Source organism: Dendropsophus ebraccatus, chromosome 6, assembly GCF_027789765.1.
Source record: "Dendropsophus ebraccatus isolate aDenEbr1 chromosome 6, aDenEbr1.pat, whole genome shotgun sequence".
NCBI lineage: Eukaryota > Metazoa > Chordata > Amphibia > Anura > Hylidae > Dendropsophus > Dendropsophus ebraccatus.
Genome location: NC_091459.1, coordinates 28,549,373 through 28,621,461, shown reverse-complemented (window position 1 = coordinate 28,621,461; position 72,089 = coordinate 28,549,373). Strand labels below are relative to the sequence as shown.

At 43.8% G+C, this 72,089-nt stretch overlaps 3 protein-coding genes across 6 annotated transcripts in view; 1 reads left to right on the top strand and 2 right to left on the bottom strand.

The window, feature by feature from the left end:
- Positions 1 to 486: 486 nt before the first annotated feature.
- GJA10 (gap junction protein alpha 10) lies at positions 487 to 2,151 on the bottom strand. The gene has a single exon (XM_069974183.1). The coding sequence runs from the start codon at positions 2,149 to 2,151 to the stop codon at positions 487 to 489; it is 1,665 nt and encodes a 554-aa protein (XP_069830284.1).
- Positions 2,152 to 21,776: 19,625 nt separating this feature from the next.
- Positions 21,777 to 42,294, bottom strand: CASP8AP2 (caspase 8 associated protein 2). Of its 2 annotated transcripts, none has more exons than XM_069974741.1 (9): positions 42,223 to 42,294; positions 40,259 to 40,321; positions 39,255 to 39,355; positions 37,406 to 37,480; positions 33,436 to 33,551; positions 29,840 to 32,106; positions 25,851 to 28,374; positions 23,458 to 23,557; positions 21,777 to 21,997 (listed from the first exon to the last, which is right to left on the bottom strand). In XM_069974741.1, exons 1-9 carry the CDS (start codon positions 42,284 to 42,286, stop codon positions 21,935 to 21,937), a joined length of 5,373 nt encoding a protein of 1,790 aa, XP_069830842.1. In that variant the 5' UTR covers positions 42,287 to 42,294; the 3' UTR covers positions 21,777 to 21,934. The 2 variants fall into 2 exon arrangements, with proteins under 2 accessions (XP_069830842.1, XP_069830843.1); XM_069974742.1 differs by having other exon boundaries at positions 30,056 to 32,106.
- An 18,036-nt stretch (positions 42,295 to 60,330) lies between these two features.
- Positions 60,331 to 72,089, top strand: part of LOC138795523 (midasin-like) — an 82,126-nt gene continuing 70,367 nt past the window's right edge. Inside the window, exon 1 of one of the 3 annotated variants that reach the window (XM_069974739.1) lies at positions 60,331 to 60,389. In XM_069974739.1, the coding sequence (XP_069830840.1) occupies positions 60,387 to 60,389 (3 nt within the window). In that variant the 5' untranslated portion in view covers positions 60,331 to 60,386. Of the gene's footprint in view, positions 60,390 to 61,394; positions 61,737 to 72,089 lie in introns of those variants that run through there. The other 2 variants (XM_069974740.1, XM_069974738.1) reach the window with 2 other exon arrangements.

The following is a 72,089-nucleotide window of genomic DNA, read 5'->3' as shown; positions in this document are numbered from 1 at the left end:
CACACATTTATCTGACAGATTATTAAAGCCAAAGCCAGGAACAGACTATAAACAGAGAACAGGTCATAAAATCAAGACTGAATTTCTGGCTTTGGCTTCAATAATCTGCACATAGATCTGTCTGTGTAAAAGGACCCTTACGATTTGTCTACACTAACATGCATGCTTTGTTGCGTTTTTTTGTCCTCCTGTATTTGCATTACGACTATTTCTGTTTGATCATCTATAATAGGATAAAAAAAATATATAGATAGCAATTATTAGTGGGCCAGTCTATATTTTTGAATAATGCTACTAGTTCATATATGGAAATAAGATATGGGAAGACCTGAATACCCTCAAGCACACTAAGGAATTATGCCTGAATGAAACTCACACAGTTGCTCCTTACCACCAGATTATCGTCTTCAGATCTACAGTATTTCCAAGTATTTCTAGCAAATGGTGGGAATTTATGTACAGATTAGACCAATGGAGGACCAAAGACTAGACCAACAGCCTGTAAAGAGGATTAGCCTTTGACAGTCTGCCTCTACTTGCCATTGACATTCTGCGCCCAGATGGGGGAGGAGGTGTAATGCTGGAACTTTCCTCTCGTCTTCTTGACTCAGATCCTGAACCATTCCTTGAATCAGAACTATCTGGGTCACTGGCCAGTCTGCTCTCTGAAAACCCTCTGGAGGTGGAGCTCACTTTGCAGTGTCCACTATCCGCAGAGTCGCTTCGATCTTCGGCGAAATCTTTGCAGCTACTGACTCTGCTGTATTTGCGCAATGCTGATGGTAGCTCCACATGGCTCGAATGAAGGCATGATTTGAGAGGATGCACAGTGCTATGCCTTGTATGATCTAAAGACTGATGGCTTTTAAGGCAGCTTTTGGATCCAAGACAAATGTTACGTTGGGATTTCTTGTTTGAGTCCTCACTGCTAGATGAGAGATTCCTTTTCTGAGTGGAAGAGATGTGGGGTCCTTCCCTATGCGGGTCCCCTACATGGTGATCAAGGGGGGTCCTGTTTAGAACTTGTCCATGGTATTGATCAATGTGATTACCCATCCTCTGGGATTCTACATAATGAGACTCTTGCTTGCAATGCATATTAAGCTGTCCACTATGTTGATCGTTGCTAAGCTGACCCACACTCCTCCTATGCTTCTCATTGGCCATAACGTTAACAAACTGATTTTGGTTACCGATCATTTGTACTTCCTTAAATCCAGGTGCTGGTGGAAGATAAGCTGGTAATCCAACAGAGTCTATTTGCTGACCAGGCATCAATTTGTAGCCACTTGAAGATAAAGGAATAATCTTGTTCGGGGAAGAATTACTCAGCATGCTAACCTGCTGCACCGAATTCTTTTTAGACTTACAAATGCTTATTTCATCCTCCGTCACGTCGCCAATATGTTTCCCATAGAGTCCTTGTCTGATCTTTTTTATACCTAAATGGAAAATTTCTAAAATATTTAAAAACAGTGATACAGCAGCAATACTATGCATAAAGACCATGAAAATAGTCTTCTCCGTTGGTCTGGATACAAAACAGTCTACTATGTTTGGACATGGGAACCGTGAACATTTGTACAAAGGGTTAAGGTCAAAGCCGTACAACAAATATTGGCCCACCATAAAGCCAACTTCGACAACAGATCTGGTTAGGATATGCAGCACGTAGGTACGTAAGAGAGAGCCTCTAAGAGGGGCCTTGTTCACTTTCTTTTGCTCCTCTAGCTTTCTTAGCTCTCTCTCAAGTCTCCTGTGTTCGTCAATGACGCCTTCCAACTCTTCCAGCTCCGCCAGCTCGGCCCTGAGCTGTGCTCTTTTCCTTTGCCTCTCTTTTTCCAGGGCTCTCAGTCTGTAAAGTGCGTGTCCCATGTATACAAGAGATGGAGAGGAGACAAAAATGATTTGCAATACCCAGTACCGAATAAGTGAAATAGGGAAGGCTTGGTCATAACAGACGTTCCTGCAACCAGGCTGTTCTGTGTTACATATAAATTCCTCTTGTTCATCATCCCAAACATCTTCAGCAGCCACTCCGAGCACCAACATCCTAAATATGAAGAGGATGGTGAGCCATATTTTTCCTACTATAGTAGAATGAATATGAACTTCTTCGAGTATACTTCCTAGCAAGTTCCAGTCCCCCATTTTCACACTAGCATGCCTGTAATAACAAGGTTGCATTTAAGTTCTTTAAAATTACATCATCCCATTTCTACAATCACCTAAACTTAATTGTCCTAAACTAATACATAGAGGTATTCCAAGTAGGAGATCACGGTGGTTCCGACTTCTGTACCCCCCCCCCCCATCTTTATATTGGGCCCCCAGCTACTGGATGGAAAGAGCAGATTACATTGCTCTTCCGGTATACTCGCCTCTTTTCATCATTCCATAGGAATGAATAGTGCCATACCCGTGGCTCTATTCATAATACAGAAGGCAGGGGCCCGATATGGAGAACGTCGGGGGGTACAGAGGTCAAACCCCCTGCAATCTCTTTAGATAGGGGAAAAGTAGATTTTTTTGAAATACCACTTTAACCAAAACATATAGATAGTATCATAGGTCTAAAATATACATAACCCTATTAGTCAACGCACATCTTTAAGATGTTAATATTGGAAACAAATCCAGAACTAGAATAATTTTACCGCTGTGAACTAACAGCTATTATATATGTGTATGGCGATTATTCATATGTTGCACTTTGATGCCTTAAACTAAATCCTCCCTGATTATAGTGAAACTTCAGAATGGAGAACATCTGATCACTAATAAACAAATACAGTGGTCCCTCGGTTTTCAAACTGCTTGGAACTCAAACAGTATTTTCAAGGAAAGTTTGCTTTGGTTCTCAAACTATTGCTCAGTTCTCAAACACTTTTCGGGCCCCCAGTCTTGAAGTACTCGTTATCTGAACGTTTTTGCGAGTGTGGATGGTGGATTGTACCTGGTGAGTTTAGCACTGGCGAGGCTTCACATACAGTACAGTATAAGACTGCTGGAGTGCATATACAGTACAGTAGTAGTACAGTCAGTGCACCCCTATCTCCCATCCTGTACAGTACTGTATAAGACTGCTGGAGTGCATATACAGTACAGTAGTACTAGAGTACACCACCATCTCCCATCCTGTACTGTATAAGACTGCTGGAGTGCATATACAGTACAGTAGTACTAGAGTACACCACCATCTCCCATCCTGTACTGTATAAGACTGCTGGAGTGCATATACAGTACAGTAGTACTAGAGTACACCACCATCTCCCATCCTGTACTGTATAAGACTGCTGGAGTGCATATACAGTACAGTAGTAGTACAGTCAGTGCACCACCATCTCCCATCCTGTACTATATAAGACTGCTGGAGTGCATATACAGTACAGTAGTAGTACAGTCAGTGCACCACCATCTCCCATCCTGTACAGCACTCTATAAGATTACTGGAGTGCATATACAGTACAGTAGTAGTACAGTCAGTGCACCACAATCTCCCATCCTGTACTGTATAAGACTGCTGGAGTGCATATACAGTACAGTAGTAGTAGAGTACACCACCATCTCCCATCCTGTACTGTATATGACTGCTGGAGTGCATATACAGCACAGTAGTAGTACAGTCAGTGCACCACCATCTCCCATCCTGTACTTTATAAGACTGCTGGGGTACATATACAGTACAGTAGTAGTACAGTCAGTGCACCACTATCTCCCATCCTGTACTGTATACGATTGCTGGAGTGCATATACAGTACAGTAGTAGTACAGTCAGTGCACCCCCATCTCCCATCCTGTACTGTATAAGACTGCTGGGGTACATATACAGTACAGTAGTAGTACAGTCAGTGCACCACCATCTCCCATCCTGTACTGTATAAGACTGCTGGAGTGCATATACAGTACAGTAGTAGTACAGTCAGTGCACCACCATCTCCCATCCTGTACTGTATAAGACTGCTGGAGTGCATATACAGTACAGTAGTAGTACAGTCAGTGCACCACCATCTCCCATCCTGTACTATATAAGACTGCTGGAGTGCATATACAGTACAGTAGTAGTACAGTCAGTGCACCACCATCTCCCATCCTGTACTGTATAAGACTGCTGGAGTGCATATACAGTACAGTAGTAGTACAGTCAGTGCACCACCATCTCCCATCCTGTACTGTATAAGATTGCTGGAGTGCATATACAGTACAGTAGTAGTACAGTCAGTGCACCACCATCTCCCATCTTGTACTGTATAAGATTGCTGGAGGGCATATACAGTACAGTAGTAGTACAGTCAGTGCACCACCATCTCCCATCCTGTACTATATAAGACTGCTGGAGTGCATATACAGTACAGTAGTAGTACAGTCAGTGCACCACCATTCTCCCATCCTGTACTGTATAAGACTGCTGGAGGGCATATACAGTACAGTAGTAGTACAGTCAGTGCACCACCATATCCCATCCTGTACTGTATAAGACTGCTGGAGGGCATATACAGTACAGTAGTAGTACAGTCAGTGCACCACCATCTCCCATCCTGTACTATATAAGACTGCTGGAGTGCATATACAGTACAGTAGTAGTACAGTCAGTGCACCATCATCTCCCATCCTGTACTGTATAAGACTGCTGGAGTGCATATACAGTACAGTAGTAGTACAGTCAGTGCACCACCATCTCCCATCCTGTACTGTATAAGATTGCTGGAGTGCATATACAGTACAGTAGTAGTACAGTCAGTGCACCACCATCTCCCATCTTGTACTGTATAAGACTGCTGGAGGGCATATACAGTACAGTAGTAGTACAGTCAGTGCACCACCATCTCCCATCCTGTACTATATAAGACTGCTGGAGTGCATATACAGTACAGTAGTAGTACAGTCAGTGCACCACCATCTCCCATCCTGTACTGTATAAGACAGCTGGAGTGCATATACAGTACAGTAGTAGTACAGTCAGTGCACCACCATCTCCCATCCTGTACTGTATAAGACTGCTGGAGTGCATATACAGTACAGTAGTAGTACAGTCAGTGCACCACCATCTCCCATCCTGTACTGTATAAGACTGCTGGAGAGTGTATACAGTACAGTAGTAGTACAGTCAGTGCACCACCATCTCCCATCTTGTACTGTATAAGACTGCTGGAGGGCATATACAGTACAGTAGTAGTACAGTCAGTGCACCACCATCTCCCATCCTGTACTATATAAGACTGCTGGAGTGCATATACAGCACAGTAGTAGTACAGTCAGTGCACCACCATTCTACCATCCTGTACTGTATAAGACTGCTGGAGGGCATATACAGTACAGTAGTAGTACAGTCAGTGCACCACCATATCCCATCCTGTACTGTATAAGACTGCTGGAGGGCATATACAGTACAGTAGTAGTACAGTCAGTGCACCACCATCTCCCATCCTGTACTATATAAGACTGCTGGAGTGCATATACAGTACAGTAGTAGTACAGTCAGTGCACCACCATCTCCCATCCTGTACTATATAAGACTGCTGGAGTGCATATACAGTACAGTAGTAGTACGGTCAGTGCACCACCATCTCCCATCCTGTACAGCACTCTATAAGATTACTGAAATGAATATACAGTACAGTAGTACAGTCAATTCACCCCCATCTCCCATCGTGTACCGGGGTACATACAGTATACAGTACAGTAGTAGTACAGGCAGTGCACCACCACCTCCCATCCGTTACAGTGCTGTGGTTGGGGGGGTCACTATACAGTAAAGGATGAGTGAGGAGTTAGTGACTACTGTACTATAATTGCTGGTTTTGTTGATTGTTTCTTGTGTATAATGTATTGTACAGTATAGTGCTGTTCTGTACTGTACTGTAGAGATTAAACTGGAAACTTATCAATGTAATAAATGAGTATTGTAGGTAATTATTGGTCGGTGCTGGAACCAATTATACACATTTACATTATTTCCTATGGGAAAACACTGCTCTGTTCTTAAACTGCCTTCCAGAACCAATTAGGTTCGAGAACCGAGGTACCACTGTACAACTTTTGTAAGTGACTGTTAGTAAACAGAAATTAACATTTAGTTGCTCGTATTAAAATGTTTAGGTCTTCAGTAAACTTCTATCAAAAATCTGTTCGGCAACTGCAAAAAGCTGTGAGGGCTGAAGTCAGCCATCATCCTACCAACGCTCAATTATAACCGTAGAACACTTGCCCTGCGGAATCTGTTGGCGCTATACAAATAAATATTATTATTATTATCATCATCATTATTATTTAGATAATTCCGACTAGTTGAAGTAAGTTACTTGCACAAAGATTAATTTTCTAATAGATTTTACACTTTAGGGGCATACATAACAGCCTGTTTTCTCAGTTACTGTCACCACTTATTTATAGTTCTTACCAAGCATTTACATATAGGGGACATGAAGCCTAAGGTAAAAAGGAACCTTCTGTTTCTATTTGTTCCACAGAACTATTTTACTAAATGTAATACTTTCCGTATTTTAATATAATCTAATGGTGTTTATGGTGTCCGCCTCCTGTGATATTTTTTTAAAATGCTCAAAGTATGTATACATGTATGTTTAAAGTATGTATGTCCCTCAAAGGACAGTGGTCATTGTAAAGCATTGGCTCATCTATAAACTCCTATCTGAACAAAGAAAAAAAAATAAAAACATTATTAAAAAATATATAGAATATAAATATAAAAAATTGTATATTTATTTAGTTTTCTCAGATACATAGCTAATATGGTTGTTCTGACAAGAGGTCAAAGTTTCATGAACTATTAACTATAAAAGCAAAAACAATGAGGGACATTTACTAAGGAGTCTAATGTGCGCAACTATTCTAATGAGGATTGGTGTGTATTTTGTTCCAATATTTGCTACTGATTCATTAATATGTAGCATTGCCATAGTGCATGTATCTAAGTAAAAAGTCGCAAAAAAATTTGCAAAGATTGAGCAAGCATATTCACTTGGTACTGACCAGATGTAAGCCTGCACCTGTTTGTGCGACTTTTTACTTAGATACATTTACTATGGCAATGCTACATTTTAATGAATCAGCTGCAAATTATAAATTTAGTGCTAATCCCAGATTATGTGAACTTTTGGGTGAATACTCAAAACAGGCAGATTTTAAAAAAGTCACATCTAAAAAATATTTGGCCATCAAATACTGGTTCATAAATAGAACTTAGACCAAAAATGGGTAAAAAAAATCCAATTATTCATCAAAAAAATAGGCAAAAAACCCTTGATAAATTTCCCCCAATGTGTATATATACTAACACAATTTAACGTCTCCAAAAATACAAATTCTCAAATTACCATCAGGATCATACAGGAAGACGATTTATTTTGCATGAGATTAGACTTACCTTATATACAGAGCTAATGCCGCACATCACTGGCACATCTTCTATGTTTGCCGTAGCGGGCACTGTGGTAAACAAAGCTGTGAATCACCGAGATTCTGAGAAAAATGCTTATTGATAAACCAGAGTATGAAAACAGAAATTGATTATGTCGTAGCTGAAAAGTGCCTTTGACAAGCATGAATTGAGATCGATGTGGCGAGGCGCTCGCCCAGTCCTAGGGCGTCCTTTCAACTGCTAGTGTTTCGTATATATTCTTCTACCAATGGTCATCATTAACTCAAAAAAAAAAGAAGTTGGTAAAATTTGTTGAAAGACGGTGTCCCTAATTCATGTTGGTTAAATAATGGAGCAATTGCATTGTTATACAGTTCTTTTGATAGACATGTAAGCATAGACGTCAATAGAAAGAAATCAATCGGGCATGTCCGATTTTATGCTCCTCTGCACCATGTGCTATTTAGAGCGCAGCCCAGTAGACGGCTGTCTGCGCCATGTGACTCTTCACAGGGAAAACATTGACTTAGAACAATGAATATTAACGTATCAGCGTTATCCTGATTGAGACGTAATTGCTCCTCAAGAAATAGCGTCTAATGGTAGCCTGATAATGGTGTCTGTACAAATAATGGAAAGGCTACATAATAATAATAATAATAATAATAATAATAATAATAATAATGCTTCTATTAGTATAGCGCCAACTGATTCCGCAGCACTTTACATAGTTCATCAGTTTCAGTCTCTGTCCCCATTAGGATTCACTATCTAAATACACCTATCTAGAAGGAAACCGGAGTACCCGGATGCAACCCACGCAAACACGGAGGGGACATACAGTCGTTGCCAAAAATTTTGAGAATGTCACAAATCTTATATTTTCCCATGATCTGCTGCCTCTGGTTTTTATGTGTGTTTGTCAGATGTTTTTATCACTTACAGAAATATAATTGCAATCATATTATGAGTAACAAAAGCTTATGTTGACAGTTAGAATGAGTTAATGCAGCAAGTCAATATTTGCAGTGTTGACTCTTCTTCTTTAGGACCTCTGCAATTCTCCCTGGCATGCTCTCAATCAACTTCTGGACCAAATCCTGACTGATAGCAGTCCATTCTTGCACAATCAATGCTTGCATTTTGTCAGAATTTGTTGTTTTTTGTTTGTCCACCCGTCTCTTGATGATTAACCACAAGTTCTCAATGGGATTAAGATCTGGGGAGTTTCCAGGCCATGGATTTATAATATCTATGTTTTGTTCCCTGAGCCATTTAATTATCACCTTTGCTTTATGGCAAGGTGCTCCATCATGCTGGAAAAGGCATTATTGATTGCCAAACTGCTCTTGAACGGTTGGGAGAAGTTGCACTTGGAGGACATTCCGGTACCAGCCGATTCCCTTGGCTGAGAAGCTACCCACACATGAATGGTTTCAGGATGCTTTACAGTTGGCATGAGACAAGACTGGTCGTAGCGCTCACCTCGTCTTCTCCGAATAAGCTGTTTTCCAGATGTCCCAAACAATCTGAAAGGGGATTCATCAGAGAAAATGACTTTATCCCAGTCCTCAGCAGTCCACTCCCTGTACCTTTTGCAGAATATCAGTCTGTCCCTGATGTTTTTTCTGGAGAGGAGTGGCTTCTTTGCTGCCCTCCTTGAGACCAGGCCTTGCTCCAAGAGTCTCCGCCTCACAGTGCACAGTGCAGATGCACTCACACCTGCCTGCTGCCATTCTTGAGCAAGCTCTGCACTGCTGGTAGCCCAATCCCGCAGCTGAAACACTTTTAAGAGACGGTCCTGGCAGTTGCTGGTCTTTCTTGGGCGCCCTGGAGCCTTTTTGGCAACAATGGAACCTCCCTCCTTGAAGTTCTTGATTATGCAATAGATTGTTGACTCAGGTGCAATCTTTCTAGCTGCGATACTCTTTCCTGTTAGGCCATTTTTGTGCAGTGCAATGATGACTGCACGTGTTTCTATAGAGATAACCACGGTTAACAGAAGAGAAACAATGATGCCAAGCACCAGCTTCCTTTTAAAGTGTCCAGTGGTGTCATTCTTACTTAATCATGACAGATTGATCACCAGCCCTGTCCTCATCAACACCCACACCTGTGTTAATGGAGCAATCACTGAAACGATGTTAGCTGGTCCTTTTAAGGCAGGGCTGCAATGATGTTAAAATGTGTTGATTGTGGGGGAAAGTTCATTTTCTAGGCAAATATTGTCTTTGCAAGTAATTGCTGTTAAGCTGATCACTCTTTATAACATTCTGGAGTATATGCAAATTGCCATTTTAAAAACGGAAGCAGTAGACTTTGTAAAAATTAATATTTGTATCATTCTCAAAACTTTTGGCCATGACTGTACAAACTCTTTGCAGATATTGCCCTTGGTGGGATTTGAACCCAGGACTCCAGGAAAAAGAAAACCATTGCAATGTAAAGCATACACAGATTGAATGTAAAATATATTTCTAGGGATGAACAAATTTACTGTAGGAAAGAAAAACAGCACTTCGTTCAACCGGCAGCTTGTTCGGCTGCTGGCCTTGCAGTCTGTTCTCTCCATTCCGTTTGTTGGGAGAAGCTGGATCAAGCCCTGGGAAACTTTTCCCAGTTTTCCTGGAGTGGACGCAGCTTTTCCCAGCAACCGGAATGACACGGCAGAGACTTCATCAATGGTTGGAGCATCACATGTGCCTGGGTGTTGATCTGCAGGTGCCTTATCTGCCCTTATAACAACCTTATGATTATCTGAAGACATTTTCTTAATTTCTGCCTTAAGAAGACTGATATAGGGATTATGCTGATGCAGCATGTCCTGTACTTTAAGGATTGTTTCCAGCTTGGTAGTTAGAAATATACCGTGATCTACCTGATCATCGACCATAAGGTAGATCTGTAGGAATGCATGTTCCTGATTCTGTACAGGCAAAAGAGAGCCATGAGATGGGAAATCTGACCTTATATTGTAAATGTTGGCATGAAACCACTTTATAACTTCATGTTTTGCTAAGGAAATCTCTTGATTCTGGGCCATTGCCAGTAAGCAATAAATTCAGGGGCTCTGGAGGAGTTGGCAAATCTTGTCTGTACCTTACCTCCAGAGCAGCGCATACCTGGTGCCTCCTTGGAAAACTTTAAGGCACCGCAGGAAGCACAATCAATCTATGTTGGCTATAGGCTAAGTTTGGATCTAAGCAAAAGCAGCAGCATGCATTTAAGCTTACTCATTAGCACAGTGAGCAGCTTGATGTGCTCTATCAGTCTGTTTTTGGGCCTGAGTTTACTGAGGAGATTCAGCAGTGCAAACAGCACCATGTCACGTCTGATCAGTTTGCATTTGGATCAGAATTTGTTGAGGTGTTTCAGCAGCATGCTGTATTATATTTATTTTCCGACAGACCTGAGGCGTTTCAGCAGCCCTATAGCATCTGATCAGCTTTCTGTTTGGCCTGAGTTTCCTGAGGTGTTTCAGAAGCTCGAGCAGTAGCATGGCGCATTTGATCAGCTTGCTGTCATGTTTGAGTCTGAGGAGTCTTTGCAGCTTGTGATGCAGTTTTCCTCATGGCCATGCATTTCTTGTGATGCAGTTTTCCTCATGGCCATGCATTTCCTGCTGAATGAAGTGAGTTTTCTTTTAAGGAATTTTGCCAAACTGAAGTTGAAGGGGTTGTCTGGGATCCTTCAATAAACTAGCATTGTATTGGATTCTGTGGGTGCTTGTTGTGTTCTCAGGCTGTCACATGACCACTCTGCCTGAGTTTTCTTTACTTCCTGTGATGTCATGTTCCCTGTTCCTGCCTGTGAGGGAACATTGGGTGGGGTTATGCATCCACATTTATTTAGTCCCACCCTTGTAGGAGGAGCTAACATCTAAGCTCAGTAGAAAGTGCAGCAGTAAGGGCAGCATGACAAGGAGACCATGTGATAGCTATGTTGTGGGTGGCACAGAGGCTAGCTATATTGTGGAGGGGGGGCACAGAGGTTAGTCCTCTGTGTGTGTTGGAGCACAGAGGTTAGTCGTGTGTGTGGGGGAACACAGAGGTTAGTCGTGTGGGGGGGGGGGGCGGGAGCACAGAGGTTAGCCGTGTTGCTTTGTAGTATTGGAGTCCTAGGATAAAATGCCACCAAGTATAAGAGCTACATGTGTATCACCAAATGTTTGCATGAATTTTATCACACTCTCCAAAACATTGTAAGCTCCATTGGGGACAGTGACCAAGATAAGTGACTACAATCTCTGTACAGCACTGCAGAGTAGGTTGCAGCTATATAAAGGGACTGTGGGAGGTGGTTTACCAAAACGTGTGCAGAGGAAAACAGTTGCCCATAGTAACCAGTCAGATTTTAAGTTTTATTTTTGAGGCCTTTTTAAAAATGAAAGAAGCAATCTGATTGGTTGCTATGGGCAACTGCTCCCCTGTTCCTGTGCACAGGCTGTGATAACTCTCCCCAGTGGCGTCGCTAGGCCCAAGCCCCGAATGATTTCAGCCTAGCCCCGAAAGTCTTTCTGATCCTACCAGCGCCGAAATAACAGCAGCCAGGTCTGTGATAGATCACTATCAGAGGCCCCAGGCTGCTTTTACTTCAGCGCTGGCGGGCCGTAGGAGCGGGATCGGACGTCACCACTTCCGGACGCCTCGTGACGTCACCCCGCTCTTCATTGGACGGAGGGCCGCAGTGGACGCTGCACGCTCCGGCCCGCCTCTCTCCTGCGCTCCAGGGACGTCACAGCCGGCTGTAGCGGCGCCAAGCTTCTCCCCTGCCGCACTCCTCCACCTCAGGCTACAGCACGGGGGTGAGTATTGTAACCCACGGGGGGGGGGGGGGGGGGTTACCGTGTTTGTTTGGGGCGGGTAGTACTCTGTGTGTATGGGGGTCAGATGGGGGTAGTAGTGTGTATGGGGGGTCAGATGGGGGTAGTAGTGTGTGGATGGGGGGCTCAGATTGGGGTAGTAGTGTGTGGATGGGGGGCTCAGATTGGGGTAGTAGTGTGTGTATGGGGGCTCAGATGGGGGTAGTAGTGTGTGTATGGGGGGCTCAGATGGAGGTAGTAGTGTGTATGGGGGGCTCAGATGGGGTAGTATTGTGTGGATGGGGGTAGTAGTGTGTGGATGGGGGGCTCAGATGGGGGTAGTAGTATTTGGATGGTGGTAGTAGTGTGTGTATGGGGGGTCAAATGGGGGTAGTAGTGTATGCATGGGGGGGCAGATGGGGGTAGTAGTGTGTATGGGGGTAGTAGTGTGTATGGGGGTAGTAGTGTGTATGGGGGTAGTAGTGTGTGCATGGGGGGCAGATGGGGGTAGTAGTGTGTGTATGGGGGGGTCAGATGGGGTAGTAGTGTGTGTATGGGGGGCTCAGATAGGGGTAGTAGTGTGTGTATGGGGGGCTCAGATGGGGTAGTAGTGTGTGTATGGGGGGTCAGATGGGGTAGTAGTGTGTGTATGGGGGTAGTAGTGTGTGTATGGGGGGCTCAGATGGGGGTAGTGTGTGGATGGGGGGGTCAGATGGGGGTAGTAGTGTGTGGATGGGGGGGGTCAAATGGGGTAGTAATGTGTTTCAGGGAAGAAAAAGAGTGCTGCACCTCACACCTATGGCTGATACTAGTGCCCCTAGGCTAAATAAAAAACACATCAGAATTTTGTGCATGAATTGATCAAGCCATACTGCCCCATGTACCATCGTGCAGGTATCTGATACACATGGGTCCCTACACTAAGTCCACACCGTGCCAGTCAGTGGCCACCAACCCCGCAGGCGCGCACAGTCAGGGAACGGGGGCCATGGGACGGCCCTGCGACCCCCATGCCACAGGACCAGACCCAAAAACACCACACCAGAACCCGGCCAGCACCGCCGGCGGAGAAGGTGGCCCCCTTTCTCTGCTTGAGCACGTTTTGCGGGGATTGTGGTCACTGACCGGAACAGTGATGTTTTTTGGTTAGGGACTCATGTGTATCAGAAGACCTGCACGTGGTACATGAGGCAATATGGTTTGGCCAAATTATATACTAACTTCTGATGTTGGTTTTAAATGTAGCTGGATAAGCTTTCGTGTCAGCCATGGGTGCGATGTGCAGCCATTTCTGTCTTTTTGGCTTGTGCATATTTTATGTATTCTGTCCCTTTTTTCATTGTGGCTAGCACTCGTGCTTTGTAAGACCCATGTGTCCAAATTAGCGGGAAGCACCTGTGTACATAAGGGGAGGATCTCCTAGTATTCTCCCATTCTACCTGCAGAGGAATGGAGAGAGAGGTAAGAGCTTCTTCACACTTGTGTTGCTTGGCGTCCACTTTTTCCGCCGGTGGCGCCTGCGGGGTCCGGGGGGGGGCCCTTTAGGGTCTGGTCCTGTGACAATGGGGTTGCAGGGCCATTCCGTGGCCCCCTTTCTCTGCTTGCGCATGTTTAGCGGGGATTGTGGTCGCTGACCGGCACAGTGATGTTTTTTGGTTAGGGACTCATGTGTATCAGAAGACCTGCACGTGGTACATGAGGCAATATGGTTTGGCCAAATTATATACTAACTTCTGATGTTGGTTTTAAATGTAGCTGAATAAGCTTTCATGTCAGCCATGGGGGTAGTAGTGTGTGTATGGGGGTGCAGAAGGGGGTAGTAGTGTGTGTATGGGGGGTCAGATGGGGGTAGTAGTGTGTGTAGGGGTGGTCAGGTGGGATAGTGTGTGTAGGGGCAGGTTTACTGTAGGCAGAGTGGGGAACTTTATTACTATGGTGGGTACAGTAGGTGCTATATTACTATATAGGGGGCACAGCATTGGGGGCATTTTTACTATGGGGGACACAGCAGGGGCCATTATTACTATATGGGGCACAGCATGGGCATTATTACTATATGGAGGCACAGCAGGAGACATTACTACTATATGAGGGGAACAGCAGGAGGCATTATTACTATATAAGGGGCACAGCAGGAGGCATTACTACTATATTGGGGCACAGCAGGAAGCATTATTACTATATTGAGGCTCAGCAGGAGACATTATTACTATATGGGAGCACAGCAGGGGACATTATTACTATATGTGGGCACAGCAGGAGACATTATTACTATATGGAGGGCACTGCAGGCGACATTATTACCATATGGGAGTACAGCAGGGGACATTATTACTATATGTGGGCACAGCAGGGGACATTATTACTATATGTGGGCACAGCAGGGGACATTATTACTATATGTGGGCACAGCAGGGGACATTATTACTATATGGGAGCATAGCAGGGGACATTATTACTATATGGAGGCACAGTAGGGGCATTTAACTATGTGGGATAGCACAGCAGGGAATATTATTACTATATTTGGGTGCACAGTGGGGGGGGGGGTATTCTATACGGGAATAATGCACAGCGGGGGTATTTATGGAGATGCTGCACAGCAGGGGGGGTTATTCTATATGGGAATGCTGCACAGCAGGGGGGCTATTCTGTATATGGAGGATGCTGAGCAGGGGGGCTATACTATTTGGAGGCACAGTTGAGGCCTATAATTTATGCAGACACAGAGGGAAGGGGGGGCTACAACTATGTGGGGGTAGAGAGAAGGCCTATACTATGAGCACAGATAGGGCATATAGGGCACAGAGGAGACCTAATTACTGTTCGTGCTGGAGTAAGGAGCCCAAAATGTTTTGGGAGCCTAAAATGCTGGCAGATATTGAAGAGAAAGGGGTTATGGCTTGGGCTGAATGGAAAAGAAAGAGAAAAGTGAGCGAATCTGATCAGAGAAGACGTCAACTTTGAGTCACAATTTCAAATACTAGCCTATGTGATCATGCTTAAAAAAAAAAAAGTTACACACACACACACATATATATATATATATATATATATATATATATATATATATATATATATATATACATATATAATTAGTGTGTGTATGTGTAACGGCACTGCAGAAGTCAACTCAGGGGGCCCGCGCCCCGGATATTTTAAAATCCTAGCAACGCCCCTGACTCTCCCCCTATATTGTTACTATTGTACTGTAAAGATCTAGTGTTAGGGCAGTATAATATAGAGAGGAGAGATGATACTTCCCTTCATGTCAGTTACCATTCTATTTCTTGCTGAGGTAAACTTGCAACATTTTAGTCCTGGCTCATTGAAACCCCACCCACCTGTAGGATGGCTACTGTAGTGTATATGTAATCCAGGACTACAACTCTTAAAATGTACATGTGTGCTGGGATTTGTTGTCCTACAACAGATAAAAGGTTTAAAAAAAAAAAAAAAAAAAAAAAAAAAAAAGCAGACACTGAGCCACCATGCTGCTCAAAAGGCGCTTGTAGGAAGACAGATAATTCCCTGTTGATGGGTACAGTGGGTGGAGCTTGATTCAGAGAGGAGGGGGTGGAGCTATAGGCTTGCAGAGCTGTGATGTCACTGCTGACCCCTGTGACCTGGAAGTTTATTATGTAAACAAACACAAAGCCAAAAAGCAGCAACAGAGGATGGAGGCTGGGGACACAGAGGAGAAGAAAGTTTAGAGGAAACAACTAAGGGAATGGGACAGATTACAACTTATTCCCTTTCCCAATAAGAGTGCCCAAAAGAGCAGAAGATAGAATGGGACATAAGGCAGCCGCCCCTAGAAACCAATCAGATTCCACCTCGCTCTAAAAATGAAAGTAGTAATCATATTGGTAGCTAAGGCTTCAGTATACCTTCCTAACTACCATTAGTGTGTGTGTGGGGGGGTGAGGTGGGGGGTGTGGCGATGATCGAACATCGGAAAATCGTAGGTTCGATCGAGAACATTCTCAAACCCCAACCCTCTTCTCGTGAGCTACTACCAGGCCTGGCTGTCATATTCCCGATTCTCATTCTATGGATCAGCACATTCATGTCTCTATAGCTCTGGCTGGGGCTTATTACCTCATCCTGCATGGAAAGGAGCCATTTTCCTAAATGCATATTTAATTTTTCTTCCATCTTCCTATTTTTAATACTTGGACCTTCGACCTGAACTCAGGATTGCTCTGGATGGGAAAACGAGTACTGGATCTCCTGCCATCCAACAATGATGGTTGTTCGTCCTTCATGATTTTATCTGTAGAAGCCTACAGATAGGGTTCTTAACGGCGGAAGGAATCTTGTTGAAGAGACATCTCTTCCCTTTTGTGTTCCCCTTTGAAAGTGATCTCCTTTTGTCCCTATGAAAAAAAAAACCTGAACACTTGAGACCACATTAATCTAAGTGGTGAGAAAAACACCTGGATCAAGTACACGTGCTTGACAGAATCACAGCAGAAGGTAGTTTCAATCTGAGGCATAGTAGAATCTACAGCAATCTCATCAGACAACAAACCTCAGATCAGTTGAATTGGATTAATAAATCACTGGGAACTCAGTGGCTTTCCTAATTACCGAGGGGAGGAGAAAACACACACTTCATTGGTGGTGGTGGCGGCTAACTATTCATAAGGAAAAGGCTCCAAAAGGCTATTGGAAAGAAGGTGGTTTGAATTTACCCCCTTACTGGAAATCCTACTTCTTCCACAGACTCTCCAGCCTAACTGGAAGAAGTTTGTGATACTTACCGTAGTCAACCTTGCATGCATTTAAACATTGCATTTGCACCTGCACTGATCATGTATTCGGTAGACACAGCCCATCCTGAGCGCAATCTCCACCACAGGAAGCACCCACTATCTGACACGATGAGAGAAGACCAAACCCAGACTCCTGCCTCAGCTTTGCTAGGCTGTGACTTTCCCCAAATCCTGTAGCCACATTTCCTACAAAGAGTGGATTAGAGAGGAGGATTGAAGGCCAGGACACCAGCTGGCATCTCCTGAGCAATCCAGTCAAAGCCACAGCATAGGGGGTAAGTGACTGGGAAAATCCACCCCGCAAGCTGCATCAGCCCTGAGATCTCCTGATGTGACTCTCGAACTTGTGTGTGGCGGCTGCCAGACACAAGAGTGTGGTGCCTGCTAGCTCCTGTAAGCCACAGCAGGGCACAGCCAGCGCTGGAGCAGAGAAAAGCTGAGTGGCATGTTTATTGTTTTTATTTGGTACTACCAGGGCACCACTGGGGGAGGAAGGGGGGTTAGCTACAGCTACTAGGGCATCACTGGGGGTGGGGTGGGGGTTAACTTCAGCTGCCAGGGCACCAATAAAGTATTAGCTACAATGCTAGGGGCATGGGGGGGAGGGCACAATAGTTTGCCTTGCCCCAGGTGCTGCCAACCCACACTATGCCACTCCCACGCACAGTATAACATTACATTAACGTGAACCTTTAATGTAAGGCACCAGTCATTTTCTATGGATGTCAGACTTATCTCTGATAATTAGCATATCGTGCGCAGGGCTTCGGCGGTGGGACTGGGTCCAGAAGCGGGACTTCATTAAAGGGGTAAGTATATAAGGGCTTCACTGGGGGGTTGGGCAGGCTCTGTCCCGGCAGCCAGGGTGAAAGGTTCCCTTTAAGTGCGACAGCCATGTAGTGTATGGCCCTCAAGTGTAAATGCCCAAATGGCCCTCGATAGGGAAGAGGTCACTGTATAATCTCCCCCAAGATTTGAAAAATAGGGAGAGAGAAGTGTGATTTTTTTTTTCAATGATAAAGTGGTCGGCCACTTTATAGTAAAGTAATTCAGTTTACAGTATTAGTAGGTGTACTCACTGTATTGACAGCAGCTCCCTGTGTACCTCATAGAGCTAAAATCACTCTCTCCTCTAGGCTGTGCTGCCCTGCTCTATGGTGTTTCTGTCCATAAGATGAGTGACATGGAGGCGCATGTGACCATGCCCCGCCCCCTATGTTTTCCATAGGCATATACAGGCTCAGTGGTGGACATGCTCCTCCATGTTGGTCATTTGATGGACAGAAACAACAAAGAGCAGGGCAGCAGACTGTATGATGTACACGGGGGAGCTGCTTTCAGTATATACAGTGAATACACCTACTAATACTGTATACTGAACTATTTTACTATAACTTGGCCAACCCCTTTAAGTATATAATAAGGTTATCGTGTTGTGTGTGCACCAGATGTTGTGTTTCCTCCCTTTTCTTAGATTTTTGCTACTATGTTTCTGCTAAGGTATTGTGCCTGTGAATTCTCAGGCTTTTCTAAGACGACTATCTTCACCTTAAAAACCTAGACACCGATCTTAAAGGAAAATCAGCACATTTGTTTGGCGCCCAGAAAGACTGCATGCACCTGGCAGCTTTTCTTTAATATGGTTGGCATTTCATTAGATACTTTGGGAGCATTTTTGGAGCTACAGTTTTTGATACTGCACAGTAAACAGCTAAAGTCATGTCCAAAAAAGTCTCCCAAGTAGGAAAAATAAATATTGTTTTTCATTTAGAAGCAAACTTTTCTGAGCTATAAAATATGGTTCCAAAAAGGTGACATGAAGTTTCTTACAATCTTTTGAATTTAAAATTGAAAGCTACTGCCTTATGCATAATCTGAAAACTGCTGTTAAATTCTAAGCTCCACTCCATAATTTTTTATATGTTCATAGATTAAAATTTTAGTCTGCATAGATAATGTTGGATCTATAAACTTCATCATTTACACTTTTATGCCCAAGGGTTATGTTAAAAATAAAAAAACAAAAACAAAAGACAAAACATTCAGAAAAAGCCCCAAACATGTTTTACATCTTTTTAAACAACTGCATACAGTTTTATACAAAAGACATGACTTAAATTTTTTCACAAAGAAAAAACAAAGTTTACATAAAAAGGCAGATCTGTACAGGGATTTACAGTTACAAATAAACTAAAGTGAAAAGAACTCAAGTAAAGGCATTCTAGAGAAGGAAAATAGAGAATCTAGAAATACAAATGCTGGACGTCTTGAGCATTGCAGCAACTGGTGTTCCTTATGGGGAGCACTTTTTTTTTTTATAAAAGGTTGGTCTGTTCAAGTCACTATTTTTAAATACTATAAAACGTAAGGTGAGGTGATGCACAAAATAATTTTACATCCCCGTATCATGAATATGAAATAAGAGGACTTTGGGTAGTACTAACAATGCCAACAATGTTATTGTACTAAAAAAAAAAAAAAAGTCATTAAACTAGCAATAAATATATTAAGAAGAACATTACGACTTGGGGAACCAAGTTCATAAAGTTTGGTTTCTGTATTATTAATCAAAAAGTTTTGTTGTATGCCATAGTATAAAATGCAAACAAACTTCAGTAAACCTGCACAGAGACTTCACAGTTTCTCTGTTCTTTACATTTTGAACAAGATACTCTCACTTGCCAGCAGCCTACAGCATAGAGTAGATCACACTGTTCGGAGTGTGTTCACATGTACAGGATCCGCAGTGGATTTCATGCTGTGTGTTCCGCAGCGATCCTGTGTCCCTTCATTTTCTATGGCTTTCTACATTCTTACAGTGGATTTTTCATTCCGCTGCAAGTATGTGAAGCCCCTTCCCACTTAACCCACCTCTGCCGGGCTAATACATTACCTGGCCACACTCCAGCTTGCTTCTCAAGCTCTGAACTCCTTGGGATCCTGCTTAGCCAATCAGTGCGCTGCGGTGGGAGAGTGCACAGACTGGCTGAGCAGGACACCAGAGAGCTGGGACCCCAAGAAGCAATTAGGAGTGCGGCCAGATAACATATTAGCCCTGCAGAGGTGGGTTAAGTGGGAAGGGGTTGAATTTTCACAGCAGAATGAAAAAAAAAAAAAAATCGGCAGTGAGAATGTAAAGCCATAGAAAATGACAAGACACAGTAACGCAGTGGATTTTGCTGTGGAACTCGCAACATGAAATCTGCTGTGGATTCTGTTAGTGTGAATGCACCCTTGGGCTATGTTCACACAACGTAAGTTTCCTCTTAATCACAGCTGTTGTTGCCGATTTGCAACAACAGCCGTAATAGGAAACTTACGTTGTGCTGCCATCTATGGAATCACGGCCGGAGTGTATACACATAGTATACTCTAATGCCGGGAACTCTAGCGGCCACACAAAAAAAAACGGACATGTCAGTTTTGTGCGGCCGCTATTAATTGAATAGCGGCCGCACAACCCTGACAGTGCAGACAATGGAGAGTGCGGCTCTGGCTGCACTCTCCATTGTGTTCAATGGTAAATTGGGATGCAGCCGCACATGGATGTGCCCTCATGCCAATTCAGCACAAATGAAGATCATCCGGCCAGTAGTTCAGTATCGGCCGGGATGATCTCAACTAACACCAGCAATACTAGACAGACACAGTCCATATGTGGCTAGATTAGTTTTTAGTATTTTTGGCACTGTTCTTGAGACCCATGGGTTCCTTAATGTGTGGCTCCGATTAAAGTTATATACAAGTTACCCATGGATTCACATTTTCTCACACACTTCGCAATCAGGTATTAAAATGCAGTGTGTGATACATGTATAAATTAGAAAAGGCTCTCTAAATGATATTTCTTAATATGAAAGGACTGCATTTACACTGTGATCACTGCTTGACATTATAAAAGGTTATAATTTTTTTTTAACTCCATTCCGGTAGCATTTTCACCCAAAATGAAACATTGAGTTATAATGGTTCAATTGGTAAAATCATCAGTTATTCGGAGGGTCTTAAGAAACCTTTCAATAAAGAAACCTTTAGAATGAAAAAATAATTTAATTGCATACCTGTCACCAACAAATTTTTTTTTTTTTTAATGATAGTTTTTTTAAGGAGATGAGCAAATTCACAGTAGGAATGAAGCATATCGCTTTATTCCTATCTGCATTCTGCTCATCAGGCTGCGGGATTTGAGCTCAGCTCAGATCCGTGCTTCTCCTCCCTGGGTGCTAGGAAAAGATGGAGCCAGTCGTGGGAAACTGGGAGAAGTTTTCCAGCACTGGATCCATCTTTTCCCAACACCCAGGGAGGAGCGGCACGGAGCGGAGCAGACTTCAAAGACCTCAGCCGTATGGGCAGAATGCCGGTAGGAACGAATTGATTTGCTTCATTCCTACTGTAGATTCACTCATCTCTAGTTTTTGATATACTTCTCTCTCCTTGCTTTGTGTGAGCAAGACAACCCCATAAACCTACATTACAATCAGTCACAAGACACTGAGCCGGAAAGGAATGCGCAAAGCACGGACCTCTCTTGACCAGTGTCAGTCTAAACAAACAGACCCCCTACTAATAAAAACCTTTCATGTGTCTCTATGAAAAGATATTTTGTGGCAATGACCATTTGAAATATATAATGAAGTGCTGCTATAGGACGACGACGTATATCCTAACCAGAGCTATGTTATAGCTCAAGTAACCAATTAGTTATAAACGCTGCTAGTAATAAACTTTGTTTCAACAGATTAACTATGTATAAAAGTTTTCATACATATTGACACAAGTGGAACATATGGCTGTTGCTGCAAATAGAGGCCAAAAATCTATACAACACCTCAGTTTAATTTCTTGAAGTTTTTCTATTATACATATCTTCATATATTTACAGAAATCAGATACTTGTGCAGATTGTCATTAGATATATAGCGTTGTCTTTGTGCATGACATTGGAAGTATATACTACATGAAGAGAAGCATTTTTCAACTGATGGAATTTCTGCTCTTTTTAAACAACTTCAACAATTGCCGGAACCTCTCTTCCACCTGGGAAAAAGAATGAAAAATCAAAACTTTACAATTTAAATCTCAAACGTCCGCTATGACAAACGATCTTAAATTGTCCACCCTATTACACAGGAAGATGATCGGTCGTTCTTGTGCTTGTCCTTTTGTGCTGTCTGATAGACCAGGGAACTACGTGTTATTACACAGAATGATGTTTGAACGATTTGTGAACGATCAACAATGAAAATAGGTCCAGATTCTATCAAACGATCAACAATTTCTCGTTGGTCGTTTAATCATTGCCTGCTATTACACAAAATGATTATCATTTAAATACGAACAATCTAATGATAGACCCAGGCAGATAGGGAGGTAAAATAAATTATGCCTTTATCTTTGCTGATGACCATTTGCACAATTTTAAAACTGCATTTTTTCAGCATGCATGCCTCTTCCCTCCCGCACCCTTCCTGTCTTGACTGATTGACGTGCAGGAATGAGCTGGTCTTTGAGCCTCTGGCATGGCTATGTAGAGGCATTTGCATGGTAGCCCCAGGGGCCTTCAGAAGGCCCCCAGTGATCATGATTTGACAGCAGCATGTAACGGGTTAAACCAAGTGAAGGATTCTCTGCTTCTAGTAGTTACTATGAGAGCCCAGCTACTGACAGACAAACTCCTAGGATGTTTGTGTGTAATCTGTGTGTGCATTAACTTACTCTGACCCTGGCGTTAAAAAGGCATATCGATTGGAACACCCATTAGCAACCGCCGTAAAAACTAAACTAAAGGCCTTTTTATGATAATTTCATCTTTAACGCCAACTGTAATTTTGACCAAGGCCGCCCAATCTTTTGCATGCCAATATACATAAATTAGGGACTCATGTGGGTCACAAGACCTGCACGTGGTACATGAGGCAATATGGTTTGATCAAATTATATACCAACATTCTGGCGTTTGTTTTTAAATATAGCCGAGAGGTACAACTTGTTTAGTTCACCAGTGCACGATTTCTGTCCTCAGCACGTTTTGGATGTATACCTTCCAAGACAAGGAAAAACAAGTACCAAATTGCGATTATCGCATGCCATGTCCACAAGCTGCTCAATACTGAAGTATACTTCCATGACATACTGAAGGTGGAAGTGCTAGGGAGTAGAACAAGTAAAACCTTTTCTGCTCTACAGGCAATCCCTTTAAACTGAAACACAGGTAAAAAAAATGACAACAGTTTGGCATGGTCTCTAAAATTAAATGGCGGTAGAGTTCAGAGGTGTAAAGCTATGGTTAGTGGCTGTATCTTAACTGCATGGCAATACAAGTTTTAAAAAAAAATCAGAAAAACTCAGGTCTCATCGTTGGCTCGGGTTATCTAAAAAAAATAGTGCAACTCTTGTTGACATATTTGTAGGTCGATATTGTTGTTTGATTGGATTTGAGAACCAGTAAATAAAATAAAAGCGCCAAGTGAGCTTTAATAAAGAGAGTTAATACACACCTGATGTGGGTATTTATTCATCGATGAAGATAAGACGAGAAATGTCTTTTTAGATGGACCAAGCTTTTGACACTCCAGGAGAATTGCACGGTCTTCATCTCTGTAATGAATACATACATTAATAAGGCTACACAATTAAGCAGATGCACAAGGATATGCCTAGACAACGGTTGGGGAACCTTCAGCCCTCCAGGTGTTGCAAATTGAGAATGAGATGAGACTTGCATTATTGCCACAGCTGGACAGACAGATGGTGCGTTTACATGGAACAATTATCGTTCGAATTTTCGCAATAACGATCGCATTTGAGCAACAATCGGCTCGTGTAAACACAGCGAAGGATCAAGCGACGAGCGAGAAATCTTTCATTGTACTCTTAACATGCTCTCAAATCATCGTTGGTCGTTCGCTAAAAATTCGCAGATCACTTCTGTAAACAGTCTTTCAAAGATTTACCCTGTGTGTGAGATGGGCTTAAGTGATCTTAAAAACGATCGCAATAACTATTTTTCCTAATGATTTATCAGTCTAAACGATGATCGTTATAAAAACCAAATTGTTGCTTCAAAATTGTTAAACGATCAATTGGGCGAATTGTTGTTCTGTGTAAACGTAGCATAAGGTTCCCTATCCCTTGGCTACACAATGGCCTCTGTTGTACTACTGTCTCTTGAAATAGTCACATGAAATGACCATACTGTATATTTAAAGGTAATCTGTCAGCTCTGAGAGCTGAAGACATGGACAGCCAGCCACCAGGGATATAAAACAAATGATACATCATACCTGATATATGCTGTGCTAAGCTGTAGAATGCAAACCCTTCCACCTCCATTTGATTATTGTAGAGGGTTTGGCTTATATCACTGAGTGTTGTATATCAATCATGCAAGGCAAGAAAGGATGAGGGAGAGAAGAGGCATGCATGCTGCAGCTAAGCACAGCGTCTTTGATAAGGTAGCTTGGAATGAAAACATGATTTTATAACTTTGCAAAATGCCATTAGCTGTATAATTTGTCCATAGCAGCTATCTGCCCATGTCTGCAGCTCTGAGCATGATACAGAGTTGACCAGTTCCCTATAATGGACACTTGCACAGCACTCCAACAAATGGTGCATGAATAGGATTCCACAAGTCAAAAGATAGTAAAATATATATTTTACACATTTCTTTCCTAAGTTGTATAACTTTGTATTATAACCTTATTAACCCCTTAGCGACCCATGACGTATCTGATACGTCATGGTGCCGCTCGGGGTGTTCAGAGCGGGGTCCCGCCGGGACCCCGCTCTGAACGGCGCTGATCCCGGCTGACACGTGCAGCCGGGCAGTGCCTCTATTAGCCGGCGCGGGTCCCGTTGCCGCGCCGGCTAATTAAGCCTCTAAGTGCAGCTGTCAAACCTGACAGCTGCACTTAGAGGCTTCAGACCTCACGTCCCTGGTGTCTAGTGGGACGGATCGCATCGCATCGCGGGGGGGGGGGGGGGGGGAGGAGATCCGTTCTTCTGCCCGTGCCGGGCCTCAGCGTCGGAACGATTGGCTGAGCACAGTTATGCTCAGCCAATCGCGGCTGAGCTTCGGATGACGCTGCAGAGGGCGGCCGGCACTCGGGAAGATCCGCCGGCCTCCCGAAGAAGACGTCACTGCTGAGGATCGGAGACCGTGGACGACACGAGATGCGGTGAGTATAATGCACCACACTTCCGGGTCTAGCGTGGGTGGGGGGAAACACGGGGAAGGGGGCCATTCACAGACATAACATACATTACAAAGTTGTATAACTTTGTAATGTGTGTTATTCTGTGAATTTTTTATCGCCGGACAACCCCTTTAAACATTTTTTACACTCTGGTGAATACATTTCCCCAAAAAGGTTAAAAATATATATCATATAAAATCTCTAGAGAGGAAAAAAAAATGATATAAAATTAGGTGGTGTGACAACCGAGGTCAATCCTATTTATTTTTGCATAAAAGGAGGCCTGTGAGCAAGGACAGAAGACCTAGTAACACTGGACTTGTCTGCGGCCAGTTTGTAAAAGGAGTGTAGGGGTATGTGCACACTTCAGAAAATAGACTGAAAGTCAGTTGCGGAATCCGCCACTTGTGGACTGCGGCGGGCGGGCGTCTCCGCCCGTGTCTTAGACTCCATTCTATGCACGGGCAGATTCTGTTCCATTCCATGAATGTGAGCGGTGGATTCTGCGACGGAATTTCCGTCTATTTTCCGAAGTGTGCACACACTCTAGAAGAGGATTTGCATAAAATTGCAAGTCTGCCTCATTCACTTGAGGCCAACCTGATAACAGAGGGTCTATTATGGAATTCAAATATTCATATAAATCCAAATTTACAAAAATGAAAAATCTGCAAATAAAAAGGAACATTTACCTTGTCCAAGAAACAATGACTGATCCTTTCTTCTTGATGACATTCTTTGCAGACAAACTAGATGGGGAAACTTTGGAGGAATGGAGGTTTATAGTACCGTCACTAACTGCTCTTCTGCGTTTCTTTTTATTGGAACTCTCTTCAGTTTTGTTACACTTTGTACCATTATCCTGATCAGAAGGAGACAAGGTTTTTTGACGTTTGGCTGATGGTTCCTCTTCTACCGATTTCCTCTTCTTCCGTAAATTTAAGTTCACAGTATTGACATAAGAAGGTTTTATAGGCAATATATCAGTAGATGGAACTGGAGTGCATGTTTTTTCAATACAGTTTGTAATGCTCTGTTTGCAGTCTACTTCTACAATATCAGCAGGTAGTTTCAATTCAGCCGAGAGCTCTAAATGTTGGCTTCTACAAGGAGACAAAATTAATATAGATTTGTTTTCTTGGACAGGGAGTTCGACCTCTATTGGTCTATTCCCATCAATTACAGATTTTTCGGTGATATTTGCTAAATCTATGTTATTTGGATGGAGTAGTATGTTTCCATTATACGCTTCTGACTGTGTGTCCGGCCTAGAATCCATTTTGAGTTTATTACCTTCCACAGTGTTTACCGATTCCGGGACAGTATTACCAGTCCCTTCTGATGAGCAGTCAGAGACTGGAGAGCTAGAAGACACAGCGCGCCTTATTTTAACAATAAAGTGGTCATTCGATTTTTCCATTATAACTGCCTGCATGGGTTCACTTGGATGGTACTGAAAGCTGCCTGTTTCACCTGTATCGTCTAAAGATGCAACACTTGAGTTGTCAGAATCCAAAGTTAAATGTATATCTTGTTCAGTTGCATCTTCTTCATCCACAACTGAACCCTCGCGGCACTTTAATTCCACTTCTGATACACACTCTGCTTCGCAAACCGGCCTTAGAAAACTGAGATGGGAATCAGATTTCAAAGGTGAAGGAACGGTTAAAGACACGGCAAGATCTTCCAAAAGAACTGAAGAAAAGGATTTAAGTCGATCTTCAGAGCTACTTAAGGACTTACTGGATGAGGCACTGGTGGGTATCTCAAGTAAACAGCTCTCATCGAAGACATCAGGGTTTAATACAGTCTCAAGCCTAGGGAAAGGTTGAACGTGTGGAGGAGAAATTGAAGACCAGGGAAAAGCTGCTTTTGTTGGCGTTTTATTTACAGACAGGGAATCCACATTCAAATCAAATTTTTGATTTGAAGAAACAGTCTTTTCTGGAGTTCCTAATATCCACATGTTTTCTGGCATGTTGTTAAGCGACAAATTATCAGAACTGTGAAGTAAACTCTTAAAAATATCTCCCATGTGATCATCACTGACCAAATTAAAGGACAAGCCTGAAGAATTTTGTTGATTTTTGGTACATGGTTCATTAGACATAGAAGTCTTGGCAGGTGATAGATAAGGAGGCTTTGGTGTTGAGTTGAAAATACTAGAAGTAACATCAATGTTTTTAGAGTTCAAACTAATTTCTGTTGACTCGTTTGCAAGTTCTTTTTGCATAGTCTTGTCATTTTGAAGCTTTGGATTTGATACTCTTGGTTGACTGTGGAACTCAAGCCGTCTTGGACAGGGTCCTGATGAGGGTGCCGCTTTCTCCATACATTTGCTTCTCTCCTTTTGAGAATTTTTCACAGGATTCACAGATTTTTGAGTATTTATACAAGATGTATTTTTTTCTATTTCAGCCTTGTCGCAAAGTTTTAAAAGCACTGCTTTAAGGATGTCAAACAAAGAATCTAACTGATCATCTACAAATTTCCATAGTCTCTTTTTCATATCGATGAGATGTTGTTCAAAAATTCTGTCCACAATCCCATTCTTTTTTAACTTTTTCATCTTGGTCTCAATGTGCTTGCAAAGTTTTTTCTGCAATCTTTCTTGTGAGGAGCATAAACTAGTAAAGTCTAGATTTCTTACCAGAGTAATAAAACATAATGTTGCTGTATCTATTACCCGATGAAACTGTGCAAGTGAAAACTGTATCTTAAATTTCATGTATTTCATCCTTATGTGTTTCCTTATAGTTCGTAACATTTGTAAAATGTCCTGTATACTTGATGGGATAACTATTTCTAAGATCCCATCAAGGCAGGAATCTGCACTTAGCTTTTTTTCTTTACTAGTTGGACATGCTGATACTTTTGATTGTGTGCTGATTGTAGATTTCTTTTTCTTAGCAGGTTTTTCTTTTGGCAAAATCGGTGTGTCCGGTTTTGGCAAGGGCAGTAGATTTCCATCCCGTCCAGACTGGCTTTTAGTCATACTTGTCATTTGGTCAGGAACCCGATCGATAGGACTAGAAGGCTGCATTGTTTCATCACATATTGGCTCATCTTCACTTAAAATCTCCCCCTCTTCCACTTCATCAGAAGAAGCCACTTTAGAGCCAAATTCTGACTTGTTCTCTGGTTGACAATTTTCCTTGTTTAATTCTTCAGCTATTGATAAACAGGTGGATTTGGTGTCTGTCTCTGGCAGTAATTCTAAAGTGAAGATGACAAAAATATTAGCATATTGCAACTACAAACTGACACCAACTTTTGAAAGTTTTTCTTAAGTGACAAAAAAAAAAAAATAGTATTTATAAATCACAAAATCTGCAGTTGTATTTTTTAATAGCACCATTTTGGGATAAATATTTTATGATTATTATTTATTTTCTTTTGTTTGTGTGTGTGTGTGTGTGTGTGTGTGTGGGGGGGGGGAATACTATTTTTTTTTTATTAATCTTTTTTTGGCTATGTACTAAGATTGTTGGCAACTACCTTGGAACTGGAACACAGTCCTGCCAAAACAAAATAGTAATAGTCTATCAAGGGTTGTCTCCTGAACACACTCTAAAAAAGTTGTAGTATTTTTTTTTTTTACTTTCTTTCGAACAAGTAAAAATTAATACAGGTCATTAAGTTATATAAGCCCCAAAATAGTTCCACTAAAAAATATAACTCCAAAAAATGCTTGATCCGTTAGCTGTTGTGAGCAATATAAACTTCTGACAGCTCTATACAGTGGTCACGATGGGTAGTCTTAAAAAACCGAGTGTCCCGGTCATGCGACTTGCATGAGAAAGAAAATTTTAATTTTTTTCTTCACAATGAAAGGCACCAGATATTGGTATACTCTCTGACTTTAGTAGATCATCATCAGTAGCTTTGATCGCTGAATATTTGCTGACCCAAACACACCACTTCAAAAAGTGAACAGATTTTTGAACTGAAGATAGTACTGGCAAAGAGTTAAATGGAGTGCCAGTATCCATGCATGATCGCAACTCCATAAAGGGTCATGATTATAGATGAGTGAACTGGGTTCGGGCTTGAGACGATCCGAACCCGAACGTTCGGTATTTGATTAGCTGGGGCTGCTGAACTTGGATAAAGCTCTTAGGTTGTCTGGAAAACATGGATACAGCCAATGATTATATCCATGTTTTCCACATAGCCTTAGGGCTTTATCCAAGTTCAGCAGCCACCGCTAATCAAATGCCGAAAGTTCGGGTTCGGATCGACTCGAGCATGCTCGAGGTTCGCTCATCTCTAGTCATGATCAGTGAAGGTTCCAGCAGTTAGAACCCTTCCCCCAGCGTTCATTCATTTATCACCTACCCTTTTGATAGGTGATAAATTAAAGTCTTTGGGCCACGAGCAACAACATCTAACCAAAACGTCATAACTGTATACTTTGATTTGTGTGAACTTGCATTTTTATTTGCTTATAAGTTACAGATACCAGGAATGTTAGAATCTATATATACTCGAAATAGTGATTGAACAAATTAATGGAACTACATAGTAGTGTGAGCGCTTGCCATATAACCTTTAAAAATCAAAGTATACACTTAAGGGCAGAGTGAAAATAAAAACATTTAAAAAAAAAAGTGTTTAACACATGCAGGCATGCAAAACTACAGCTAAGTCTACGATTACATAACACTACAGTTATGAATACCTTTATGTAAATTGCTCACTACAGAAGCCTTAGTTGTGCGCTCAAGTGTATGCAGATGAGCTTTAGGTCGGATTGGGCTTTTCAATGGGCTGAGGACTTTTGGAATATTTCTTATAAAGTTTAAGTCAATAGATACTTCATCATAGAAACAAGGTTTATTCTCAATTCCTTTTGTGCTTACATTCACAAGCTCAGTATCTGATGATTCACATATACCTTTTGGGGTTTCAGTTACATTTGACTTCAGCGTGATTTCTTTGTCATTTGCATCATCATTCTTCTTTATGATACTGCCATCATCTTGAATCTGTTCAGCGGGTATAGACACATTATGGGTTTCAGAAGTAGGACTCCCGCTGCATCTGTCAATTTCTATAAATGAATCAAGATCAAAAAAGTCTGAACCATCTGCAAGACCTTGTGCGTCAACCTCAGAGTTGTCCGAGTCCAAAACTATACACTCAACCTGTTTATCTTTTACAGCCAATTTAGTCAGTAACTCACTGCTCTCATCAATGGCCGATTTTGGTAGGTCTTCATTTGAGCAGACTATTGCATCTGCAACTGGTTCAGACCTAGACACCGGTCTACAGTCTTCTATAGTAAAAGCTTCTGTTGTAACGTCAGCTATCGAAGCAAGGTCATTGTGCCTCAAGTCAGTCTTCAGAGGATGGATAGCATCGGTATTGTTTTCCATCACACACAGCTGGGATGAGCCTTCGACAGGAGGTGCCTCGACCTCACCTTTCATACTAGAGGCGCCGGAGACCACTTGTGTTTCCTCGGATGCTTTTTTAACAGGAGAAAGTGTTAAATTAAGGGTTTCCATAAATGAGAGTTTCAAGTCCTTTTGAGTGCAGTCTACTTCTTTTGCTCTTCCTTCATTTTTGTTCTTTTCACTCGCTTTAGAATACAAGGCTTTTTCTTTTCTTGATGACTGATGTGCGTCTTTTTCTTTTGCTTGTTGCCCTTTATCCTTTCGATCATGTCGACTTCTTTCTTGCTCATCTTTAGATCTTTTCTTTTCATCTCTTCTATTACGATCAGATCTTTCATTTTTATGTTCATGAGTTGGCTTATTTCTTGCTGAATTCTCAGATTTGCTTGGTTTGGAGTCTTTGGTTCCATGTTTGGACTCGCTGATACCATGTTTGGACTCGCTGGTTCCATGTTTGGACTCGCTGGTTCCATGTTTGGACTCGCTGGTTCCATGTTTGGACTCGCTGGTTCCATGTTTGGACTCGCTGGTTCCATGTTTGGACTCGCTGGTTCCATGTTTGGACTCGCTGGTTCCATGTTTGGACTCGCTGGTACCATGTTTGGACTCGCTGGTTCCATGTTTGGACTCGCTGGTTCCATGTTTGGACTCGCTGGTTCCATGTTTGGACTCGCTGGTACCATGTTTGGACTCGCTGGTACCATGTTTGGACTCATTGTACTCTGAGGGACGTTTATCCCTTCTTCCAGCATCACTACTTCTTTTGGCATCACTTGTCTCTGATAACTTATGGGAACCATTATCTTTTGGGGTTGAAATATGGGGGGTTCTTTTTGACATTCTTGGCTTTTCATTTTTTTCAGATGTTCTATGCCTAGATTCAGCATTTTTTTCTTTTTCTTTTTCATATGCTCTGGAATCCTTTCTGTGAGGTGATCTTTCATATTTTTTTACTTGTTTATCTTTAGAGTTTTCCAGCTCTTTCAGCTCAGTTTTTTCTTTAGTGAAACTTGAATGAGATACGCGATTTTCTGTCTCACAGGCAGTCTCGGACTTAACATTTTTGCTATCTTGGAAGGATTCACTTTTTCCACATTTTATAAGTGTCTGAGATGCCTTCTCTTTCAAATTAGAGCTTTCACTAGAGCTTTCACTTACTAAACTGGCAAAGTTGGATTTGGATTTTTCCTTTGACAAAGTCCGCTCATTGTCTTTACTTTGGCTATCCAATACCTTTTCTTTCTTATTCTTAGGCTCCAAAGCTTGTTCTTGTGAACAGTAGACCGTGTTTTCCTTGCACTGCTTAACAGCAAGTTTTTCCAAACTACATGTAAGGCTACTTTCCGTACAAGTCTTTTCCTTATCACAAACTTTTTTAGGGTAGGGACTTGTTATGTCTTTAGATTGCAAATTCACAGCTTTTTTTGGCATGCTTTCTGTGTGTTTTATGTTCTTTGAGAGGTTATCATTATTAGTTTTTGATTTATTTATACTCATTAATGGTAGTGGATTGGGTTTAGAACTGTGGTTCTTTCCTGGCGCACCCAACCTATCAAAAGATAAACATTTTTATTATTAGAAGAAAAAAACCTTAACACACGCAAAGACAACCCCCCAAAAACACACATTTACACACACAATGAGAAGTTAGGGGGCATTCACACGTCGGAAAAAAACTAGGCATGGACAAAACTCGGCGGACCGGACCTTGCAGCTCCTGGCATCGTGATTCCGGGAGCACTGAAATGGTTTAAAAGTTTTACCTACGGTATTTCACTCCCTGGTTGACTACTCTCCCCCGTCATATTGTAAGGGTATGAAGACCATCTCATGCAAGGATACAGGTAAGCAGTGAGCCAAAGAAAGTAGAGCTCAGCTGTGACCTTCTCCTGGCTCTATACAGAAGATCAATACTGTCACTTAATTAAAAAAAAAAAAAAAGTTATGTTATGTTAAGCATCTACCCTGGCCAGCTTAGTAGCAAGACTTAAATATGTCAAGAGTCTTTGTGGGGCATTATTGAGAACAAGGGAAAGGATAAATTAGTTGGAGTAGAAAGGTGACAAAGTATGTAATTTATATTTGTCTATTCCTCTATGCATTTCAGCTAATTTATGTGCAAAATTGGGCATTACCTCTTATTAATATAAAAAAATAAAAATAAAAAAAATAAAAATAAACTAATAAATTAAAGGGGTACTCCGACAAAAATCTTTTTCTTTCAAGTCAACTGGTTTCAGAAAGCTAAATAGATTTGTAATTTACTTCTATTTAAAAATCTCGAGTAGGGATGGTCCGAACCGAGTTCGGTTCAGGTTAGTACGAACCCGAACCCTCGGTAATGATTCCCGCTGTCTGCCCGCTCCGTGCAGCGGGCGGACCACCTGGAAAACTGGGATACAGCCATAGGCTGTATCCCAGTTTTCCATGCAGTCCTCTCGCTGGATCCGCCCGCTGCACGGAGCGGGCAGACAGCGGGAATCCGATGCCGAGCATTCGGGTTCATCCGAACCCGAACCTCGGTGGGTTCGGACCATCCCTAATCTAGAGTCTTCCCATACTTATCAGCTGCTGCAGCTATGTCCTGCAGGAAGTTGTGTTTTTTAGTCTGACACAGGAACTGTGCAAAGCAGGAGAGCTTTTTATGGGGATTTACTCCGGCTCTAAACAAACAGTTTCTTTCACAGACAGACAGAGATGTCAGCAGAGAGCACTGTGTCAGTCTGAAAAGTAAACATTTCCTACAGTACATACATCAGCAGCTGATAAGTATGGGAAGACTTGAGAGTTTTAAACAGAAGTAAATTACAAATCTATACGTAGAAACCAGTTGATTTGAAAGAAAACCCCTTTAATACTTTCTCTCTCCCATAATTACCTTTGATTTAGTCTGTCGATCTCATCTTCTTTACGTGTAATTTCTACCCTTGCAGTTTTTATGAGGGCAGAAATATTCTTTTTTAAGCACTGGTTTTCATTCTGCAAACTAGAGTTCTATAAGAAAAAAAATTTGTAGTTAAAAAGCACTATTAAAAATCACACAAAAATCCTCCATGCAACTATAAATAGCCCCCCCCCCAGCACTGTTTACAACTGTGTATAAATGTGTAAATGTCTCAAGTTGTATGTAAATCCTACCTATGTAGGCATTAGAGTGGTCTTTAACAGCTAACTACTCAGGGCTTTGGTAATCACGCCTCTCTGGCTGCATCTTTGCTCTAGGGCGCCCCCTCTGTGATGCGCAGCACAAGTTATTAGAAAGGATGTTTCCTGCTGTGACTAGTTAGCTGCTGAGAACTGCCCCGATGTTTACATATTTTTTGTTGTTGTTTTACATACGGGGCGGGACACTTACAAAGTACATATTTGGACCATATGAGTAACGCTAATACTAATTACTTATAAGGTTGGAAATAGAAATGAGCGAATTTACAGTAGGAACAAAGGAAACCGCCTGATGAGCAGAATTGGCAGTCTGCTCATCAGGGTGCAGGGTTTGAAGTCTGCTCTGCTCCGTGCCGTTTCTCCCTGAAAAGATGGGTCCAGTGCTGGAAAACTGGGAGACGTTTCCCAGGATTGGATTCATCTTTTCCAGCACCTGGGGAGGAGCGGTGCGGAGCAGACTTCAAACCCTGCAGCCTGATAAGCAGAATGCTGTAAATTCGCTCATCTCTAGTTGGAAACAGTGCTGGGGGCTAAATAACACTGATTTTATAGCTGCATAGGCAATTGTTCCTGATTGGTTCTCTTTAAAATTGGAGAAAACAGCAAAAAAAAACAAAAAACAAGAGAGTAAAATATGCATCCTCTGTCAAGATGTTGTAAGGCTGGAAAAGCGTTATTTTACAGCAGTTGTAGTAAGAATTATACATCTTTGCAGTGATACAATTTCAGCAGATTGCAGCAAAAACATGGCCAAAATGTGGCAAAAGCAGCATAGCCCATAAACTTCTAACCTTTGTTAAACACAATATAGGTCAATTTGTCTTAAAAAAAAAAAAAAAGTGCTTTGAATACATAAATGCATCAAAACTGCACATGATGTGATTGACACCAACCCGCTTACGAGTCTTGGAAGTTAAAGTGTCACTGTCATGAAATTTTTTTTTTTTGCAGAAATCAAGAGTCCAGGCGATTTTAAGAAACGTTGTCATTGGGTTTATTAGCCGAAAAATGCATTTTTATCATGAAAAAGCAGTTTGAAGCTCTCCCCCCTGTCTTCATTGTTCTCCTATGGAGAGAGCTAAATAAAAGACCAAAACAGGGCAACAAAGAGTTAATCTACAAATACCTCACCCTGTATCTCCTCTGACCATCACCACTGACCTCTCTGAGCTCTGATTACAGCCGTCACCCAGTGCCTGTAATCCTCTGTTATCTGCTTTCTGCTGCCGGCTAACTCCCTCCTTCCTCCTCCGCCCTCCCCTCTCTATAGGAACAGACAGGGTGTGACTCATGCAACAAGTCACAATTTCCTGATTTTTTGCAGTGGATGGAAAAGAGGAAGGAGGGGGGGACCTGGGAAAAGGCTTTTTAAATGCAGATAATGGCATATTTGGCTAATAAACCCAATTACAAAGCTTCTTAAAATCGCCTGGACTATTGATTTCTGCAAAAAAAATAAATAAATAAAAAATACGACAGTTAATGCTGCTGGAGTACAGCCAGGTAATGATCTTATTGGGGGGCTGCAGTGATGATACTCCACCTGTTCTCCGTGCACAGCCAGAGGCTTCACGGGAAATATATTAGAAAATAATTTCAATGTGGAAAAAGGAAAGCTGTCTAAAACCGTTAAAACACCAGGCATACACAAGAAAACCATCATTCTTTAGCCCCTTAACAACAATGGAGGTAAAGGTAGGCCATGGAAGTCTATGTCTAAATGACCCATGGCATACATTTACACCATCGTCTGCATGAAGTCAGCTCAGGAGCTAAGCTTGCTACACAGAAGGTGAGGACCGGTTGCTATCAGCAGCTGGGTCCTCACTGTTAATGAGAGGCCCCCGAAATCGTGTGCTTCCCCCCCATTAACCCTTGCAATGGTAAGTGCAGCATTTAAATGTCACTGTTCGATCGGGCTCCCGAATTGTGATTGCAGGGGTCCTGATCGTTTTAACTGACTGCCGGAGGTCTAACACTTACCTCTGTGCAGTCAGCGCAATGATCTTCTGATAGAGTCTGCCACAGGCAGACTATGTGAGGATAACCGATAACACTGATCAATGCTATGCAATGGCATAGCATAGACCACTGTATGCAATCTAGGAATTGCATGCAATAGTTCCCTAGGAGGAAAAAAAGAATTATAACATTTTTTAAAATATAATATAATATATTGCAAGTTTTTTTGGCCACATTATCAGAAAAAAAAAAAAAAAAAAAAAAGAAGATAAAATATATGATACTCATAGAAGAGATTGTGGTACCAAAAATGACTCCCCAACCAGCCCTTTAGGTGATAAAATCAAAGCACCATGGCTCTTGTAAAGGGAGGAGGAAAAGGCAAGAACGCAAAAATGAAAATTGGCCAAAATCCACTGTGTCCTTAACCCCTTCAGGACCAGGCTAATTTTCGTTTTTTCCTCCTTGTGCTTAAAAGGCCATAGCACTTGCATTTTTACACCTACAGACCCACATGAGCCCTTATTTTTTGCTAATTTCACTAATTGTACTTTGCAATGACAGGCGGAACTTTTGCATAAAATATGCTGCGAAACCAGAAAAAAATTATATGTGCAGTGAAATTGAAAAAAAAACCCACAATTCTTTTTCTTTGGGGGGAATGTGTTTTTACGCCGTGTGTCCTATGGAAAAACTGACATGTTATATATGTTCCTCAAGTCGTTACGATTAAAACGATATGTAACATGTATAACTTTTCTTTTATCTGATGGCCTGTAAAAAATTCAAACCATTAACAAATATATGTTCCTTAAAATTGCTCCATTACCATGCTTATATCGCTTTTATCCTTTGGTCTATGGGGCTGTGTGAGGTGTAATTTTTTGCGCCATGATGTGTTCTTTCTATCGGTACCTTTATTGTGCATATGCGACTTTTTGATCGCTTTTTATTACAATTTTTCTGGATTTGATGCAACCAAAAAATGCGCAATTTTGCACTTTGGGATATTTTTGCGCTTACGCCGTTTACCGTGCGAGATCAGGAATATGATTAAATCATAGTTCGGGCGATTACGCACGCGGCGATAGCAAACATGTTTATTTATTTACTTTTATTTATAACCTGGGAAAAGGGGGGTGATTCAGACTTATTAGGGGAGGGGGCTTTTTATTGACAACACTTTATTTTTTTTACACATATACTAGAAGCCCCCCTGGGGTTAGGGTTATTCCCCCTGTGGTTAGGGTTATTACCCCTGGGGGACTTCTAGTATATACACTTTGATCAAAGATCAACGAGATCGGCACTCGTTTGCTTTCGGCTGCTGCAGCCGAACGGTCCCCGGCCGGCTTCAGTAATGGAGATCTCCCCCACTAGACACCAGGGAACGGCTGAATCCGGTAATCTTTGACAGCTGCCTCCGATTATCTAATTAGCGGGCACAGCGATCAGACCGTGCCCACTAATAGCCGCGATCCCGAGCTACATGAGGCACACGGGATCGCGGCGGTTCAGAGCAGGGTCGCCGCGCGGTCCCGCTCTGAACGCCCTCACCCGCACGAGGACGTACAGTTACGTCCTTGTGCGGGAAAGGGTTAAAAGCCTATTGCTGCAATATATAAGCAAAAACACTATTTCCTGGAGCGCTTCTTTAAAATTTTATTTTAAATGAAAAACTAGATTGAAAATATTTTGCAAAGAATGTAATATTACTTTACCATAGACTGCATTTCCTTCAGCTTCATAATCAGTTGTTTGATTTGTCTCTGGCACTTCTCATATTCAGCACTTAGCTGTCAAAGGAAAAAAGAAGCCAAAAATTAAGCAGAGAAAGGTCACCTGAAAACAGCCAGGTCACATGTCAGCTCAGGTCATCAGATCCATGGTCAGGCTGGGATTTAAAGAGGTACTCCGGGCTGGGGTTATATTTAGTGTATGGCCGGCGAGAGAGTGAATATAGACGCCGCAGGTCACTTACCTCCCTGGTTCCAGGATCGCGACGCCCCGTTTTCCCATCCCGCTGCCGCTTCCTGGCCTGAGCTGCGGCTAGAGACGTTATGTCTCAAGGCAGCTCAGTTATTCAGTGGCTGAGGTGGGACCCCGCTAGAAGCGCTGAATGGCTGAGCTGCTTTGAGATGTCACGTCTCAAGCCGCAGCCACACGGAAGAACGGGGTGGCGCGATGTGGGACCCGGCGCTGGAATGGGGGAGGTAAGTGACCTACGGCGTCTATATCCACCCCCTCCCCGGCCATACACTAAAAATAAAGGGGTACTCTGTGCTGGGGTTAAGTCAGCAATATGGACACAATATTGTGCATGTAATATGGGGGGAGCCTTACAACTGGGTTTTATTTTCACAAAATATTTTTAATTTGGAAAAATACACACAAGAAAAGTGAAAACGCTCCGATTTCTATTATGTATTTCCTTTTTGCTGCGGCTTTGGATGTGAATTAGATACATTATGATTCCGCCTATTCACTCCTCATGCACAATACAGTGAGGTGTACAATCCCCTCTTACTATATTGTGCATGAGTAGTTAAGTGAGGTGTATTCCTCTCCACCTCATCAGTATGAATTGACAACCAAAGCCGCTGGAGAGCCGTCCCAATAGTAAAATAAATAAAAGCGAGAATGGATAGAATCAATATTGACGTAATTGATAAACTCAAAAGGTGTTATCTGGAAAAAAATTTCACTTTTTCCCTATCCACAGGGTAAGGGGAAAAAGTAGGGGGTCACAGGGGTGTGACCTCTGTACCACCCACAATCTCTAAATCTGGCCCAGCCGGCTCTGTTATTAATAGAGCCGTGGAACCAGCACGCGACCCGCGGCTCTGTTCATACATATGGAGCCAACAGAAAGAGACGACTACAGCGCTCTTGCGTTGTACTCTGCTCTTTCCGTCGATCCATAGGAATGAATAGAGCCGTGGGTGGCATGCCAGACCATGGCTCTATTTATAACAGAGCCATGGGGCCAGATATGGAGATCGGCAAAGCGTACAGAGGTCAGAGCCCCAGCGACGTCCTACTTTTCCACTATCCTTAATGGTATCACTCAATTGCATTGCAGGGTGCCAATGGCAGAAAGGGGTAAAACCCCTCCCTACTGTCAAACATTTTAGATGCAGTTGTTGCCACAAAAGGAAAAATAAATGGTACCATTATTTAAAACTCTTCTTGCACTCTTTAAGCCCACCAATTACAATCGTCCCACGTCCCCTGTGTGAAATGAGTGGCAGTACTAGGCTGTCACCATCAGTCCCACAGAGTGAATGGAGCACCACTGTGCACACATCACCACCTCTTTACAAGCAAGGGACTCTATTGACACAACTGTGGTACCAGTGGTCAGACCCCCAGCAATTTTACATTCCGCAACTATCCTGTAGATAGGTGATAATTACTTACTATATTAGGCTCTCCAGCACCGCCAACCAAAAGGTACTAATTGGGTGTTACTGCCACTAGTTCAGGGTCAGAGGATACAGCGATATAAAATGTAATATAATACACAGGACTGAATGGATTGTTATTTCTAGTGTACAATGGAATACATACATCACTGAATGAGGCCTCCTTAGCAGTTCCTTCCTCTGTAATAATTTCCTCATAGAGATCCAAACAATTTCTTGAAGGACTGCTTTTTTCAGCTGCTTGCTCTGATAGAAGGAAAAATAGACATTTTTACAAAAGGTGCACTTATGTTATAGAAGTACCTGCCTTAAAAACAGGTATATGTCAATGGAAAAATTATATATTCACAATTCACCCTGTGTGAGAGATAGGCTTAAGCGATCTTAAAATGTTCGCAATAACGAACTCTCCAAACGATATGTCGTTCCTTCTAAACGCTGATCGTTATAAAAAACACATCGTTACTTCGAAATCGTTAATCGTTCGATCTTTCCCTTTTAAGTAGGTAAACTGACAATGTTCTTTATATAAACATATAAAAACTGGTGCCCTCCATGAAAAAGTAGTGGTGTTTTAAGACGAAACCGAGACAATATGGTGACAGTGAAGGTGTATTAGGCTGGGTTCACATTACATTTTTGCAAAAAAACTGATGCATTTATGTGCATCCATTTTAATCCGTTTTCCATTGACTTCCATTACAAAAAAAAAAAAAAAAGATTAAAATTCATGTTTTCTTTTAACATACACAAAAATAAGGTTAGCTAAGTTTTTGTGTACAAGAAAAACGGATGTGTTTTGATCCTTTTTTTTTTTTTTTTTTTATAATGGAAGTCAATGGAAAAATGGATGCATACATTTTTTGCAAAAATGAATTGCAAAAATGTAGGGTGAACCCAGCCTTATGAACCATTTTAGCTTTGGAAATAAGAGTTCTGATTTATAAAGGTAGGTCACCCTTTGGAAATTCTCGGTGTGATTATCTATGAATCCAACAAGAAATATTTCTCAGAAATAAATAATAAATAAATATATATATATATATATATTATATACACACACATAAAAGTATAACAGTAAACACATACACAAACACACACACACACACACACACACATAAAAGTTTAACAGTAAACTGGAGCAATTACCTGGTAACGTGTCCAATCCACTATATATATCAACCGAACTTGCATCGCTTTTTGCAGGAGAAGCTGTAATAAAGAATTGCATTTTCAAAAAAGTGCCAACGTAAAAGCAGCCAAATGTTAGGCAATACTACAGATCAGAGACTATGAGTATGTCACTGGCACTTCATCCACGTTACTAATAGGCTGTCTTCTCGGGACGCAACTGAATGACAATAATACAGCCCTTTTGATACATGGATGACTTCAGTTGGTATTTTCCATCCAGAGATTAAAGTAATGACAGGCCACTAATTGGTCTCTCTGCCTGTCAATCATCCTCGCAGAGTGCGCCGACAGGCAGAAAGCATACCTCTCAAAAGAACGCTTATATGGTAGGGGAAATGCATAGTCAATCTATTTGGTGCAGCTGGAAGCTATATAAGCACACCTGGGTCGATTGGTTCTCTTTAAGGATTTTTTTACACATGCATTTATTTTTGTAGTTGGGGGGAAAAAACAAAACTGAGAAGATTTAGGGAAGGGAAAAAGCTACCAACAGGGTACAGACCATCGATCTAAACACTCAAACTATGACCGATAAACACTTTTTTTCATGGCATGACAAGTACTTTAAAGTGTCACTGTCGTGAATTTTTTTTTTGCAGAAATCAATAGTCCAGGCGATTTTAAAAAACTTTGTAATTGGGTTTATTATCCGAAAAATGCATTTTTATCATGAAAAATCAGTTTGAAGCTCTCCCCCCTGTCTTCATTGTTCTCCTATGGAGAGAGCTAAAGAAAAGACCAAAACAGGACAACAAAGAGTTAATCTACAAATCCCTCATGGGATATCTCCTGTGACAGTCACCAGTGACCTCTCTGAGCTCAGATTACAGCTGTCACCCAGCTCCGTGCCTGTAATCCTCTGTTATCTGCTTTCTGCTGCCGGCTAACTCCCTCCTTCCTCCTCCCCCCTCCCCTCTCCCTAGAGCAGACAGGGTACGTCTCCTGCAACAAGTCACAATTTTCAGATTTTTCAGAGTGGATGAAAAAGAGGAAGGAGGGGGGGACCTGGGAAAAGGCTTTTTACATGCAGATAATGGCAGATTTGGCTAATATACCCAATTACAAAGTTTCTTAAAATCGCCTGGACTATTGATTTCTGCAAAAAAAAAAAAAATACGACAGTGACTCTTTAAAGGTGTTGGCCACTATATAGTAAAATAATTCAGTGTACAGTATTAGTAACTGTACTCACTGTATATACTGACAGCAGCTCCCTGTGTACCTCAAAGCTAAAATCAGACTCCCCTCCTCCAGGCTGTGCTGTCCTGCTCTGTGGTGATTCTGTCCATAAGATGGCCGACATGAAGGAGCTTTGCTCTCTTTTTCCACCAGGACACTATTCTGTGGTGCTTGTGTCTATAAGATGTGACCATGGCCCTCTGTTTTGACGAACGAAGCCTAATATTCTTAACTCTAAAACGACCAGAACCCAGAAAGACCTAATAAAAAGTCAAGGGGACCCACAAGTATTTGCCGTCATTCAAACAGAACTAACAAAATAGAAACCCATGACACAGGTGAACAGAGTCTCTGCCAGTCAGTATTCCCGAGGTATTGTGGAACATCTGTCATATGATGATAGGCAGTGGAGCAAAAATATCATAAGGCTGCATTCACACGTTCCGTACGGAACATGGACGTGGAAAGCCTGTAACGGACTCTCCCCTGTACAGATATGCGCCGCGCTGTAACAAATCAGCCGAGTGGCTCTGTCATTACAGCACGGCACATATCTGTACAGTTCCCCCGCTCTCAGCATCTACAGATGTTGCCCGGGCAGGCAAGAGTCCTTTACAGGCATTCCAACCTGTGAATGCAGCCTAAGACTCCAAGAGCCATCCTGTTCTTTGAAAGCAATTCTCTTCACTAGTAAACCATGCAAGTTCATTACCACAATTCCTGCTTCCTGCACCACTTACCATGAAGATCTTGAATATGTATCATGTCCTCATCACAGGGATCTACATTTAACGGCATCTCCATTTGTCTGTCCATCTGCAGAGAGAAAAAGGGAGTATATATAATATGTTTTTTAAATTCTAGCAAATCAAAGCATAGCTGTCATTCAGCAGCCGTTTCCTAAATATCAGAAGAGTCAAACACTTTTCTCGCTCCCGGCATCATAACAATAACACAATATGGAGAAAGTCTACTACAGGGCTTCCCCATCCGTAGCTTCAGTGGAGTACGGGATATGGGAATAAGCCATAAGGCTGCATTCACACATTCCGTGTTCTGCAAGTAACAGGGACGTGTAATGCCTGTAACGGAGTCCTCCCCACGTCCGGGCAGCATCTGTAATAAGATGCTGGGAGTGCGGGAACTGTACGAACATGCACCGTGCTGTAATGTCAGCGCAGCTGCTTCGTTACAGCACGGCGCATATTCATACAGTTCCCCCGCTACCATCTTATCACAGATGCTGCCCGGACGGGGGAAGGACTCCATCACAGGCGGAACACAGAACGTGTGAATGCGACCTAAAGCTTTGTCCACATGTGCATCTCAAACGCAGTGAAAACCATGTCTAGCATTTATACCCCAATGTCAGGCAAAGAAGATGGCATTAAAACATTAGAAATGTCTGTTATCGGTGGCTCAGTGGCTCCCTGCAATTTAATCCTGGGAAGCTGATATTTTGTAATGATAGTCCGGGGCCTCTACAGCTACTGTGGCTCGGCAATTGCTATGGCCTGTAGCAATTGAGTGTCAATGTAATAGAGATCAATGCAGTAAATATGTATCTATGAGCAGTCAAAGTCCCCAAGGAGGATCCCATAATAAAAGTTTAAATGCAAAATTAAGAAAGAGAAAAAAAAATACAAAAACAAATCACATTCCTGATCTCACACACCAAATGCCACATCACATTGGTCACATCTTGTCTCAGAAATAAAAAGAATAAATAGTGATCAAAAAGTAATTTTTATTTTTTTAAGTTTCACAGCATATTTCATGTAAAAATTATTGCAAAGAACAATGGGGTCACATGGGTCTGCAGATTAAACAATGAATGGTCTGTGTTTTTTTCTCTTTTAAACATGAGTGGAAATAAAGCAAAAAAACAACAAAACAAAACAAACTTTTGACAACTCACAGAGACATATTAAAGGGAATGTACTATCAGGCCCGGGCTGAAGCACTGGAGGCGGGCCGACCAACCCCCAGTGGGAGGAAACCACCGCCGCCGCTCTATGGGGGGGGGGGGGGGGGGGGGTCGGCCCACCTCCAGTGCTTCAGCCTGATAGTACATCAGTATAAGCAGCGTATTTACTGCTGCGATATGCAGCAGATTAGATCTAAATAACTGAACACAGCATCAAATCTGCTGCAGATCTGCTGCGTATCTGCTATGTATACGGTGTGTGTGTTTGTACCCTAAAAGTTTTGATCGTCCCGGTGTTTAGACTGTGACCGATTACCAGTAAAAGAGAGGCCTGCACTGCTGCTGGTTCCTGTCTGTCAGACCTGGATGTGGATGGCCCCATTAACGTACATTATGCAGCCGTCCAAGACAAATAACACAGAGCCACGTGCTCCATAGTGTGCAGTGGGGAGTTCTAATGCGGGCGCGCAAGAATGTACCCATATCAGAACAAAGCGGCGGCATAGATCATCCAGAACTAAGCAGCGGCATAGATCATCCGGCCAGTACTGCAGTACCTGCCAGGATGATCTTTTCAGAGACCCGCCGTTCCGTGACCCGAACGGGTCACGGAACGGCCAGTCTCTTACGTTGTGTGAACATAGCCTCAGAAAGTAAACCTATTGAAAATTACAGTGCCAGGAATCGCAGCGGAATCCGCTGCTGGACTCACAGCGTGAAATCCGCTGTGATTCGCTATGTGTGAAGCTACCCTTAAAGGGATAAAACACCTGAGAAAACTTAAGTGTGTAAATGGGCCTAAATGAGAAAGAAACCAAATAGAATGAAGAAATAACATTAGTGTGAGCATGCTGGCAGCCATAAGTGCTTCACAGATGCAGCCCCACATAGCAGTGCCTGAGAGTGACAGCCCTCCTGGGCAGCCACACTGACCAATCACGTAGTGTCTTCTATCCAGAGAGCTGTGATCTGATTGGCTTACCTGCCTTCCATCAGTGAACGTTACTCGTATACCGGTATAATAACATTATATGGAAACCTATTTATCAGTAACATGGCCCCGTCTGCAGCCAGGAGTGTACACAATGCTTACGGCCTGCAGGCTGCTGGCGGAACTCACCCTCCTTCACGTCCCTGTAAGCACAGCAGGTGGAGGCCTCCTTCCACCTCCCGTCATCGGTCAGCTGGTCACGGTTTCGCCCTCCCCCCGTACTCAGATCCGTTTACTGCGACTTCCCCCCCATCCCGGTACTACCGAGCCCCGCCCACACTCTCTCTCAACCACACACTCGGGCATCCAATCAGAACGCACGTAATGACGTTCTCAGGGCGACGTCGCTTAGCCGCACCTACTGGGTGCTGCTCCTTTGGCGGGAAGACTTGTCTTCAGTCACAGAGGCTGCGGCGACCAGGGATTGTGTGTAGTGAGGCGGCTGCCGGGATGTTAGTGCGCTGTCAGGTGATCATTCAGTCCTGTCAGTTAAATACGGCCTGTAATACAGCAGCTTATCGTGGTCACCAAGGCTTACCTCACAGCGTAATACATGCAGTCACTTTACAGCCCTGTGAATGAGGCTCCTGCAGAAATGAGAAGTATAAGGGGGCATTGGGGGGGGGGGGTCTGTTCATGGAAGAAATCATGGCACTTCTGGCAACATCACTTGGGAGCTCTGCATCAGTTTAAAGGGGAATCAGGTTAGACAAATTAGATTAGTTCCCTTTTAAAGCGAACCGATCACTAGGAATTTGGTTCTAAGGCTACTAGCAGCCCCCTATAGATGGGGTGAAACGCTACCTGAGGGTAGGTTTACACTGCGGAACCTGAGCAGAGAATTTCCGACGGATTCCAGAGCTCGTACCCATTCACGGCCGCGCTCCATTCCGCTGGCTCCATAGACACCATTCTATAGGCGTCCCGATTCTGCTATGAGATGAAAGAATTGACATGTCAATTCTTTAGGCGGAATCCTCCCGTGCATAGAATGGTGTCTACGGCATAGGTGAAAAGGTGCGCGGCCGTGAATGGGTACGAGCTATGGAATCCATCGGAAATTCTCTGCTCGGGTTCCGTAGTGTGAACTTACCCTTACCATGTGTTCTATGCGGTACTGCATTCTGGGAACTGCTCAACCAGGAAGTACAGTAACAATCAGGGGCGTAGCTAAAGGCTGATGGGCCCTGGTGCAAAATGTTAGCTTGGGGCCCCCCCATCTCCCCCCGATTAGGCAAAGTCCTATCTAACGTTATATCCAATTACTCTAATGTGCCACCATGTTCTAATGCCGTCACTGCCTCCACCTCATGTACTGCACTACTGCCCCCTATACGTAATGGACTGTACTGTGTCATTGTCTAATCATTGTATTCCAATCTTTGACTCTACAGCTGAAAAACTACAACTCTCATCATGAACTGCCAGTTGTAAATGATGGGGGTTGTAGTGCTGCAACCTGAAGAGCCACATGCTGCAAAACTACAACTCACATTATAATCTGTCAGCAGGGCACGATGAAGTTTGAACTTCTGCAACCTGGAGAAGTCACCTGATATCACCTGCAGTCCTATGTAACACCACAGATAACAGTGATATCCCTCTGAGTACAGATAATGTAGTAGTCATCTGCAGTCCTATGTAACACCACAGATAACGCAGTGATATCTCTGAGTACAGATAATGTAGTAGATGTCACCTGCAGTCCTATGTAACACCACAGATAACACAGTGATATCTCTGAGTACAGATCATGTAGTAGATGTCCCCTGCAGTCCTATGTAACACCACAGATAACACAGTGATATCTCTGAGTACAGATAATGTAGATGCAGCACAAGCTGGAGCTCAACGCGGTAAAGATACAGCCATAGGACATAGCTTGGGCCGCCAAGGCAGATGTCTGGAGGAGGGGGCGCTGGTACTTGCTGTCATCTGATTAGGTAAGAGGCCCAATCAGAGGACAGCATGTGCCAGCGGGCGCAGCGGGACAGATTAGCGCAGTGCTTCCCAACCTTTTCCACCTCGGGGCACCCCTACTAAATGATGTTCTACAAAATAAGAAAACCGTCATACAGTGACTCACCAGTGATGTCTTCTTTGATCTGAGGCGTCACTTTCCCTTTTCCTCTTCATCCGGCCCAGTCCTCCATGATGATTCCTTCCAGATACGTTTCATCCCCTTAGAACCTGCGAGACAAACAATTTAGGCTCCGCACATTTCTAGCAACTTCCTTCCCTTCCTCCCTCCTGTAGGCTCCCATAGTAACTGCACTGTTTGGTGTAATGTGCAGTATAGTGAGTAGGAATGTGGGATGCCACCTGTATGTAGGATTCCCTGCTGTGCCCCCATGAGCTAATAATGCCCCCAGAGGTGCCCCCAGACAATAATAATGCCCCCAGAGGTGCCCTCGAGCTAATTATGCCCCCAGAGGTACCCCCATGAACAAATAATGGCCCCAGGGGTGCCCCCATGGACTAATAATGCCCCCAGAGGTGCCCCCATATACTAATAATGCCCCCAGAGGTGCCCCCATACAATAATGATGCCCCAGAGGTGCCCACATGAGCTAATAGTGCCCCCAAGAACTAATAATGCCCCCAGAGGTGCCCCCATACAATAATAATGCCCCAAGAGGTGCCCCCAAGAACTAATAATGCCCCCAGAGGTGCCCCCATATACTAATAATGCCCCCAGAGGTGCCCCCATATACTAATAATGCCCCCAGAGGTGCCCCCATACAATAATAATGCCCCCAGAGGTGCCCCCAAGAACTAATAATGCCCCCAGAGGTGCCCCCATACAATAATAATGCCCCCAGAGGTGCCCCCAAGAACTAATAATGCCCCCAGAGGTGCCCCCATACAATAATAATGCCCCCAGAGGTGCCCCCATATACTAATAATGCCCCCAGAGGTGCCCCCATATACTAATAATGCCCCCAGAGGTGCCCCTAAAAAAAACAAACATCCTACTCACCTAATCCGCACTGTACAGGCAGCAGCTCTCCTCCTCCTCTTCGGGCTCCATCTTGCGAGCCGCAGGGACGGGACTTCCGGCAGACGTGATGACGTCACATCATCACGCCTGCCGGAGAGGTCACGGCCCGGCCTCCCATAGGCTGCTGGTATGAAGTGCCGGCAGCCTATGGGAGAGAATACAGGAGGAGGACGCTGACAGGTCCTTCTCCTGTATTGTTCTGCCCGCTCACTGTGCGGGCGGAACATCAAAGCGATCTGTGCATCCCGAGAAGCCGCAGCTTCTCGGGATGCTTAAAGTGACACTGTCACAAGTGGCAAGGGGGGCCGTGTCGCCATGGCGACCCCTATAGCTACGCCACTGGTAACAATACAGAACAAAACCCCCCAAACAAATGGATTTTTGGTAGTTTCAAAACTGGGAAAGATAGGTAAGTAATGCTATATGCTTCTGCAGAAGTTTAATTTTTTTTTTAACCTCTACCTGGAGTTCCCCTTTAAGCTAGGGAAAGGTGCTGCTAAATGACTCCGCTTACTTCCCATACATGTCCCTATATCCTCCATCCCTGCAAAGGAAAACTTGTAAACTTACTTTTATAAATTGGCGCGTAGTATGTTAATGACCCCAAAGTAGTCATCTGGGCGGTGGGCTGTTTGAAGATAGTGACGTCCCTTGGGCGGTTCGGCGATGTTATCACGCCCCTCTGGGCATGAGGGCCATTGTTCAAACTCCAGTGAAGCCGTGACGTCATCCAGAGGCATGCCAATGTTCTCATCATGCCGCCTAGAGCACAGAACGGGACCAGCTGTACAGCGCATGTGTGACATGAGAGTCAGCACGCCACTGTGTGATACGGCGCACCTCTGGATGACGTCACGGCTTCACTGGAGTGTGAATAACGCCTCTCACGCACAATAGGGTGTGATTACATCACTTTAGCACCCAGGGGACGTGGTATCGGGAACTGGTCATGGCTCTCTGCCTGTCAAGGCACTCTGGGGTGTTAGTCGTGACTCTCACCACCTAGCATGCCACATTAAAAGATGGAATTTCTGCAGATAAAGGTACCACAGGCCGCATAGAACGCATGGTAAGGCTGGGTTCACAAACAGTATATTTCAAAGAGATGATGGTTGACCTCAGGGAGATCAACCAAAAACACCACAGAGACACCATCACAGGTCTCAACGTGAGTGTATTCTAGAACATGGCCCCCTGGGAAATCAGATATGCAAAAGAACACTCCAGAGACACCATCACACGTCTCAACGTAGCGCGCAAGCCAGACCTTCCCTCCAGGAACCAAGCCAAGGAATGTCTCCAGTTAAAGCGACTCTGTACCCATAATCTGACCCCCAAACCACTTGTACCTTCGGATAGCTGCTTTTAATCCAAGATCTGTCCTGGGGTCCATTCGGCAGGGGATGCAATTATTGTCATAAAAACAACTTTAAATCCTACAGCGCTGTGTCTAACGGCCGGGGCTTACATTTGTATATGCATTAGGCTGGCACCCCCTCTCTGTCCTTCCTCCCCACCCTTCTCATCATTAGGAATGCTCCAGGCAGATTGCTTCCTATTCCCCACCTGTGTGTATAATGAACATGGGCTGGATCGTTAATACACCTGTGCAAAGCTCAAACAGCAGTAAATGTTCCTGGATCATTCCTAATGATGAGGAGGGTGGGGAGGAAGGACGGAGAGGGTGTGCCAGCCCAATGCATATACAAATGTAAGCCCCGGCTGTTAGACACAGCGCTGCAGGATTAAAAGTTGTTTTTATGACAATAACTGCATCCCCTGCCGAACAGACCCCAGGACAGATCTTTGATTGAAAGCAGCTATCCAAAGGTACAAGTGGTTTGGGGGGGGAGACAGATTGTGGGTACAGAGTCGCTTATAGGGTATAGAGCCATGGGGACGGCACATGACCCGCAGCTCTTTCCATTTTCCATAGAGCAGCCGGAAAGAGCAGAGTGCTGTATTATTCAAAACAAAGGATCTGGGGGGCCAATATAGAGATTCCAAACTCCGTACCCCTCAGCGATCTCTTACTTGTCCCCTATGCTGTAGTTAGTTTTAAGTTGGAATACCACTTTAATCAGAGGTCAAGTTGATGATGAACTCACTGTAATTAAAGGGGTTATCCAGCGCTGCAAAAACATGGCCACTTTCTTCCAGAGACAGCCCCACTCTTGTCTCCAGCTTGGGCGGGGTTTTGCTGCTCAGTTCTATTGAAGTGAATGGAGCTTAATTGCAAACCGCACCTGAAATGGTCGTGTTGTCTCTGAACCAAAGTGGCCATGTTTTTGTAGCACTGGATAACCCCTTTAAGGCTGGGTTCACACTGCATTTTTGCAGTCTTTTAAACATATACATTTTATGGAGAAAAAGAAATGGATGCAATTATGTGCAATTCATTTGGATCTATTTTTCTATTGTCTTCCATTATTAAAAAAAAAAAGGGAATCAAAACTGGCGTGTTTTCTCTTCTTTTTTAGCATACACAAAAACGTGGTTCACCATATTTTTGTGTGCCTTAACCCCTTAACGACATCGGGTGTAAATTTACGCCCTCGCAGCCTGGTACTTAAAGGGGTAGTCCACCAAAAAAAATTTTCTTTCATATCAACTGCTACCATGAAGTGCCAGAGATTTGTAATTTACTTCTATTAAAAAATCTCAAGCCTTCCAGTACTTATCAGCTGCTGTATGCCCAACAGGAAGTTGTATTATTTCCAGTCTGGAGAGCAGGAGAGGTTTTCTATGGGGATTTGCTCCTGCTTTGGACAGTTCCTGACATGGACAGAGGAGGCAACAGAGAGCACTGGGTCAGACAGGAAAGAAAACACCACTTCCTGTTGGACACACAGCAGCTAATAAGTACTGGAAGACTTAAGATTTTTTAATAGAAGTGAATTACAAATCTCTGGCACTTTATGGCACCAGTTGATTTGAAAGAAAATTTTTTGGGGTGGACTACCCCTTTAACGCACCAGGGCGTACATTTATGCCCGATGTTTACCCGACCGCGACGATCGGGTAATGATGGCTGCTGTTACTAACAGCAGACAAACATGGCTTGTCGGCACGGGGGGGGGGGGGGGCCCGGCCGTCCAATAGCGGCGATCAAAGTAAAAATAAATATTTTCACTTTGATCTGCACACCTCAGTTGGTTAGCTGAGGTGTGCAGAGCAGGTGTGTAGTGCACCATACTCACCTGATCGCGGTGTCCGGTGCGGCGAATCGGCGATCCCGTGGCGTCCGCATCTCTCGGCATCTTTGTTTGGCTCTTCAGGTACGTTCGTTTTTTCTGGAGATCTTCAGCTATTTCCGTCAGGTACGTAGTACCGCCCCCTAGCGGCTGGTTAGTGTATATCATACACTAATCAGTGGCTTTGGGGTGAAGAAATAGCTTTTTTTTTTTTTTTTTTGCTCCCTTTCGCCGCTGAGTGTTGATCAGCATCGCACGTGCGTAGGTTTTTTTTTTCCCCCCTTTTTTTTCTATATCCTACCGCCACTGTTTGCTGTTAAGTACCGCACATAAGTGCGGCATTTATCAGCAACTCTTTTTTTGACGTAGGTTCCCCCCCCCCCTTACTGTGAAAAACATGTAAAACACAACACTACAACACTACACTACCACACATTACATTACAATACATCTAATAAAGTTTTACACTACACCACATTACATTTATATACCCCCCTACCCCAACCCCCATATAAAAATGACACAGAAACAGTATTTAGTGGAAGAGGCGTACGCACTTATCGCCTTTGATCCTTCATTCCTCCATTCATCCTCATCATCCAGTGATGATGATTATCCGCCATGGCGTCCAAGGAGGACGCCTCGGGCTGCCCCCTGTCATTCCATCCCACCCCCTGCCCCCCAGACAAGTCATCCCATCCCGCCCCCTGCCCCCCAGACACGTCATCCCATCTCACCCCCTGTCCCCCAGACAGGTGACCCCATACCACCCCCCCGTCCCCCAGACAGGTGACCCCATACCGCCCCCAGACCCCCAAAATCATCAGCCCTGGATTCCTGGCTTTATGGCAACAGCGGGAATCCAGGTTAACCCCACAGGTCTCAGAGAAATAGACTTTTTCAAGCTCTATTTCTCTGATGACCTTGTAAATTTGATGGTGGCGCAAACAAATCTGTACGCGCACCAATTCCTGGCCCAGAACCCCTCCTCTTCTTTTGCTAGGCCCATGGCGTGGACCCCTGTGGATGCAGCCGAAATGACAACATTTTGGGGGCTCCTGCTGCACATGGGCCTAGTAAAAAAAAAGCACAATGCGGCAATACTGGAGTGGGGATATTATATATAATACCCCACTTTACAGAATGGCCATAAGACGGGTACGATTCGAAACCCTCCTAAAATTCTTGCATTCCAATGATAATGCAAGTTGCCCCCCGCGAGATGACCCCTCATATGACCGACTGTACAAAGTACGGCCGGTCATAGAGCACTTCTCAGCCAAATTTACTGAGATGTATATCCCAGAGAAATACATCTCAGTAGATGAGTCCCTCCTGAGCTTCAAAGGAAGACTCCATTTCCGCCAATACCTTCCCAATAAAAGATCATGGTATGGCGTGAAATTCTACAAACTCTGTGAGAGTACCTCAGGGTACACTTACAGATTTAGAGTATATGAGGGTAGGGACACCCAAATCCAGCCCCCAGAATGCCCCCCCATCCTCGTAGTTAGTGGGAAGATCGTTTGGGAACTGATCTTCCCATTGCTGGATAAAGGTTATCACCTGTACGTTGATAACTTTTATACCAGCATCCCCGTTTCGGTCCCTCGCTGCCCGAGCTACTGTAGCTTGCGGCATGATCCGAAAAAATTGAAGAGGCCTACCAAGTCACCCTGTTAGAGAAACGATGTGAAGGGGTGCGTGTAAGGCCTATGCCTGTGAAAACATGTTGTTGGTCAGATATAAGGACAAGCGCGATGTCCTTATTCTGACCACAATTCACAGGAATAGCGTCACCCCTGTCACTGTATGTGGTACCACAAACGTGGTGAACAAACCTGATTGTATTCTAGACTACAATCAGTATATGGGAGGAGTTGATCTCTCAGATCAAGTCCTCAAACCATATAACGCCACGCGAAAAACAAGAACGTGGTACAAAAAGGTGGCCGTACATCTGGTACAAACAGTGATGTACAACGCTTTTGTGTTGTACCGATGTGCCGGCCACCCGGGGAAATTCCTTGATTTCCAGGAAGCAGTAATCAAAGCCCTGATATTCGGCAGCCACTGAGCCAGCCCCAGCACTTCTGCATATGAAGGACCCCGTATCGTACAGGGACAACATTTTCCAGGTGAAGTCCCCCACACTGGAAAAAAAGGGGAGATCCCAAAAGAAGTGCAGAGTGTGCCACAAAAGGGGGATCAGGAAGGACACCATTTACCAGTGTGACACCTGTCCTGATCCCCCCGGCCTCTGCATAAAGGATTGCTTCAAGGCGTACCACACGTCCTTGGAGTTCTAAATTTTCAATATTCTGTCCCTTATTCTTATTTCAGGGGTCACGTTGATCCAGGGATTATTCTGATCGCCATTATGGAGTCGGGAAGGAATTTTTCCCCTGTGATGAGGCGACTGTTTTCTGCCTCACAAGGGTTTTTTGCCTTCCTCTGGATCAACACAGGTTGAATTTGATGGACACCTGTCATTTTCAACCTTATAAACTTCTAATTGGCCCAATACCCCCAAATTAATTAGAATTGTCCCTTTTCCCCAACTAAATAGACATGGCCCCCATTCCCATTAGAGGCTTGCCATGATACAATTAGAAAGCCCCTGTGCGGCCAGGACAGTACAAACCCCCCACAAGTGACCCCATTCTGGAAACTACACCCCATAAGGAATCTAACAAGCGGGGCATTGGGGATATGGACCCCTAGTGACGGCCACATTAGTGCTGTGAAAGTGAAAAAAATAGTATTTTTTTTACACTAAATGTTGGTCCAGCCTTGATTTTTTTCATTTCCACAAGGGGTTAAAAGAGAAAATAAATGCAAACCGTGTAGGGTAATTTCCCCTGAGTACAAAAATACCCCACATGTGGACATTTTATGCCATATGGGCACAGGGCAAGCCACCAAAGGGACAGAGCGCCATTTAGAGTCTGGAATGGAGGATGGAGGCCATGTTGCATTTACAAAGCTCCTGTGCTGCCAGGACAGTAGAAACCCCCCACAAGTGACCCTATTCTGGAAACTACACCCCTCAAGGAATCTAACAAGGGGTGCAGTGAGGATATGGACCCTACTGGTGATGGGCACATGTGTAGAACATGTGCTGTGAAGATGAAAAAATATAATTTTTACACTAAATCATTGATCTAGTCTTTATTTTTTCATTTTCACAAAGGGTTAAAAGATAAAATAAACACAAAATGTGTAGAGCAATTTCCCCCAAGTACGGAAATACCCCATATGTGGACATAAAGCGTCATGCAGGTGCAGGGTAAGCCTCCAAAGGGAGGGAGCGCCATTTGGCTAGAATGGATGGTGAATGCCATGTCGCATTTACAAACGCCCTGTGTTGCCAAGACAGTGGAAACCCCCCATAAGTGACCCCATTCTGGAAACTACACCCCTCAAGAAATCTAACAAGGGTTGCAGTGAGGATATTGACCACTTGATGTCAGGCACATTTGTGCCGTGAAAGTGAAAAAATTAAATTTTTCACTTTCACGTCACATTGTTCCACATTTGTGCCCGTCACCAGTGGGGTCCATATGCTCTTTGCACCCCTTGTTAGATTCCTTGAGGGGTGTAGTTTCCAGAATGGGGTCACTTGTGGGGGTTTACCATTGTCTTGGCAGCATAGAGTCTTTGTAAATAAAACATGGCCCTTGAAATCCATTACAGCCAAATCCAGCCTCCAAAAGCCAAATGGCGCTCCTTCCCTTTGGAGGCCCGTCTTGCGGCCACATGGCGCTTTATGTCCACATGTGGGCTGTTTCCGTACTCGAAACAAACTGCTATACACGCTTTAAGCTTTTTTTCTCTTTTAAACCGTTGTGAAAAGGGAAAAAATCAAGTATAGACCAACATGTAGTGTAAAATTTTTGAAATTTTTACACTAAATCATTGATCTAGACTTGTTTTTTTCATTTTCACAAGGGGTTAAAAGAGAAGAAACAAAACAAAACGCGTAGAGAAATTTCACCCGAGTACGGAAATACCCCATATGTGGACTTAAGGCACTAAGCGGCCGCAAGACGAGCCTCCAATGGGAAGGAGCGCCATTTAGCTTTTTGGGGCTGGATTTCAGTAGAATGGATTTCGAGGGCCATGTTGCATTTAAAAAGTCCCTGTTCTGCCAAGCCAGTGAAAACCCCCCAAGTGACCCCATTATGGAAACTAAACCCCTCAGGGAATGTAACAAGGGGTGTAGTGAGCATATGGACCCCACTGGTGACGGGTACAAATGTGGAACAATGTGGCGTGAAAATGAAATATTACATTTTTTACACTATAATATTAGTTTAGCCTTGAATTTTTCATTTTCACAAGGGGTTAAAAGAGAAAAAAAGCCACAAAATATGTAGAGCAATTTCCCCCGAGTCCGTAAATACCCCACATGTGGACATAAAGCCCCATGTGGGCGCAGGGCAAGCCTCCGAAGGGAAGGAGCGCCATTTGGATTTTGGAGGTTGGATTTGGCTGCAATGGATGATGAACGCCATGTCGCATTTACAGAGCCCTCGTGCTGCCAAAACACTGGAAACCCCCCACAAGTGACCCCATTCTGGAAACTACACCCCTCAAGGAATCTAACAAGGGGTGCAGTGAGGATATTGACCCCTGGATGACGGGCACATATGTGCCGTGAAAGTGAAAAAATTTAAATTTTCACTTTCACATCACATTTTTGCCCGTCACCAGTGGGGTCCATATGCTCACTGCACCCCTTGTTAGGTTCCCCGCCCTTTTCATATATAGTCAGAAACTACTGTTTAGGCACATGGCAAGGCTCAGGAATTAAGGAACTACATTTTGCATATTCAGCATATATTTTGCTGGTGCTGTTTTAGGCCCTCCCCCCACATGGCACTAGTACAGTGGGTACTCCCCTCAAAGAATTCATCCAGGAGTAGAGTGAGCATTTAGACCCTATAGGTTTTTTTAGGAGAATTTAGGCATTAGACCATAAGGGTATGTGCACACTGAGGAAAATGCACGGAGGACTCACGGTGAATTCCGCCACTCGTCCCTGCACGCTCCCGCTTCACTCTCCTCATGTACTATAGACTTGGACCCATGGAAATAATAGTGCCGCTCTGTTGCATCTGGATATTGCAACTAGAGATGAGCGAATCACCTGGCTAAACAAAGCCAATTGCTTCGTTTGATCGACAAAGCTGCTAATCTGCCTGCTGCCTTTCAAGTCTGTTTTGCTACGTGACGCTCCACCTCAGCAGGCTGATAAGCCACCTGCCGATGAAAGAAAGCGCTTTGCTCTCTAATTGCAACATCAAAAAGGGAAAGCGAGATAAGTGTAAGAAGGGTAGAAAAAGGTTTCTCAATAGTCTATATTACATCTAAGCCCACATTATGCCTGACCGGGTTAGTGGACGCAAGTCCTGATTTATGAAGCCACATGGCCTATATTTTCTCAACAGACATATAGCTTTCTCTATAGTCACTAGTAAAGATAGGCGAACCTGCTGAAAGTTCGAATCCTACTGCATGGAGAAGGTGGATGCAAGCCCGAGGCTATATCCATGTTGATCACTCTTGATCAGTTCAAACATCTGATTTATATATACATATACATATATATATATATATATATATAAACAGGTAGAAAACCGCAGCACTCGAAATACAGTCAAAAAAGCGTGAAGTTTATTCCACCCAAAACTTGCGACGTTTCGCTCCCACACTGGGAGCTTTTTCAAGCAGTGTAACAACATGTGCTCAATACAGGTATATATGTGCTCACATTTCAATAAAATGATTGGTAACCAATCAATAAATAAAGTGCAAAAAATTCATATACATATTGTGTCAGTGTGCAAAAACAAATCAAAGTGCCAGCATAAGTGTACAATCCCTTCAGTCCCTTTGGCCAAAGACCATATGAGAAAGTTACAGCGGGACATTCTCAGGCGGTGTTTTCATTCCCTCTTATCCTCAGACAAGATAATTACAATAGGTCCAGAATTAAGATGGATGAGATTTCCTGTGGGTAAGGTTTTACAGTATCAACCCCTGATAGTTCTCCCATCAGATGCCTCAAAGTTGATTGAGGTACACATGATTTTCTGAATTTTTAGGAGAGGAAATGAGCCACAAAATGCCTACAGTCGACAGTCTAAAGAGTCTACATAAGTATTTTACATTTTTCCTGACTCCTGGTTTGGCCTAAAAGGAACGTATTTTGTGTGTCTACTTTTGCTAATTAAAATGAGATACTGATATTTTTTTTTCCAATGTTTTTAAAATTTTTAGGTGTTTTCTGTGACTGTGGTGGCAGCCATCTTGTCTAATAAGAGCTTTTAGAAATATAACAGTAGCCGTATGCTACCATGGTTATGGGAAGGTGCTAGGCATCACTGAATCTCCTTACTAAGGGGGCAGACTTGCCTTCTGCCAAGTCACTTGCATTATGGTTGTCTGATGTATAGAATATTTTTTCCCTTCTTATTTCGTATAATGAATTACATTTACATATTTTTATGTTTAAGAGGGAGGGGAGGTCTTGGGCCCCATCCACTCAACAGTGTTTCATATCAGTATTTGTAATGCAAAATTGTAAGTGGGTCCAAAATACATAAGAAGCAGGGATTCACTATAAGGACAAAAGGGACACCTATTTGGACACCTACAAGGGCTTTAGGGACTCATAATAACGGTTTTCCAGGAAAAATTCACTTTTTCCCTATCCATAGAATAGGGGAAAAGTAGGAGATCGTGGGGGGTCTGACCTCTGTACCTCCCATCTATTTCTGTATCGGGCCTCTGTATCCTGGAATGACCCCTTTTTGTTGTTATAACAGCTTTCACTCTTCTGATGTGTCTGTGGGTATTTTCCACGAAGGACTATGTAAGGACATACAATAATGTCCTGGTCCGTAACCTCTGTTCTTGTTCCTCCAAAAGGGTATGTGCTACACAATAAACTACAGATAACATCCTGCAGATTCCACTTTTCAATTCTTTGGGCGGATTGCAAAATCTGTAGGATACTATCCAGGGAGATTGAGTAGGGTGCACATACCCAAAGGTGTTCAAGGTCAGGGCTCTATGCAGCACAGTCACAATCTTTTACACCACTCACCCAGCCATGCCTTTACGGAACTTGCTTTGAGCACTGGGGCACAGTCATGCTAGAAAAAAGGATTCTCAAACTGTTCCCCTGGTTTTGTGGTATGAGATACCTTTTATTCCCCTGAACACCAATAGCTGCATTATTTTTGCCTAGATTCCGGCATTTTACTTTGGGAGTCTTTTCCTAGGAACATACTGACACTGCCAGGTGAGTGTACTCAACTGTTCCTCCATCCCCGACTACAAGACCTCTGTCATATGACCGCCTTGTGTTTACAGACCACAAAACCATGATACAGTTAAAGGGGTAGTGCGGCGCTAAAAAATTATTCACAGAATAACACACGTTACAAAGTTATACAACTTTGGGCTGGGTTCACACTACGTATATTTTTGTCAGTATTGTGGTCCTCATATTGCAACCAAAACCAGGAGTGGATTAAAAACACAGAAAGGCTCTGTTCACACAATGTTGAAATTGAGTGGATGGCCGCCATATAACAGTAAATAACGGCCATTATTTCAATACAAAAGCCATTGTTTAAAATAACAGCAAATATTTGCCATTAAATGGCGGCCATCCACTCAATTTCAACATTGTGTGAACAGATCCTTTCTGTGTTTTTAATCCACTCCTGGTTTTGGTTGCAATATGAGGACCACAATACTGACTGAAATATACTGACTGAAATATACGTAGTGTGAACGCAGCCTTGTAATGTATGTTATGTCTGTGAATGGCCCTCTTCCCCGTGTCCCACCACCCCCACCCGTGTACCCGGAAGTGTGTGGTGCATTATACATTACCTTATCCGTGTCGAGGGCCGTCCGCCATTTTGTGCCAAACGTCATCTTCGGACGGACGGCCGAGTCGCTGCCGCCTGTCCCCCCTCCGCCGCGTCACAACTGTGCTCAGCCGCGATTGGCTGAGAACAGTGATGCTCAGCCAATCGCGGCTGAGCATCGGATGACGCTGCAGAGGGCGGCCGGCATTAGGAACAGACGGAGCTGTTCGCCGGCCAAAGAAGACGTCACTGAATGAAGATCGGAGACGGGTGTCGGCACGTGACAGGTGAGTATAGCGCACCACACTTCCGGGTACACGGGTGGGGGTGGTGGGACACGGGGAAGGGGGCCATTCACAGACATAACATACTGTACATTACAAAGTTGTATAACTTTGTAATGTGTGTTATTCTGTGAATAATTCTTTACCGCCTCACTACCCCTTTGAAGAGGACCTGTCACCCCCCGTGCAGGGGTGACAGGCTGCCGCCCCCCCCCCCCCCCCCCCCCCGCTAGAGCCCCCTATACTTACCTGATCGCGCCGGGTCCCGCTTCTTGATCCGGTCCAGTGAAGGAGATTTCAGCGCCTGAAGCCCCGCGCGCTCCTGAGATGAGTCCGATGCCCATTGAGAATGAATGGTGAGTCCGACGCTCCATTCATTCTCTATGAGCGTCAGACTCATCTCAGGAGTGCGCGTGCCGGGCTTCGGGCGCTGAAATCTCTGTCATCGGATTGGATCAAGAAGCAGGACCCGGCGCGATCAAGTAAGTATAGGGGGCTCTAGCAGGGGGTGACAGGTTCCCTTTAAATCTGTTGTCAAATGCTACATTGCATCTGTACGAAATTAACTGCCAGGTATTTGATTCACAAATATTGACTGTATTTTTCATGAACCCATTGACTTCTATAGATATGTTACTGCCACGAGACCATGTAGGTGCAGCCCCCCCCCCTTTTTTTTTTATAAAGCTTTGGTGCCGCTTTATCTGGAGTATGCTGTTCAATTTTGGAACCCGATTCATAGAAAGGATGTCCTAGAGCTGGAAAAGGTACAAAGACGGCAACTAAACTAATAAAGGGAATGAAGCATCTGAGTTATGAGGAAAGGAAGTTAAAAATTTGTTTAGTCTTGAGAAGAGACGTTTAAAGGGAGATATGATTAATTTATTTAAAGGAGAAGTCTGGCAACATTTTTATTCAAGTATTGTATTGCCCCCCAAAAGTTATAAAAATCTCCAATATACACTTATTATGGGAAATACTTATAAAGTGCTTTTTTCCCTGCACTTACTCCTACATCAAGGCTTCACTTCCTGGATAAAATGGTGATGTCACTTCCTGGATAACATGGTGATGTCACGACCCGACTCCCAGAGCTGTACGGGCTGTGGCTGCTGGAGAGGATGATGGCAGGGGGATGCTCAGTGTCCCTCCAGTGCCCCCCTGCCATCATCCTCTCCAGCAGCATCAGCCGCACAGCTCTGGGAGTCGGGTCGTGACATTACCATGTAATCCAGAAAGTGACATCACCATGTTATCCAGGAAGTGACATCACCATGTTATCCAGGAAGTGACATCACCATGTTATCCAGGAAGTGAAGCCTTGATGCAGTAGTAAGTGCAGGGAAAAAAAAACACTTTATAAACATTTCCCTTAATAAGTGTATATTGGTGATTTGTATAAGTTTTTTTTTTTTGGGGGGGGGGGGCAATACAATACTTTAATAAAAATAACTTAAGAGAAAGAAAGTATACAGACCAAATAACTGATTGGCAGAGCTAACTAGAAGCCATGTGATTCTTTTCTCTCCCATTCACTGCTCCGCAACCCAGAATTGAGGGAAGACGAAGATGACGGCGATGCGGCCGGGAGATTCAAGTGACCATCGTCACCGGAGGGATGGTAAGTATATCAGTTGTGTGTGTCTGAAGAGCTCACAGTTTTCCAAAATTGTAAGTTGGATTGATAGCATTGCTTTGGTTTAAGAGCTCCCTGCACTGGGTGGAAGGGCGAGTGGGGGACGGGCAGGGTCTGCAAAGCGGGGTCTACAGCACTGTACTCTGACCATGGAAGTCTCCCTCACCTTCCAAATCATAGCAGATCCACTTCAGGATGGGGCTTGCATCAGGGGACAGGACTGTGGAGGTAATCTCTTCATAGCTGTAACCCCTTTCTCCCCAGAGAGTGCTGCATTTATAAGCCCACATCTGCCCTGCTCATTCCTTCACTGCTGTATAGAAAAGTTTCTGTCACTGTCCTCCTGCACAACTCTGTGATTCTCACTTTCTGATTGGCCAATGCTGAACACACCCCTTCCCCATTGCTGTCATGTGACCACATAGACCTCTAAAAGCAGCCCTGCTTCTCTATAATACCCTACTGCATTATGGGGATCTGCAGTTCCATCCTGTATCTACAAACTGCTGCTGTTCTTTCAGGTTTATGCACATAGTATACATTATACCCCACATGCTGATAGCTATACTGTACAGTAACTTATAATTTCACATATTCTGCTGTTTCTCATTGTTTGTTTCATCTGTTCTACATGTTATTCAGAATAAAAAATTATATTTGCCATAAGGAACCGATTGTCTGCATTTCAACGATTTCTTATGGGAAAATTTGCTTTGGTTTAAGAGTGGATATGGATTACAAGCACGGTCCCAGAACAGATTATGCTCGTAATCCAAGGCACCATTATATATATATATGGGCTTTAGGCGGCAGAATAGGCGCAGGGCCACACTCCTTCTTATTCTACTTCCAGCTGCTGTACAATTACATTAAAATAATAATGGTAAAAACTGAATGAAAAAAACCCTAGTTGTTTTGTCCCGTTCACACTTCATTGTAGTGCGATTGTGAGGAAAAAGGGCGGGAAAGTACATGATGTGCCTGTACACTGTATCATCCAGCCCTCAGCATTTCCCATGATTCTCTGCGGCTCCCCAGAGCTGTAAACTCGGAAAGATTCCCCCTTGTGCCGCCGTCCCGCCTCTCTAGAAGCCGCTGGAAAGCGTCGCCCGGGTGATGACGTGCCGGTGCTCCCGGAAGTGCTCCGTGCTGCTGGTGTCTTCCCCACGTGTGGAGCGCTGCTGGTGTTTGTTGTGCATCTGCGGCCGCTTTTTCGGCCTGTTCCGGTGAGCCGTGTGCCCCGACATGGAGCACTTTGAGCTGAGGCTCTCGGGCCTGGGCGCTATCGCTCAGAGGAGCGGCGGAGAACTCAGCCAGTACCTCGCTAAGCAGGTGAGAGGGACAGAACAATGCTGCCCGGAGCCGCACACTCACACGGGGAGGCGAGCCGCTGGGGGAAGCCGTCAGCACGTCAGGCGGCCGCTCATTGTGTGCTGAGGGGCGGGATGCGGTGGCGCCTCACACAGCGCGCCTTGTCCTCTAACTGGCGGCATGGTCACTGCCATCAGCCGCTCCACCACATCCCACTGATATCAGCGGCACCACAGGGTCCATTACACTCAGCCTCCATAGCTCTCACTTCTCCTATACATGGCTCCTCACCTGTCAGGAGAAGCACCTGTGTCCTCTACATATAGACTGCTAGAAAGCTTCATACGGCTGCTCTTAAAGGGATCCCATCACTATGAAAACTCTGTCTAATCCATCACCATCATGTTATAGTGCTGAAGGAGCTGAGTAGATTGATATATATCTTTATGAGAAAAAAAATCAGTATATTTTATGATTTATTGATTGAACTCTCTGATGTCTCTATGCTAAAGAGTCCAGTCCATGGACTGGACTCCTTAACGCTAAATGATCAAGGATTTCAATCAGCCAGTTACAAGTTATACTGAGTCTTTTCCCATAATGATATATATCAAACTGCTCGGTTATTCCTGCTCTATAACATGATGGTGACAGATTATATAGCATTGTCTTGGTGACAGGTTCCCTTTAAGGAAGTCCCATTGTGATACAAAGTATCTGTATGATGGTCTACTCTGCTACTACTGAAGCTTTTTAGCAAGACACCATGTCGGTGCCCATTTGTTTTTTGCTGTGGTAGGGGTAGGGAACCTTGGCTTTTCAGCTGTTGCAAAACTGCGACTCCCATCATGCCTGGACAGCCTTTGGCTGTCCAGGCATGATGGGAGTTGTAGTTTTGCAACAGCTGGAGAGCCAGGGTTCCCTGCCCTATGGTGTTGGCCATGTTAGTCCACTTACACAAGAGTTATGCCCTATCCTTGAGGGGAGGGAACCTCCATTCCTGTCATCTCAAGAATAGGCCCGGATAAAGTGTGCATTCTATTCATTCTGTGTAGGAGCCAATAGAGATTCAAAGCTCAACTATCTGACAGCCCCCATAGGGAATGAATGGAGCAGCAGTCACTCCATTTGGCAGGGAGGGTCAGGTGACCATTTTTAAGATTGTGTGTTAATTAGTTATCTCCTATTTATGGTAACATTAGATGCTGTTTCCTTCAATGAGGACTGCTCTTTAAATAGAAATAAAAAAAAAAAATGAAATGTAGTGGTAAGCCATGACATTGGCAGCCCTATCTATACTACACTGGAGTAGGTGAACTCATGCATCAACGTGTACAAGGTCTCCAAGAAGAGAAAAAGTAGGGTTCTCTTTTTCGGTGTCCATTAAAAAAAGTTAGATTTTTACATTAATTCCTCCAATTGTTTATCTATAGAATAATAGTGGCATTCACCCATCCTGCGTGCAAAGAGGCTTATTGGTAATGCTCAGTTACAGTCATTCTTGGTGCAGCATAGGACGTCATTGTCTCCATACGTGACCGCTGTTTCCCACAAATATTGTGCAACGTCAAAGCTAAAATCTCTGCATGCGAGATGGGTGAGTGCCGCTCCTACCCTACAGGTAAATGTTTCATTATGGACTGAGCTTATTAGTTAGGTGTCACCAGTATAAGCTGCACCGTGAGTTTAACAACCTTGAAATATAGAATTCTGAGAGCTGTGCCAACCACTGTGTCTATAACCGAGAATATGCTCTGATTGTATGAGTATTCTGTGACATATGTTGTTTGTTTTTATAATAAACGTTTTTGTCTTTGCTTGTAAAATATGTCTGTGATTGTGTAGGGAAAAAAACTGCCTATTGTATGTGTATGGCATATGTCGGCTTTGGTTAGACTTCAGAGCTGTCACCACCGCTACACAGTGATCGGAGACCAACTCCGTCCAATGTGTTCAGCTTTGTATTGGGTGTCTGCATCCCGCAGATCAGGGACTGATCAGCTATCCTGTGGACAGAATATCAATCTAGTTCGCCTGGAAAACCCCTTTAAAGTGATACTGTCACCCCCCCCCTTCCTTAGGGTCCTATTAGATGGCTTGATCATAAAGTGTAAACGAGCACTGATCTGCTTGACTGGTGCTTTACTGAGCAATTACAGAATCAATGGAGCCGTGTCACAGAGATGAGCGGGGGATTACTCCCGCTGTGGTTGGGCTGGCCTGCCTCCAGTGCTTCAGGCCAGGAAGACACATCAGTTGAAGTGGGAATCGGGAACCATCAAAAAAAGTAGCTGCGGGGATCAAGTGAACCTGTCACCATGAAAATGGTACTTAAAGGGAACCTTTCGTATGGGCTGCCGGGGCAAAGCCCGCCTGCCCGATCCCCCGGTGGAGCCCCATGTACTTTATCCTTTCAGGAACACCCGCTCCTGGACCTGGTCCGGAGGCGGAGAAATCACAGCCCGAAGCTTTGCGCGTGTTATATGCAAATCAGTAGAGATTAGTCCGATGTCCATAGAAAATGACTGGAGCAGGATAAAGTATGCGGGGTTCCACTGAGGGGTCGGGCGGGCTCTGCCCTGGCAGCTGGAGTGACAGTTCCTCTTTAAGATTCAGTATAAATTGTAATTTGAGTGAAATCTCTGTTTCCATGCTTAAGAGTCCAGTGACCCTGTCCACTGGACTCCTTAAAGGGGTACACCGGCCTCGGCCGCTGAATGGCTGAGTTGCCTGGAGACATCACATCTCGTATGGCAGGTCAGACCAGGACGGGGGTACGGGGAACCTGTCACCGGGGACGCGGGCACAGAGCCCGCCCGACCCTTCCGGAGCAGTCCCTGGATACTTACCCTTTCCGACGAGTCCATTCCTGGAGTCGGTCCCGGATCGAAGATATCAGCACCCGAAGCCGTGCGCGCATGCCGCTGAGAGGAGTCCGACGCCCATAGAGAATGACAGCTCCATTCATTCTCTGTGGGCGTCGGACTCACCTCAGCGGCGCACGGCTTCGGGCACTGATATCTTCGCCCCGGGACCGACTCCAGGAATGGACTCTTCGGAAAGGGTAAGTATTCGGGGACTGCAACAGGGGGTCGGGCGGGCTCTGTGCCTGCGTCCCCAATGACAGGTTCCCTTTAAAGCTCTGTGATTGAGTTTGATCCCGTTAACCCGCTGTTATGTTCCCATAACCTCCCCCCCCCCCCCTAGTAAATATTTATCTGGTGCTCTGCAGTGATTATGAGCAGCATATTAGGAGGAGGTGGCAAGTTTGCTAAATAAATGTATTTGCATAAGTATTTAACTTGACCGAGCCGACAGATTTAACAATGTTAAAAATCAATAAAATCGCTGCAACCATATACATGCCTGTAACATTTGGTGTGAACCTTCTCCTAGATAGGTAAGGTGGAAAGTGTAGGAGGTGTCGCTAGTGCCCAGGAACTCACAGGGCTGGTCAAATGAAATGTCCAAAAGTGATCCAGCGAGACAGCCGTCCTTAATAAAATCCCCTTTTATTCAGTTCAGACAAAGATAAAAAGTCCAACAGATGGACAATGCGGCATGTTTCGACGTAAACGTCTTAATCATTGCATAGATACATGGTGTGTAGGAAACATATAAATAGTGCTCAAAACAATTAACATAAAACACAACAAGTAGCTCACCTGTGTTAAGGCCCTATTCCACGGAACAATTATCGTCCGTATTCGGACGATATCGGCCGCTACGGACGATAATCGTCCCGTGGAATAGAGTGCAACGATCAGCCGACATCTCTCATGTCGGCTGATCGTTGCAGTCGCTTGTTTTTCAACATGTTGAAAAACAAGCGACTGATATAGCAGCGATCTGCTGCCGTCGCTCCGTTGAATAGGAGCGTCGGCAGCAGACGCTGCTATATCCTATGGGCTGCCCGGACGATCAGCGATCACCCGGGCAGCCCCCCCGCAGGTCCCCGCCGCCCCCTCCCGCACTCACCCGCTCACTGCAGCCGCGTCGAATAGTGGCGGCAGCGAGTGGGGAACGAGGAGCAAACGAGCGATGAGAGCGCTAGTTTGCTCCTCTAACGACCCGTGTAATAGGCCCTTTAGTGTCTAGCAAACATCATAGAGAGAATCTACAACCAACAATGGGAGCAATCACAGGTATTCAGCTAGACACATGACCGGTGAGTAACAACTCCATCTAGTGGTTCGGAGGAATAATACATAGTGGGGAAATCAATACAAGTACATCAAATCCGTCTTATAATTTAACCCCTTTGGGAAACAAGAGCCCAAATTAAGGATCCAAAATGCCTCTCTATTAAGTAGCTTACGCTGCCAGTCTCCCCCTCTTGTATCTTTAGAGACTTTCTCAATAAATAAAAAAATGTCGTTTCACTATTGTGAACATCTACAAAATGTTGTGCAGGACCTGACATGTTAGTACTGTTTTTTGCAATATCATGTAGATGTTCGCTAATTCTGACTTTAAGTTTACGTGATGTACATCCTACGTATAGCTTATTACAGGCTTTATTCTTTCCCATAAATCACATGATCGCTATCACAATTGATGAACGAATTAATTTTGTAAGTCTTGTTGCCTTCTGAATCACTAAAAATGTTGGTTTTCTTAACTAACCTACAAATGTTGCATCTTCTCCCCCCACATGGAAAGAAACCAGTTTGGGATAACCAGATTTTATGATTTATGGGATACAATGTAAAGTCTGTAATAAGCTATACGTAGGATGTACATCATGTAAACTTAAAGCGTAACTGTCACGTTTTTTTTTTTATTGCAGAAATCAGTAGTATAAGCAATTTTAAGAAACTCTGTAATAGGTTTCATCAGCCAAAAAAGCCTCCTCCTGTACTCAAGAAGCAATCTCCCAGCCTCCCCCCTGACTTCTTTTCTGTGCATTATCAGGCAAACACGTCTTCATTACAGAGAAGCCAGTGAAGACAGGCTCTGCTCTCTCCATTGTAAGCCTATGAAGGGGGGAGGGGCTGGGGGAGATGAGGGAGCAGGAAGAGGTGACATGAAGGTCAGCTGTTTGTAGACTCTCTGGGCACCTAAAACGCTGGATTCAGGTTTCAGAAAGGTCAGTGCTTATCTATGAACTTACTGAGAGAAGATTGCAGGGTGTTGTGCTTTGCAGAAATCCTCCGTTCTCAGTCACTCCTAATAGCCCCTCCCCTCTCCATAGCCACATAATGGAGACAGAAATCCTGCTTCATTTGATGTGAGGGGGGAGGCTGGGAGATTGCTTTTTCACTACAGAAGGAAACTCTTTTAGTACATAAAACCTATTACAGAGTTTCTTAAAATCGCTTGTACTGTAGATATTTAATGTTTTCAGAAAAATGACCCTGAAATGAAAGTTACGCTTTAGTCAGAATTAGCGAACATCTACATGATATTGCAAAAAACAGTACTAACATGTCAGGTGCCGCACGACATTTTGTAGATGTTAACAATAGTGAAACGACATTTTTTTCTTTTTTTGGTATTGAGAAAGTTTCTGTTGGACTTTTTATCTTTGTCTGAACTAAATAAAAGTGGATATTATTAAGGACGGCTGTCTCGCTGGATCACTTTTGGACATTTCATTTAACAATGTTAGTTGGGATGGCAAAATTAGGTACATGGTTTTTGTGTTCAGGGTTTAAAAAAAACTTGAAATACCCATTTAATGTATATAGTGCTTTTGCACCCCCTAATCTGAGTAGCTGTGATAGTTTACATCAGTGTTTCCCAACTCCAGTTGTCGGGTACCCCCAGCAGGTCATGTTTTGAATGATACCTGACCTGAAGCACTGACTGGTTATATAAACTGGGAAATAGTAAGGGTCCGATCACACCACTGAGGCATCAGCCTGTCCCATTGATTCAATAGGATGTCTCATGCGTATTCCGCTATCCTCCCCCTTCATTTGGGGGGGGGCGGGGGGTTGAGGATGATGAAGTGTGTATGAGACATCCTATTGAATCAATGGAACAGGTGGAACTTCAAGCGGAGTCTGGGGCAGGGGGGTGGGGCTGGGTTGGGGCGCTTGAAATTTCACACTGATTCCATTGCTTGAACAAACCCCAAGACTGGGTCTCAACATTATGTTTGTTGTCAGACATAGACACATGCTATTATATGCATGGGATAACCCAACCTTAGGAAATTCTCAGATCATTATCCTTTGAGCAAAGCGAACTTGAGGACTGGATATGCAGTAACCCTTCTGTATATTATAGTGTGTACAGTGGTAAAGATATTATATGGCGTAATCACTAAACCTGCAGCTGTGATGTTTTTATGAAAGTGAGATATTTATTTGTGGATTCAGTTAAAAGATTGCTACCCCTAAATCCTTCTCTACTGAAGCCTTAGGTAACACAGCACTACCAATATTATACTCTAATAGAGGATTTCTTCTCCCCAAGGGCATTATTTTACATTTGGAAACATTGAACTGCAGTTTCTTTTATTTTGACTACCTATTTGGTAAAGCTTAAAGTGTACCTATCGTTATAACTTTTAAAATCTAAATCCACAATACATATGAAATAAAGGAAGTTTGCAATTTACATTCATTATATTTTTTGTGATAAAAAATAAAATAAAAAATCAATGTAAATTGCAAACTTGTTTGATATCACATCTACGGATAATTTAGGCCAGGGGTCCTCAACTGGGGGACTGCAGAGGCCAGCTATCCGGACCCCTGCTGCAGATCAGTATACCTGTATACTGAGCTGCACTGCTTGCCTCTGCACAGTAACTGAGCACTCGTAACGAGTGCTCATAGTTACCGTGCAGCAGCAGCACTGACAGAGGGGGAGCCATTGGCTCCCTCCCTGTCAGTTACTCTTGTGGCCACAGCGGTCACAGGAGGTCGCTCTGTGTCTCTGGTGCCAGCGTTCGAGTGATGTCACTAGAGCGCCAGGACAAGGGGAGAGCGGCCTCAATTGACTGCTGCAGTGCGGCCACAAGTGGGGAAGAGGAGAGGTGAGTATGTTGTTTTTTTTTTTTTATGTTATGGGAGGGGGAGCACACAGCGGGGGTCTATATAACTGGAGGAGTGCACAGGGGGGCTATATACTACTGATGTTCAGCTCGGACCTTCACCTGACAATAGACCCCGGTAAGTGGACCTTCAAAAGTTGTTGAGTACCCCCTAGGCTTTGAAAGTTATAACGACACTGACACTTTAATGAAATTTACCATCGGGGCGGCCCGCCCCTCTGTGTTGTGGCTCCATTAGAATCAATGAAGCCGAGTCACAGAGGGGTGGGGTTTCCTCCCACTAGGGGCGGGACGGAATGGCTCACCTCCAGTACTTTAGCCCCGGACGATGTGGGGGTACTGGTCCGTGGTTTAAAAAAAAAAAAAGGGACGGTGGCACTGCCTCACTTTAAGCAAATGTACCTGTTGGTACATTTGCTTTTATCATATTACTGAAACCTTCAGGAATGTTAAAATGCTGTGGGGGACATTTATTGAGTAGTTTTAAAGTCAGTGTTTGTTGCCCATAGCAACCAGTCATCTCACCTTTCATTTGTTATTGCTATGGTGACGGACTTTAAGGGCGTAACTTTACTATAAAATGGTGATGTCACGACCCGACTCCCAGGGCTGTGGCTGCTGGACAGGATGATGGCAGTGGGACACTGAGGGACACAGGGCACTGGAGGGACACTGAGCATCCCTCTGCCATTATACTCTCCAGCGGCCACAGCCCACACAGCTCTGGGAGTCGGGTCGTGACATCACCATGTTATCTAGGAAGTGACATCACCATGTTATCCAGGAAGTGAAGCCTTGATGCAGTAGTAAGTGCAGGAAAAAAAATCACTTTATAAGCAATTCCCGTAATAAGTGCATATTGGTGATTTGTATAACTTTTTGGGGGGCAATACAATACTTCAATAAAAATTTTTCACTTGACTTCTCCTTTTAATGCTGGTTACATTCATGGCATTTTTTTTTTTTTTTTTTTAACCCCTTAACGAGACAGGGTGTATATTTACACCCTGTGGTCGCCTCGGGAACTTCAGAGGGGGGCCGCGCGGCGACCCTGCTCTGAACCGCTGCAGTCCCGGGTGCTGCATGTAGCCTTGGACCGCAGCTATTAGCGGGCACGGTCCGATCGCCGTGGCCGCTAATCAAGCAATCGGATGCATCTGATTGCTTGCTGCCCCTTATACCTGGTGGTCTACAGGGGTTGATGCCCCCCCCCACACACACATTGTCCCGGAGGAACGATCCACACACCCTCTGCCGGCCAGGGTCAGCGCCGTAATGTTGCTGATCCCGGCTCGGCACTCGGTTGTTATTGGCTGCAGCAGCTGTAAGCAGTCGAGTGCCTATTTCATTGATCAATGCTGTATAAGGGCCCTATTCCACAGTAACGATAATCGGCCAGATCGGCCCCATTTGGCCCGATTCGGTTGATTATCGTTCGGTGAAATAGAGAGAAGGATCAGCCGGTGATCGTGTCATCGGCTGATCGTTCATTTAGGGCCAGACCTAAAATCATCGTTCACCCACCGCGCATGACTACGGTTGAATAGCGGTGCGCGGCGGGCGACCGACGATTTGAGAAGAAGCAGCAGCATCATCATCATACATTACCTGGCTGCAGGGCTTCTTCTCCGCGCTGTCTTCATCCCCGGGTCGCGCTCTATCTTCTGAATGGCCGGTCACGGAGCGTTCAGCCAATGACAGGCCGGGACCGCCGCGGCCTGTGATTGGCTGAGTGTGGCCTGTCAGCTGACCGGCCATTCAGAAGATAGAGCGCGGGGGACCTGGGGAGGAGACGGAGCGGAGGACAAGCCCTGCAGCCAGGTAATGTATGATGCTGCAAGGACATCGTTGAGCGAGGGCTGCAAGGACATCGTTACCGATCATCGGGCCGTGGAATAGGCCCAGTAATCTACCAGATTGCCGCTCGTTTACATCGTTGATCGGGCCCTCCTCGGCCCGTGGAATAGGACCCAAACTCTACAGTATAGATCTCAATGAGAGATCAGTGTGCATATATTATAAGTCCTCCAGGGGGAAATAACCCTAACCCCAGGGGGGCTTCTAGTATATGAAATAAATAAATAGTGTCATTATTGATTAAAAAAAAAACTCCCCTAATAAGTCCAAATCACCCCCTTTTCCCATGTTATAAATAAACAAACATGTTTGGTATCGTCGCGTGCGTAATCGCCCAAACTATTAATTAATCACGTTCCTGATCTCGCACGGTAAACGGCGTAAGCGCCAAAAAATCCCAAAGTGGAAAATTGTGCATTTTTGGTCGCATCAAATCCAGAAAAATTTTAATTAAAAGTGATCAAAAAGTCGTATATGCGCAATCAAGGTACCGATAGAAAGATCACATCATGGCACAAAAAAATGACACCTGACACAGACCCATAGACCAAAGGATAAAAGCGCTATAAGCCTGGGAAGGGAGAGATTTTAAGGAACGTATATTTGTTAACAATGGTTTGAATTTTTTGCAAGCCATCAAATAAAAGAAAAGTTATACATGTTATATATCATTTTAATCGTAACGACTTGAGGAACATGCATAACAAGTCAGTTTTACCCCAGGGAGAACGGCATAAAAACAAATACCCCCAAATAAACAAAATGTGTTGTTTTTTTTTTATTTCACCACACATTTTATTTTTTTTCTGGTTTCGCAGTGTACTTTATGAAAAAAATTCAGTCTGTCACTGTGATGTACAATTAGTGGCGCAAAAAATAAGGGCTTATGTGGGTTTCTAGGTGAAAAATTCCAAGTGCTATGGCCTTTTAAGCACAAGGAGGAAAAAAACGGAAGTGCAAAAATTGAAATTGTCTCTGTCCTTAAGGAGTTAAATGGACACGCAGTTTTTCTGCTAAAACCAGAAGTGGATCCAACAGGAAATAGAAGTACAAGTCCTCACATTATATTTTCCATCCCATTGAATCCACCTCTGGTTTTGGTACAAAAACCGCCATGTGTGAAACTGACGTAAAGGGGTTTTCTAGGCACAATGTGCTGATTTTTAACTCCTAGCTAATTGCCTCTTCTCTCCGGGTGCCTAGAAAAGCTGGATCCAGTCCAAGGAAACTTCTCCCGGTTTCTTAGGACTGGATCCAGCTTTTCCCAGCAACCAGGGAGAAGCGGCAGCCAGCTAAGATAATGAAGAGTTTTGCTTTATTGCTGTAAATTCGCTCATCTCTATTCACTAGCAACTGATTGTTGGAGTGTTGACCCCCGACACTGATTCTGATGAGCTTTTTGGTGCTGCGCTACTCAGTGAACGTAGTTTGTCACCTATTTAAGTGAATAGGAGCTGAGCTACAGTTACACATCACCACTGATTAGTTACTGATGATCTATCATATGGATG

What these genes read in the sequence shown, in the direction of transcription:
- GJA10 (XM_069974183.1), bottom strand. Translation starts at nt 2,151, where the DNA reads ATGGGGGACTGGAACTTGCTAGGAAGTATACTCGAAGAAGTTCATATT.
- CASP8AP2 (XM_069974741.1), bottom strand. Translation starts at nt 42,286, where the DNA reads ATGGAGATGCCGTTAAATGTAGATCCCTGTGATGAGGACATGATACAT. An exon ending in TGGATTGGACACGTTACCAG is followed by an intron (nt 39,356 to 40,258) that starts GTAATTGCTCCA and finishes TCCTTCTATCAG; the next exon opens with AGCAAGCAGCTGAAAAAAGC. An exon ending in AGTGAGCAATTTACATAAAG is followed by an intron (nt 28,375 to 29,839) that starts GTATTCATAACT and finishes TCTTCACTTTAG; the next exon opens with AATTACTGCCAGAGACAGAC.